The 70,157-nt window shown below is 42.2% G+C and overlaps 6 protein-coding genes and 1 non-coding gene across 7 annotated transcripts in view; 6 read left to right on the plus strand and 1 right to left on the minus strand.

The window, feature by feature from the left end:
* Window positions 1-620: 620 nt before the first annotated feature.
* LOC118780131 (tubulin alpha-1B chain-like) lies at window positions 621-5,794 on the plus strand. The gene is made up of 4 exons (XM_036532453.1): window positions 621-928; window positions 3,920-4,142; window positions 4,255-4,403; window positions 4,523-5,794. Exons 1-4 carry the CDS (start codon window positions 926-928, stop codon window positions 5,501-5,503), a joined length of 1,356 nt encoding a protein of 451 aa, XP_036388346.1. The 5' UTR covers window positions 621-925; the 3' UTR covers window positions 5,504-5,794.
* A 1,586-nt stretch (window positions 5,795-7,380) lies between these two features.
* LOC118780841 (melanocyte protein PMEL-like) lies at window positions 7,381-13,383 on the minus strand. Its single transcript, XM_036533558.1, has 12 exons — window positions 13,329-13,383; window positions 11,988-12,083; window positions 11,478-11,624; window positions 10,933-11,073; window positions 10,621-10,782; window positions 10,082-10,429; window positions 9,248-9,475; window positions 8,737-8,877; window positions 8,539-8,629; window positions 8,155-8,360; window positions 7,763-7,850; window positions 7,381-7,549 (listed from the first exon to the last, which is right to left on the minus strand). The coding sequence occupies exons 1-12, from the start codon at window positions 13,381-13,383 to the stop codon at window positions 7,381-7,383; spliced, it is 1,872 nt and encodes a 623-aa protein (XP_036389451.1).
* Window positions 13,384-17,885: 4,502 nt separating this feature from the next.
* Window positions 17,886-22,594, plus strand: LOC118781151 (SAP domain-containing ribonucleoprotein-like). The gene is made up of 11 exons (XM_036534058.1): window positions 17,886-18,030; window positions 18,668-18,767; window positions 19,120-19,163; window positions 19,492-19,559; window positions 19,981-20,032; window positions 20,778-20,851; window positions 20,955-20,992; window positions 21,197-21,222; window positions 21,381-21,449; window positions 21,784-21,867; window positions 22,430-22,594. The coding sequence occupies exons 1-11, from the start codon at window positions 17,998-18,000 to the stop codon at window positions 22,469-22,471; spliced, it is 630 nt and encodes a 209-aa protein (XP_036389951.1). The 5' UTR covers window positions 17,886-17,997; the 3' UTR covers window positions 22,472-22,594.
* Window positions 22,595-22,993: 399 nt separating this feature from the next.
* ccnt1 (cyclin T1) lies at window positions 22,994-33,549 on the plus strand. Its single transcript, XM_036533561.1, has 10 exons — window positions 22,994-22,997; window positions 24,127-24,325; window positions 26,127-26,208; window positions 27,425-27,553; window positions 28,542-28,602; window positions 30,190-30,252; window positions 30,484-30,529; window positions 30,755-30,918; window positions 31,658-31,728; window positions 31,919-33,549. Exons 1-10 carry the CDS (start codon window positions 22,994-22,996, stop codon window positions 33,278-33,280), a joined length of 2,181 nt encoding a protein of 726 aa, XP_036389454.1. The 3' UTR covers window positions 33,281-33,549.
* Window positions 33,550-37,767: 4,218 nt separating this feature from the next.
* On the plus strand, window positions 37,768-47,774 carry kansl2 (KAT8 regulatory NSL complex subunit 2). The gene is made up of 10 exons (XM_036533262.1): window positions 37,768-37,826; window positions 40,112-40,370; window positions 41,354-41,532; window positions 43,161-43,275; window positions 43,685-43,848; window positions 44,081-44,247; window positions 44,944-45,040; window positions 45,784-46,037; window positions 46,613-46,825; window positions 47,236-47,774. The coding sequence occupies exons 2-10, from the start codon at window positions 40,120-40,122 to the stop codon at window positions 47,332-47,334; spliced, it is 1,539 nt and encodes a 512-aa protein (XP_036389155.1). The 5' UTR covers window positions 37,768-37,826; window positions 40,112-40,119; the 3' UTR covers window positions 47,335-47,774.
* Window positions 45,240-45,376, plus strand: LOC118781439. The gene has a single exon (XR_005005098.1). It is a non-coding gene; the product is annotated as a small nucleolar RNA SNORA2/SNORA34 family (small nucleolar RNA).
* A 2,974-nt stretch (window positions 47,775-50,748) lies between the features above and the next one.
* The window catches only part of nckap5l (NCK-associated protein 5-like), a 46,057-nt gene continuing 26,648 nt past the window's right edge, over window positions 50,749-70,157 (plus strand). Inside the window, exon 1 of the mRNA XM_036533263.1 lies at window positions 50,749-50,865. The gene's annotated coding sequence lies outside the window, so the exon portion shown is untranslated. The remainder of the gene's footprint in view (window positions 50,866-70,157) is intronic.

Consider the following 70,157-nt stretch of genomic DNA (forward strand, 5'->3'; position numbering starts at 1 on the left):
TTATAGCTGAGGTCAGTGGTGCCATCATTTTCTATTTGATAGTTTGATGCCTATTAATTGATGCCTACACACATGTTCACTGTAGTCTTCCTTAGAATAGTCTGTTTGATAGTTATGTACTTCTGTAGTTGTCATAAAATTAGTAGAGGAAACACAGTCATATTTGTTTATATAAATTTCTACATTTCACACTTGAATGGTATTCAATGTCATATTCATAGATGTACTGTAGGCTCCAAACAAGTTTACATGTCTGAAGTGGGATCAGGTACATCACATCTTTCTAACACAAATACACTGTCCTCACATTGGTGACAATGCTCCGTGGAATAGGCATGGTTTAGACACAGACAGGTTATTTGCACGAACAGAGTACCAACATGACCTTTGTCTCCTTTCTCTTGGTCAGAACAGCCTCCCTGTTTGCTTGTTATGTCTAGGATACAACATAACTTCCACATTTTAGACACATAATTGATATTTGTGGACATCCCAAAAAAATAAAAGTTGAACGTCAGTTTTTTTGCTTGTTTTGTAGTTTTTTTCCCAGTTGTTTGTATATACTGGAGCAGAGGTAGTCTAGTAGCCTACACCATAATTGTCTTGGCATATTTTCATGGCAGAAAATCACCCGTCTACTCTCTGCCCAGGACATTTCTCGTAACTTTCTGCTTTTCTGTTAAATATGAGACACTAAAGCAATGTTTCGGTAGTTGATAATCAAGCGCCAGATGTTACTGAAATATATGGTAGCCCTGCCCTCATCGATTCGCTATAGCATTATTGCAGCGCGGCACACGCAAGCGGCTACAAGATCTCGACTGTCGAGTGAAGTAACGTGAACCTAAATTCCGGTATACAAAGGAAACGTCTGATTGTCCTCTTCCTGAGTAGATTTCTCCTATTGCTACAGCCGTCGGAAAATATGGTGAGTAACGTAGTTTTTTAATCAATTTACCAACTATTTCATTGCTTTTCTTGCATAGGCTATTTCCTTGGAATGATGTCGCGGTCAGACACCACGCTTTTTAACCCTTCTGTTTCAAATCAGGATTCCGTGTAACAAGACGGCTGGTGTTGTGGTTATACGTACAAATAAGCAAAATTCAAAGCTTTAAAGGCAAAGGATTTTCGTGTAATGGCATCGGCTACAAATCAATAAATCGCGTTCTTAAGTGTATTAAATTCATATAATTTGCGTTTGAATGGTATACTGTTATGTATGGAATCATAAACAAGGGTGGCTCATATCACATGATCTGCTTTAGGCGGACACACAATTTTAAAAACCGGTTTCGTTTGAGTGAACAATTTGGAGAAAATTGCAATCGCCTGTATTTAACATGCTTATTATATTTACATGAACCTGTGTCCAAGCCGCAGTGCGGCGTCGTTACTTATTTACAGTAGACCTCGTTACCCCTGAGTTGGAGAAAAATGCTATACGATCCAAATCGAACATTCTCGATTCATGTCCCCCCAAATTCTTGCGGTCTATTGAGCACGCCTCGGATGCAGCATGCCTTTTTGTTTTTTGAGGGAATCTTGTTCATTGTTCTTTGTATTTGCCATTAGCGGAAATGTTAAGTGTACCGTTATACTCCCTCACGGCAGATGTTAACCGAGTCAAACAGACAAAAGAAAAATGCCCAACCCCCTCCATCACATACCCTTGTGTTCCCTTTTACTTGGGTGCTCACTCCCTCCACCTTGCTGACAGTGTACACTATGGGTGGAGCAGCAGTGAACCCACCTACTGCACACTTTGCCAGCAAGGTTAGAGTGGGGGATTTTTTTGGTATTTGCAACATACCATGGGTAACATGACAAACGAATTGTTTACACATGTGATAAACTCTCAGACAGGTGCATGAAAAGAGTCAGACTTTGCTTTTGTTTTACAGGATTAGGTTTCAATTTCCAGTTAAGTACATTAAAATTAGTTTCATTAAAAAGCACCATAGGGTGATTATATGATAAAGAAAACCCTAATCATCCCAGTTTTTGGCTGGATGTCTAGTCCAATGCGTGTTTAAATCTGTCCAGCAGAGGCCATCAGATGTGTTGTACATTTGGTTTTATAGGTGTCAGTGCTGGTCTACTGCATTTCTTACATTCTTTCTTTTTCCACAATAGTCTGTAGTTTTTACAGTAGTCTGTAGTCTGGACCTCAGTGGAGGTAGGGACATATGTAGAACATCAGAACAGTTGTGCCATGGTGTAAAATTGCCTCAGGTTAAAGTTGCCAGCTCATGATGACCCAGTGTCTGTATTTAAGTCATTCATCTTAGCATTTCCCCCACTGATGACTTGAGAGGGGACAACAGCACAATCAATACTGAAGTTGCCATGGGGATGGGTTGACTATTGTGGGGTTCTTTATTTTTACTCCATCCCCTCCCCCTTCCTTTCAGACGAGTCATGCACATGGTGTTTGAAATGGGTAGCTGTGGGCGGGATGGCTGGAGGGGCAGTGCTGAACAGCTGTCTGCTGCTCTGCCTGGGGTAGCCTTGTATATTGACTCCTATTCTTATTCCATGGCCCAAGGCAGCTGCACCCATCTCTTCCGGGATAGAGTGACCCCTGCTTTGGACACCATAACACAGTTCAATGGTGTACAGTAACGCTGGAGTGTACCGGGTCATGTGGACTGGTCTGTGGTGAGGGGGTTATTGGAACTATTAGTATTTTATTCAGAAGGTCAGGCTCTACAGAGCACCAGCCGTACGTTAGTGTGTGATGCATATGACTGGAAGCGTACAGTGTTAAAATCGCGGTCTGTTCTGAGATGTTAGCCTCGGCTAGCATTGCAAATCGCACCGCCTGAATTGTATGAGAACAGGTCATGCTGAGTCAGGCCTTTATGCAGTCGAGGAGACAAGAGACGCCATGGTGCACGTACCGAGAACACTGCAAAGATGAGGTAATGCTTGACAGTGAAACACTACCCTGACTTGAAGCTGTTACTGCCCAGATAACAGTCTACATATCCACTGCTGTGGAGCAATAGGCCCACTCATAGAAGTTTATAGAAGGCTACTGATTTGGGCGATACAATGCGATTCCTCAGCTCCCTTCCTCCACCACAAATGGTACTGTATTCAGCTCTTGAAAGTCTTGTTGCCTAGCAATGGAAATTGCTATGCTGAGCAGGGGCGCAGCCATGTGAGAGCACGTGCAGGTCCCTTGTGTAGGGTGGAGGAGGAGATGGGGGTGGGGAGAAGGGGGGAGTGCAGCGTGATCTGTCATTGTGGGTTTTGCTTGCCCAGTGCAGACTGCAGTGCAGGGCGGTGCCTCTCTCCTGCTTACTCGCTCCCAGAAAAAAGTGTGCTCTGCAGAAATGCACCTTGTAGCTCAGTAACTCATCCCAACTCTCATTTGGCTTCTGGTCCTCTTTATTGCTTGGCAGAGTATTCAGTGTAGCATTTTAGTTATAGGCTGGATGGCTGAGAGATCATTTAGGGTCTTACAAAATTGTGAGTAATAAAGGCATAGTGTGTGTGTTTCTCTGTTCCATTTGAACTGCGGACACAATGAAGACTTTATTTGACACCAGTGCACCAGAAAACAGTGACCCACATTTCCCTTGAACGTGAGCCACTTGACACAATGGAATTAGCCTTTGGTATTTGCTGAATCACACCAGTGGTCTGTGCTGTAGCAGCAGTGGGAATGCCTAGCATTTTCAAGTCATCTTCCTCACTGACTCAGACCCTGATCAAGCAAAGTAAACAGGCAAATTCACTACACATGAAACAGTCTTTTAACGTGAAACAGTCTTTTATGAATGTTTCATTTGAGTTTGGGCTAAAATCAACATTATCATAGATATGAATGCCATGGTCACAACTGTGGGTTACCTCTTGTGAATAATTTTGTTAAATTTCAAACAAAATTTGCTTTTCTCCCTGTCTCCAGCGTGAGTGCATCTCCATCCACGTGGGCCAGGCTGGTGTCCAGATTGGCAATGCCTGCTGGGAGCTCTACTGCCTGGAGCACGGCATCCAGCCGGATGGGCAGATGCCCAGTGACAAGACTATTGGAGGAGGGGACGACTCCTTCAACACCTTCTTCAGTGAGACCGGAGCAGGCAAACATGTCCCTAGGGCTGTGTTTGTGGATTTAGAGCCTGCAGTCATTGGTAAGATCACAGCTTCCCCTTGGACTGGACAGGGGGATGTCATGGTGCGGTGCTTTCCAAACTGCCTGCTCCTGGGTCCATTTTCTGAACTCCTCTCTATGTGTCTCCTCAGATGAAGTGCGCACTGGGACCTACCGCCAGCTATTCCATCCTGAACAGCTGATCACTGGCAAAGAAGATGCTGCCAACAACTACGCTCGCGGGCACTACACCATTGGCAAAGAGATCATCGACCTGGTGCTGGACAGGATCCGCAAGCTGGTGCGTATCTCTACGAGGCCTGTAAAGCTGAGGGGATCTCATTAAGCTACCATTAAAATGCATAGATTGGTATATTTAGTTTTTTCTCAAGCAGTTATATTACTTCTCTCTCTCCCCAGGCTGACCAGTGCACTGGGCTCCAGGGCTTCCTGGTCTTCCACAGCTTTGGAGGTGGTACTGGTTCTGGTTTCACCTCCCTGCTGATGGAACGTCTGTCTGTTGACTACGGCAAAAAATCCAAGCTGGAGTTCTCCATCTACCCAGCTCCCCAGGTGTCCACAGCTGTTGTGGAGCCCTACAACTCCATCCTGACCACCCACACCACCCTTGAGCACTCTGATTGTGCCTTCATGGTTGACAATGAGGCCATATATGACATTTGCCGTAGAAACCTAGATATTGAGCGCCCTACCTACACCAACCTCAACAGGCTCATTAGCCAGATTGTGTCCTCCATCACAGCCTCTCTCCGATTCGACGGTGCCCTCAATGTTGATCTGACAGAGTTCCAAACCAACTTGGTGCCCTATCCCCGTATCCACTTCCCTCTGGCTACCTATGCTCCAGTTATCTCTGCAGAGAAAGCTTACCACGAGCAGCTCTCTGTGGCTGAGATCACCAATGCCTGCTTTGAGCCGGCCAATCAAATGGTCAAATGTGACCCCCGTCACGGCAAGTACATGGCCTGCTGTCTGCTGTACCGTGGTGACGTGGTACCCAAAGATGTGAATGCCGCCATCGCCACCATCAAAACCAAGCGCACCATCCAGTTTGTGGACTGGTGTCCCACTGGTTTCAAGGTTGGCATCAACTACCAGCCCCCCACTGTGGTTCCTGGTGGAGACCTGGCCAAGGTACAGAGAGCAGTGTGCATGCTGAGCAACACCACTGCTATTGCTGAGGCCTGGGCCCGTCTGGACCACAAGTTTGATCTGATGTATGCTAAGCGTGCATTTGTGCACTGGTATGTGGGTGAAGGTATGGAGGAAGGAGAGTTCTCTGAGGCCAGAGAAGATATGGCGGCCCTGGAGAAGGATTATGAAGAGGTTGGTGTCGACTCCATTGAAGGTGAAGGAGAAGAGGAGGGAGAGGAATACTAAAATTGATTAATTCTCCAATCAAGTCAATCATTGTAGCATGTGCATCAGTTTTTCCTAGAGTTATGTAGGAAATGGCAAGGTAGTGATGCCATAAGGGTATATCTATTGTCTGTTAGTGCCAGAAATGGTAAGGGAAATGTGGTGTGGTCTTTTCCAGAAATAATGTGAGTCTCATGTGAATGGTTTAACTTTTCACAATTAATATCTGTAAACCTCACGTTTAATGAATGTGCCATTTTGACATCTCATCTTTAAAATGTGATATGTAATAAAGAATATGGGTATTGTTAAGAATGTTGTATTGTTTTTCTTACACCTTTATTCACAAGGTGCATGACAGGAATTGCTAGATGGTGACAGGTATTTGGATGGACAGGTCAGCTAGCAAATATGTTAACTCAGCTAGCTGTCCATCTGATGTACATCCATAAAGATGCATTATGTGACATGGTAGCATCATAAAAATAATCAGCAATGTTCTCCAGGTGACCATTGTTGCAGTTTTCAATCACAATGCAAGGCTTTTGTGTTTAACAACTACCAGTTGATTATGAATTAATTATGAATATGAATAAATGGAGATCATATAATCTCAAATGGTCTTTGTTACAACACATCAGCCTCAATAATTTAAAGCAGTATGCTGTTAACTTAAAAAGATATATACTGCCCTTATTTGGACCCCCTATAGAGCAAATAGTTGAAAAATTACAGTTCCTGCGTTAACATGGCGGTCACCTAGGTCTGCTAACCCGTCAGGCAGTTCTACAATGTGTTCATTTAGTAAAGTGCGCCCCCTTGTGTTTATAGCACGTAATTTAAGGTAAAATGAACTTGCGCTCCTTTAGAAAAACGGTGAAGGTCAAAACTCCATTCTGAAAGAATTCATATCGTGTCGAAAAGTAGTTTTTACTGATGTAGCATTAATAAAGAAGAACCATAAAAGGTATTTTTCTTAGCAAGGAGACCTACGGACTAGAGTCTCATAAATCTCCACAGTGTTAATTATATGCAGTTTGTTCACATATACTGTCATTTTATTTTTGTGAGGGGGGAAATAAAATAACTGATGTCAAACTTAATTATGAAGTGAAATTATGAGTGAAATTAAGCACATCACAAAACACTTGTAATACTGTATGATGTGGTGTGATGTGTTAATTGATGGCAAATATGTTTTTTTTCTTAATTTTTGAGATGAAAATGGAGGACTTCACTTATCTCAAAGATTGCGCCTGAAATAGAAGGATAGTTTCACAATCCTGTGACAGTAAGAAATGGCAGAGTTTATAGCAAGCAGGAAGGACAGGGTAAGATTTGGTACCGCATGCAAAATAAGTTGGTTCTGGATATTTTATTAGAAAAAGTATTAATGGACAGACCACTTTAATTCATTGTGCTTAAATATGCCCCTGTGTTTGGGGATAAAAACAATGACAGTTTGACAACTACTTCTAACACTATAATGCTAAAAAAAAAACAAAATTGGGAAAACGCAAGTTAAGAAACCTGGGCTGAGAGTGGCGAACAACATTTCTATTGCTACCATAAGATAAAACACAAATTACCGAACCTACACATTTTCTGTAAACTTTCACCTTGATACAAGAAAAATATCCTTAGCTAAAAAGAGGCTTCTATTCTATGCATCAAAAAGCTAGCAAAATACAATTTATAAACTTCTTTCAAGGATTAAAAGATGGAAATTGCTTCCCTTGCTTTGGCTGGCGGCTTGAGATATGATTCTAGATTTTTTTGTCACTTATACTGAAAACAAAAATTGTGTAAATGGTGCACTGTTTCAGCAGATGTTTGGCAGTGGAGTGCATATTTGGAGTGGAGTGCAATATGTGTGTCTGTGTCTATTCCCATTCAGCTCAGACCACTCTGCCTGGGGGCACTGGCTGGCTCTTTCTAGCTGTCTGTCCAGTCAGCAGGTTCCATATCAGCATGGTCACAGAGGATGTTCCACAACTGTGAGGAACTTCTTGGAATGCAGATCCAATAGTTGGGTCCTCTTTCAGTGGTTGGTAGTCTTTAAAGTGCCTGATCGAAGAAAAAAAAACAAAAATGAGCAATTTTATCCTTGCAATGACTGTAATTTCTGAATAACTCATGAATTTTAGTAATGATGGAATTCATGAGTTATTTTCAAGTATGGTATGATGGATTTCTGTGATAATTTGCTATTTGACACACACACAGGACAGCACAGAATGAGAAGGTGCAATATGTTGTGGGGTGGGGGATTTGGCTCACCTGTAAGTGAAAGCAACTGCACCAATAGCAACTGCGAGGATCACAAACACTAAGACCATGGCCACAGTACCTACAGTGGAGCTGGAACCTTCAGCAGAAAAACATATAGAGGTGAGCCAGATAGCATATATTCAAATTCATCCTGGCTGACTGACAATGCTCTAATTGTACATGATATAGTTATATTTATTTCATTTCAATAAGTCATGAGAATGATTCCATGGACACTCCCCGAGACTTTTTATTGAAGTCAGAGAAAGCACTGACAAAGAAGACATTGACAAGATGTTGGAGAAATCAGTCAGCAAATACATTCACAAGCATGTATGCATATGTGTGCACACACAGGCATCCACACAGAAACGAATCAATACGCATAGATGCAGACTCACCCATGGTCACCCTGACCCTGGCGCTGCTGACTGCCAGACTGACGTTGTTGGTCAGAGACACGTTGATGCAAAAGATGCCGGCGTCGTTGAAGACCTGCTGCAGGATGAGCAGGCAGTCGGCCGAGGGCGTGACGGCGTTACACGTGGTCTGCATTGGCACGCCGCAGTCCGCGCCCGACACCACCGTGCACACCTGCGTCGGCAGACTGGTGCAGAAGGAGGGAGGGGAAGGAAGCGAGGCAGAAATCAGAGCTAAAAGGATGCAGTTCACTGGAAGGCACCATTAACCAATTCCCAAAAGCATCTGGGGAATCTTGGAGGCGGAGCATTGTCTGGCTATCTGACACCTCCACAGGCAGCCCCAAGAGGTGTCCAGGAACTCACCTTCCTTGGCAGGTGACAGTGAGATCCACAGTGTTTTGCTTCACTGTGGCAATGTTTGCCATTTGCACAATCTCCACTCTCTCAATGCCCTCTGAAAGAAAAGATAGATAGAAACAGGGGTCGAAGACTGAGGAATAGCATCCCACACAGTCAGACTGGTCAGGCAGGACATCGAGCCACAGGGGGCATTAGACTCACGGACGATGTCCAGGTCAGCCGAGAAGGACCCATAGCGGTAAATAACACAGTCACTGTTTGCAGGTGCAGCAGGGGCCTCCCGTTTAACCACCACCACTGCAGCCTGGCCTTCCAATGTGCCTGTGTCCTCTTCCTCTGGCCCTGCAGATGACAGGAGAGATAGTGGCATGTCAACACAGTCTGCACCCACGGGTAATTCATAAACGAAGGAAGCATTTAACATGTTCTGTGGATGAGAAAAGACGCTCTTCAGGTAACTCAGGCAAAAAATACTCAACTTGTAATTGTCTTTGACTGTACTATTATTATATATTATATACTATCATCATAGGTTCATTGGGTATAAAGTCAATAAGTTTTTGAACCCTGTGGAAAGTACTTTGTTGGACTTGGATGCACCAAGCACATATCAAGTGACTGCCCCTTCAAAAAACCGATTCACAAATCCTTGCATGTCTCATTTTCTCAGTGAGCAGCCGTAAATGCCTTTTAAAAAGTTTTTTAAAGTCACCTGTGATTGGCCCGTTGGCTGCCTTGGATGACATGTCTGTTATGACTGCGGTGGCCGAGGTGGTAAGAATGACAGGGTCTACAGGGGCGTCTGGGGCCTCCCGGGCCACCACTGCGGCATCCTTGACTTCAGCAGGGGGGGCAGTGACAGAGCCTGGGTCCACAGGAGGAGACGTAGTCGCTGAGGGAGGGAGGCCTGCTCTGCTCTCTCCTGCGGCTGAGGCGGCCGCTGTCACCAGAGCAACAGAGGCATCAGCTGAGCCTTCTCATGAAAACATCACAATAACAGGCAAATGACAGGGATATCAGAGCATGCAATGTTACCGATTTACTGATTACCCATTGTCTGAATGAAACTATAACATCATGTCTAACCTTAAAAATGTGCAAAAGAACTTCTGCAAACCTTGGAGAATTGGATTGACAGGTGTGTAGACAAGGATCATAACAAACAGCTCATGCTGAGACACAGACAATTCTCTGTGCTAATTGGTCAATGATATGGTAAATGTCTTGTGAATGATATGTAACTGTGACTTGTCTTTTCACTGCTTTATTTTCTCTTATATTTCTTTCTTTTGTCATTGCCTGCTCTGTTATGGACTAATGAATGCCTGTCAACTAAAATGTTAGCGCTTGTTTAATATCTTTGAAAAAACTGGCAGTGTTATATCTGTTATACAGTATCTGAATCACATTCAAGAAAAGCATCAAACATGTAAATTTTTGTACAAATCACTGCTTTTTAAAAGACATGAACTGTGTAGTCTTCACTTCTCACTGACGTTATGTTCCTGCTTAATTCCAACCAATATAAAAGGCAAAAGAAATGCACCTGTGCTGCCTCCCTGTGCTGGGCCGGGGGGCATGGAGGTGACTGGGGTGGAGGTGGCTGCGTTGACAGGGGTGGAGCAGCCAGCCTTGGGAATCACAGCTTGCAGGACCAGCTTGGGCTGAAAGGAGCCGGTGGAGATGTAGGTGTGAGTGACAGTACGGTCCCGGGAGATGAGGGTGCCACTGTTGTCGCCAAAGTCCCAGTTGAAGGTGATATCAGAGTGGCTCAGGTACCCACTGGGGTCGTGGAGGCTGATGACGAAGGTGATGCCTCGGTTCAGAATGAAAGTCTGATCGGCCTCATTAACATCATTCACCTGAGAGAGTGACACTGCGAAAGGGATCTGGTCTGGGGGTGGGGTGGGGGTGGGGTGTGTTGGGAGGTGGGGCAGAGGGAGGAGAGGTTCAGTTTATACTTCAGTAATGACTTGATGAAAGTGACATTCTACAGAATAGGAAAAGGTATCCACAATGAAGGTCTACACAATCGTTGAACTACTGGATTCCAATTTTCAATCAGTTCCATGGGTCCACGATTACCTGTGATGGAGAACTGTGTGCAGGCAAAACCCAAGGGAATGAACTTCTCTTTGCTGCGGATGTGATAGATGACAACCTCCATATTGTAGGAGCCAAGAGGCACATCATCTGTGCCAATGGTCAGGGAGGAGGAAGGGCCATCAGCAACCTGCCAATAATGACCTGGGAGGAAGAGCAATGCAAATTGAGACAAAAAGCAGGCCCTCAGTCTTGCTTTTGTGTCCACTGTTAACAACATAATCTCTGTATCTGGAAACAAACAGGTTTGCCCAGACTCAAGAACAGATTTGAACAAATATATAGGTATCATACCCCAGGTCTTCCACACATACACATAGTGTGGTTTCCTGCCAGCAATTGTGTTGAAAGGTGTGCCATCTGGAAAGACACCATCCCATTCGTCCAACAAGTCGTGGTCTGGGTACACAGCCTGACCCTGGTAATAACTTGTGTCTGGGGACACAGAAGAAACCATTTTCAAACAATTTGAGATTTGACTATTAACGGTCATCAACAATTGGCTGTTGATGTGGGCAGGTACTATCAAGATCATAGCTCACTACCAATTTGTCTTGGGAGCGCACACTCCATTCTGTGGCAGTGACCTTAACTGTTCGTATCTCTGTTGCAGTAGTTACGCTTACCCTGCCTACCCACAAGTCAGTACCATGTTTTACCACTAGAGGGCATCAAATGGGGTGAAGAGTGAACAAACTTAGATTTGCATTGCTTCAGCTACCTTGAGGCAGATATAGGCAGATACCATTTGTTTTGGTGAGTACACAGAGACACATATGCTCTCAGTCAGTGACATAGTCACAGAGAGCACCATGGCATCCCTTGTGGGAAACACTCACTGTTAATTATGCAGTCCTCAGCCCACACAACCTGACCCTCTGGAAGGACCATCTGGTTGGGTGGGAAGCGGATCTGTATGTTGAAGGTGGTCTTGGCACCAGTGAGGGTTGGTGCATCGTTGCTGATGTCAAATGTCACCTCTCCACCTGGTTTTCAAGGAGACGCACCAGCTCAGTGACAGAACAGGTGAGGTACAGTCACCATACCGTGATTTCAAGGCATGGTTTGCTCGGGGTTAACTACACCAGCACCTGATAAGCTTTTTTGCCATACCTAATTCACTTCTCTAAATGAGTTGTCAATGAATTATTGAAATATATTTTTCAATCATGCTTGCTCTGTCCCACTGCATCAAGCACGCAAAAATGACTGATACTTAAGTAAGTAGGTTTTGTATATTGAACATGCATAGCATCTATATTAAAATCATATTTTTGACTTAAACTGAAAAGAAGGACAAAGAGTAAGGGTGAATGCTAATCGCAAATGCAGTTAGTGATAATGTTGACCTGTCCAGCTATCTCGGTGCCGGGGGTCCCCATCTTGCCACACAGGGTACATCTGAGAGTTCCAGGAGCTGTACCGTGTGAATTGGATTCTGGACTCTAAAGTAACAAGACAACAGAGAAAGGGATGAGCAAGAAAGAGTAGAGAATAGAGATTTAGACAGAAAGAGGGAGCGCATTGAAAAAATATGTTTTGAGGAGCAGCTTCTTATTTACTGTTTGTCATTCCTTCTTTTATAAAATGTCTGGAATATTGGTTCATGCCCTCATGAAATGTCTACAAAAGGTTGACAACAGTTTATGAGAGGAGTAGATCTCAAGAGCAAAATATGCCCCTCCCTGGTAACATTCAACCAACTGGGGAGATGGGAGGCAGGAGGATGAATGGAATGCAATCTGTGAATGGACCTGGGGCTTGTGGCACAATTACAGGGGAGTGGAAAGGCTGTGGTAGTTCCAGATGCCCTGATCTACCCTCAACTCGACCATGTGACCATCATCTGAGCCTGTGTAGCAGTAATCCAGAATTATAAAAATCAGAGGAGTGGCTCTCTTCTTCTGCCCCACTTCCTCCAGTGTCTGGGAAGAAAGGCACGTGTGCCATATGTGAACCAGCACTTGCACAAAGGCATTAAAGCAATGACGCTAGCTCTCAGGGTCACAGCATTACCCTATGTGAATAGGTTGTTCACTGTCAGAGCTGAAGCATTACTTTGATCATAGGATTGTATTATTTTTACAATGTTATGCTACATTATGTGACATATCATAGTTGATGTACATATTAAGTTCATATTCATAATATTATATTTCAAATACATGTGCAATATACAGTCTAAAGGTCTTGCATCTGTTACATATTTTTCCTAATTTGTTGACTGGCAAACCCCATGCAGCAGCAATACTAGTGGCAGTAGTCCTAGAGTTAAGAGCATTTAAACAGTTAATTGCATTTTGGATAACTGCGTGCTTTTTACTGCACAATATACTTCTGGTCCACTTTTAATCCAATTGATTTTACTTACTCCTGTCTTGTGCCTACTCTGGTTAATATATTTATTCCCTCCAGTCAACTGGATTATAGGGAATAATGGAGCTATAACAACTGCTCACTCATTGCAGATTCTACATCACTGAAATACTTTATAATGTGTGATTGTATCCATGGATAATCATACAAAATGTATCTACACATATACTTCATTTTACATTTTTCAGTGGTGCAACTAACTAAAATGTTTCTTTAAGACGACTGAAAACCCTTTCTGCAGACCTTTAACCTTTCAACAGTCAAGTTCTGCACACGGAATCAACACATCCATACTCATGGATTTATGTACTTACTTGCTGCTGCGGTTGAAAACACTGCCAGTATGAAGGCAAAAAGAATGGTTCCCATTTTCTGCATCTGTGTGTCCTCCTCCTCTCTTCCCTCAAAATGAATCTGTTCCCTTTTCTGAGTTTCCGGACCCAAGCGCAATTTCTTACAGAGTCGAATCAATGTGATTCCCTGGCTCCTTAAATGAGCACCATTGGCCTCATTTCCATAACCACTCCTCTCACCTCTAACACTGCTGTCACTAAAGAAGCCATTCCCACTCTATTCCATCACACACACACACACACACACACACACACTCACTCACTCTCACACATGCTTACACACACGCTCACACACACACACATACACACACACACACACACACACACACACACACAAAGCACATGCATGCACAGATATTTGCAAAGAATTGGATACTGTATTACATACTATCACATAGTTCCCATCATAGCTAGGCTCAAATTTCAGAAATGAACTTAGCCATTACCTTGGAACACTATCTTTAACTACAAAGCATGATGTTTTGCTGCAACAGTGGCTTCAGTGCAACAGTATTTTCAGGATCAGTTAGAATACAGACTCAATTGGTTATGCATTTGTAGGAGAAGCTCTCACTGATTTACATGAATGGAATTGTTTCTACAAGTTGTCTAAGTGGGCTAATCTGTATTAAGTATGCCAATATGATTATGTATTTGTTATTATTACACATTTGCTTGGCAGGAAGCTTTATCCAGCTTGATTTACACAGCTTACATTACCCATTTACATAATGAATATTTTTTGAAATGATCACGGTTAGGCAATTGTCTCAGGGTTACAATAGCAGCACCCCAGTAGTGAGCTGAGCACATTCTGCTTACAAAACCGTTTTTTAATCCATTACATAAGACTGTCACTCCTTAGATGGTTAAGATGCTGTTAGAATTCAGGGACAACAGAAAAACATCTCAGGAAAATACCAGTGGCATGATGCCATCATCCCCATAGGTTTGTCAATTTTAGGAACTTATAAAAAGAGAAACATTATGTTTTTAAACACATCCCCTTCAGGCCAGCAGTGGGGCACAGTGGTAAGGAGCAGGGCTCATAACCCCAAGGTTGCTAGTCGAATTGCTCATTGGGGTATTGAAGTTGAACCCTTGGGCAAGATGCTTAAGCTGAATTGCTTCAGCAAACCTCCAGCTGGATCAATGGATAAGATGTAAAATAATAAGCTTTGAAAGCAGCTTTGGATAAGAGTGTCTGCTAGGCGGGTGATTTTGTTGTAATTGTGATTGTGGTATTTTTGAGTAATTTTGTTCCTCTCCTCATATTTCAGAATAAAATATATTTACAACGGGCATTTAATGGTTTTTACTGCTCATATTCATTCAATATATACATTAAAGCACAGGGCAGTAATGTCTCAAATCAATCATTTATTACACTTCTAGCATTGGTGATGAAACTGACACCATGCTGATGGTACACTATATAGATACAAAAATTGATTCATTTATCAGAATAGCTCTGTATAATTTGTGAGAAACTAGATATGACTATGTCTATAACTTTCCCTGTGTGGTGGCAAGTGAAGAATGTACTTCTTGTTTGGGCAAAAACTTAATCAAAAACAACAATGGGCATGGTAATGGTACCCTTTTCATTTGAAAGCATTATGGAAAACCTCACAAACCAAAGGGAAATGTGTGTGTGTGTGTGTGTGTGTGCGTGTGTGTGTGTGTGTGTGTGTGTGTCTGTGTGTGTCAGAAGGACACTGTAGGTCCATTTATCCTGGCGTTGGTCAAGGCTTTGGCACAGCAGCACATGTGACTACTCATGTGCTAATGAAAGTACATGGCCAACTAAATCCCCAGTCCCCAAGCACCTGATTGACCATGCTGTAGACTCCCCTAAATATAGGTCTTTGTGTCTTGGGGGTAGGAGGGCTCAATCAGGCACTATCAAGCAAACCTATTAAATTCCAGTATGGACATTCCACCAGTGCAATGGTAGAATGATAGTGCAGTGTTTGTCCAATCAGATCAATGTTATGGACTTTCTGCATGCAATCCGTTAACCTGATATAACTGGCATTTTCAATGATTCCAGAATGAACACTGAAGAACAAATTAAAAGTTAGTAATACAGTACATAGAATACAAGAATCCATTAACTATTATATTCATAATGATAGCTGTTCCTCAAGCCACTGTATTGAGCAGTTATTTGTAGAATCCTGAACTGTAGTAAAGCTTATATTTCTATATGAGGAGGAGAATAACGTACCATTTCTTTGCACTGAATATATTAGAAGTAGAATGTTTGAATCCCCTCTCCATTTCTCTTTGTCTTTCAAGTAAATTGCTGTCTCAGTGACCTGCAACACCTGCTGCCATAAATGCTTATGTGTCAACTGCATGTCTGAAAGCAGTAGTATTTACAGTGGCATGGGCTCAAGAAAGAAGCCCTGTGGGACACCACAGTTCCCTGAAGACAGATGGAGCTTATAAAAATAAGGCCACTCTTACTGCTAGCTCAACATGATTTCCAAGATTCACCACATGGAAGAGGGAGGGAGGCCTTTCCTTTTAATTCTAACAACATAAAACACAGAACATCTTAATATCTAATTTTGCTTCTCCAAGATCATGAAAACAATGTAAGACAATGCTAAAATTCATTGAGCTGGACTGTTTCCTTAATAGCTTGCCAGCTATTTGCTAAAGCATTTGTTGCTGTTCTACCAATGTCATCGGCCTTGCTACAACCGCTGTGGCCCTTATTTGTGGGAGTTTAACCACTGTTGAATGAGGGTATGAAGTGTGATCAATCTGGTTGCAGTGTATCATACTTAGCTGACTAGCTATAAATGATACAACACCATGGAATCGATGTACACTTGCTTACAGTAGCTAGTGACGAGTAGCTAGTTTTTTTTTTTGGTAAGCTAGTAATCACACTCATTTACTGAGAGCCAGTGTGAAAACAGAGCAGACGTCTGACTTTCCTCCATCTAAATGCACCTCTTCATAATGATAGGAAAAACAGTCTATGTTTCAGACAGACACCTGACCGCTGGGTTTATTGGCCTGTGACTGATGGAAACCCCATTTGTTAAGTTTCTTCTAAATCATCTTTTAAATTTACTTAATTAGTCTACATCTCAGATCACAGCACCCCTCCCAAATCACACCACCTGGAATCTACCCTCTATATGCACAGATCCTTTTATGTCGACAGCTGTCCAAACTTCCTACAGCCTATCCATCGAAAAAGGTGTTAAAATCCATTCAGAGAGAACATAAAACACAGCAACCTCAGCCACGCCGTCGACAGGGGATGGATGTCGTATTTGAAAGGGGTGGCTGTGATGGCATGTGGCACAGCTATGAACTCAAACGTCCGGTTACAGACAAGCTCATGCATTCCTTTGCAAGTAAAACCAGTAAGTCACCATGGAATAAGGTTTATCTAACAAGTGGACGAGTGGGAGATTTTGTGTGGAATGCAAAGTTAATCAGGATTACTGCAGCTCTTGTGACTCCACAGTTCAGTGGGATTAAGGCCCCTGTCCTGTAAGTCGTAAAGTCACATTATAACAATCCTCACTAAATTCTCTTTGTATAACGGCGCATGCTGCCTTTTCAACCATAAACCTGTGGGGATAATAAAACATTAAATACCAATAGATAAAGGTGTGGATGGGCTGAGAATGGATTGGAAATTAAATATACCGTACACTGCAAACAATACATGCTGAAAGCCACACAGAATGACTGAAAACACCTTTACTTCTTTATATGACATTCACTAATATTTCACCGGAAGCAATTAAGTTTGCTAGTCTTGTAAACACATCATGATCATAATAATACACTGTGACAACAGACCAGAAGAAGCAGGGTTTCAATCAACACATGCTCAGGAAAGTCTAATGTGTAAGGTAATATAAATAAAAAGTAAGGCTCTCTCAGAGTTACAGAACTGAACTGGATACTATGTCTGGCTCTGTATCCCAGATAAAATCTAAATAAAGACAATAAAGTTATCCAGACTCAGCTGTGTCCATCCATTGGCTTAATTGTTATGAGTATTTTGCCAGATTGTTTCTAATGATGTTTAGATATGGTCATATGCAAGATGAATACTGATTACAATTTAATCCAGCTCACTGGGTGTTACTGCAGTACATCATATTGTGCGTTTTACACTTTGGAACAGTCTCCTTCCTGCTAATGTTGCTTTTCCCATCAACAAAAAATCCAGTATTAAATTTGAACAATTGACTTTCGTCAACCAAGGGGGCATGGCGATGACTCTTCATATGATTTTAACGGGTAAACTTTAGCTAATTTATGTAAAACTCTAAGGTTAGGTGGCAAGAGGGGAAAACTATTTCTACAGGGTTCAACATTACAGGAACGTCAAAACACCCTCTGTTTTATAGGGGTAGTTTTGTCACCCATCACTGTTGCGTGACCTACCGGCGAAATGTCTGTGAATGACGTCAGCAAATTTCCCTGCGCTAAAACGACGGACTGACGCCTCGGCTTAAATTTCATGTCTCGCGTTGTTATAGCATGTTGCTCGTAGTTGTACATCCAATCCTCGAACGTTTTTAGAGAAATATTCAGTAAAACGCAATGTCATTGGCTCGATCCACTGCTAGAGTTTGGGAAGCCTAAGATGGCGGAGGTTGTGGAACTGCAGAAATTGAAGGTAAGAAAGCAAATTCGATTCAACGCAACGTTCAAAAAATTTGCGTGGTTTTAAAGGGCACAACCCGGCCCGGGTGACATTATTAGTAAGCCACTAAACTGAGTGGCCAAATGCATGCGATTTGCCATCACTGAGTGTGCTGAGGAGTAGGTATGCCCGCGTGGGTAATTGTAGCATATGTTTATCGGAACCATGTAGTTAACAAACCGAAATGGTTTTTTTTTGCCATCTTTTGCCATCATTGGTCATTAATGTGTTGATTTACACTAATGCTGGCTGTAGGTGTAAGTAGCAGGTAACTATGAGACAAAGCACGATGAGACAAATGTAGAAAACAGTGTAAGTTATTGTTCTATGAGGGGTGTGTGAAGAAGACGATGAAGTCTGCTCTAAGGAAGATGGGTATCTATCTGGTCAGGTTAGTTATTCTTCCCTGACTTTTAAATGTTATTTCATTTTGGAAAAAAGGCATTCCCTAGTCAAGTAACTCCAGCGGCTACTAGGTCGTACTGTATTGTTACATTATATAGGTACCTGTTTCAAGACATGTTTACGTTTGTAGCATCGAATGCTGTGTTCCGCCTACAGAAGGCATTTTTTACGTTGTTGCCTCATCACAATCTTCTCTCTCCTCCAGTTGGCCGAATTGAAGCAAGAGTGCGCAGCGAGGGGACTGGATGTGAAAGGGAACAAAGCGGAGCTCATCTCAAGACTGCAGGCGTATCTTGAGGAACATGGTGAGGATACGATGCACCCCGTTACTCCGATTAAAAACAGTGTTCACTGCCACAGATTCATAGACTGAGATTCCTCCTGATTCCTACACTGTGCCCGGCGCATAGCTAACCGGAAGGAATTTTAAAATAATAGATAGTCGTAATGATTGTAATGACTAAACAGTCAATCAAAAGAGAAATTTGAATTTGACAGGGAGACACTAACATATCATCCATACATGAGGCTGTATATACAAACAAATAAGGGACCTTTTAACTGAAGTGTCCAGGGAAAGTTCCCTTCTTCGAAATTGAATTGAAATTGCAGGGGTTACTAGCCCAGCTCTTCAGTAACTATTTTTTGCTGTTGCAGAGGAAGATGTCAATGAAGAAGAGGTGCTGGGAGAAGAGCCTGAGGTAATCTTTCTGTTTTTAGACTTTCTTGTAGAACTAGTGTTAAACTGTCAGACTCCATCAGACTTGGAAAAGGTTGTGCAAGTTGTGAATACTACTAACACAGTATGACATTTGCTGAGGGAAACAGGGTCCCCATCAGAAACTTTGAGTCAGCGTTGAGTGGCTCAGTTAGAATTCTGCTATGATACTTCTTACATCTTTGAAGTTAATTTGGCTGTGGGAAACATGGATTTTCTGTCTATATATTATAATACTATTCAATCAAAAGCAATGTGAGTTGTTGTTGGGAGAAGGCAATTATTTTGCTCTTTGTGACTTCTGTGTGTAGGAATTACCCAAAGCAGAGGCACCTGTCAGAGAGAAACCGGTAAAGGCGCAAGCAGCTAATCCAGAGGAGTGAGTACTTTGAATTGGCTTCTGGGTGTGTTTTTCTGGTATGCAATTCATACAAAGGAAAGAATTAATGTCTAATCCACTTTTGTTTCTTTATATAAGTGGGTTGGGTATTCCCCATTTGAGGGATTCATGCATTGCATCATAGAATTATTGTTGGAGATAATTATTTTGATGTTTTGTAACAGTGCTGATATTTTGCCCAGTTCTCATGAGAAATCATGCATGCATGTTGTCACCAGTAGATGGCAGACTACATTCCCACCCCTGGGAAACAATTTGACTGCACTATGTTGTGCAGTTTTATAATAGGAAGGGGTGAGCAGCAGCTCTCCCCATATGCACTCATTTAGGTTGTGGAGGTTTGGCAGGGTAATCCTCCCCATCTGAAAATGTTTTTCTTCTTTTGTTTCTCATGTTTTAGGACCACTGAGAAGAAGGTGGTTAAAACCACCCCTCCAGTATCACTTGGTGAGGTAGGTTCAAACATAGGCAAAAATTCTAATTCATATAAATAACTTGACATGTGATTAATTTAAGCAGAATTTATGTGCCTACCCAGGCATTCTATAAAATACTGTTATTTTTATCTGCAAAAGATGCACTCACAAACTTAGAGTTAAATTCTTAGTATGCCCTGATACATTTATGGACTTTGATGTTTATTCAGAATGGATTCTGAAATATTTATTCAGAAAAATTTTTCATACTTCAAACTATGATTGTGAAAGTGCATTTAAAAACCATCATGATTTTTGGTATGCTATTCTGTGATATTCAAGACTCTTGTATAAGCACAACTCTTGTAGATTTATAAAGATATGTGTATGTCTTGATAGTGTGGGAGTGGTAACCAAATCTACTCAGCAAATAGAATACAAGTGCCAGTGTGCTTTACAAAAGCACTCATGTCCTAAAATGCTGACTATCATTGTAACTATGACTAGCCACAGTGACTTCCATGGTGAAGTTAGATTCCAAGCTATATATAGTATTGTGTACAACTGAGTAGTAATCCTATCTAAAAATTATTTGCAATGTGATAAAGTTTTTCCCTGTTTTCAAGTTTTATTACAAATGTGTGTGCCAAGTTTGAAGAACATCTGAGAGGATCATGCAGAAGGATTGTGCCACTCTTTGTTCTGGAATCATGAACGTGCACTCACTGGCATCTCTTGATCTGAACTGAAAGCTTTGTATACATTTCTCTCATGTGATCAGAGGTTGCAGAAGAGAGCAGAACGCTTCAATGTAGCGCCCTCTGCTGACAGCAAGAAAGCCATGCGTGCTGCCAGGTAAGGATTCAGGCAGGACAAGCGTTGCCGTTCAGTGATTAGAGTTTGGTTCGAAGACCCATTTTTGGGAGGAAAGTGATTGACTACATATGTAATTTTCCAGGTTTGGTTTGCCTGTTACTTCACCAGTCTCCTCCCAAGGTGAGTGCATTCTTATTTTAATCAGCATTATTGCTTATGCTGTAAACAGCATTAACATAGCTTTAGTTTTCAGTTACTTCTGTGAGAGAACTGGACTTGTTGCTCACTTTTTTATAGCGTGCTTTGATTTCTTTGTGTAATTAGTCATATGAAAGAGCTTTATTAATTGCTCAGAGATTTGTTTTGTTTTGTTTGTTTTTCCAGGTGCTTCTGTGACCAGCAAAGCAACTGTAAGAATTCAAATCCTTTATTTGTTCTGGACTGTTCCCCAGTGGCATTTTTAAATGGCCTAAGATGTATTTGATATCATGCATCTCAAAATCAAAGTCCAAAAGTTGTTTTTGTGAAGAATGCCATGCGACAGCATTACCCTTTCTCTACCTGTAAGGTCAACGTTGACATCTTGAAGAAGCGAGCCGAAAGGTTTGGGATGAACGTTTCTTCCATCTCCAAGAAGGTGAGCTGTATAGGTTGTTTCACCTTATTTAAAGGACATAAACAGCTGAAGTTATCAGGGGTTTTTATTTCTTGAGTTTTTACTTATGACTGCAAATTTTTATTTGTCAGTGTCGTTTCCAGGGCTACTAAAATCATTAGTATAAGTTGGAACAAAACTATAAGGCAAATCAAAACTCCAAGAGTTGGGTTCAAAACCGCTATTCTAGATGTTTATCCACAACTACAAAACGATGGTGGGGGGGTGATGTATTTTGTCTCTTATAGCCTGGTAAACAGGTATGTACCTGAGTAGAAGTGAAATACTTATCAAACTCTTGTCTGCTGTGTGCAAGGTTGAAGAAGATGAAAAGCTTAAAAAGAGGAAGGAGAGGTTTGGCATTGTTACCAGCGCAGCTGCTGTTGGAGATGACACAGAGGTATGAGATTTTTCCCACTTCAAGTGAAATTGGCTTTGAAATTATTTTTGGTTAGGTTGAACAACATCTAGTGAATACACAAGCGTTTTTAATCTCTGCTGTGCATACTCTGCGCAGAATCACTGATCTCTATATCTGCATCAGCTGATGTAGAAGACTCAGGGAGTAGTATGACCCATTGAGATGATTTAAAGATCTATGAATCTGCTCAGCAGTGATTAAAAAAAGCAAACAAAAATGTGCCATGCCCAATGATTGAAGGTAGGGCTGCCTTTGGGCTGGAGTCAGGCAGGAAATGAGATTTTGGACCTGTGAATGTTCTGGATTTGAGATGGATTGAAAGTTGGTCCAAGGGTATACTTTTAAGAATTTTGTTTTGTTTTGTTTGACTTGGGTGTGGATGTGTGGGGGGCTGCTTAAGGGATGAGGCATTGCATAATTGTTTATGAGTTTTGACAGAAACAGTGTTGGCAAAAGGTTTAACATGAGGACTGAAGAGTATGGGTGTTATTTTTTGCTTACATTTTTGGACTGTATTTAACTTCTTCATATTATATTCCAGGCAAAGAAGCGAAAGCGAGCTGAACGTTTTGGAAACGTATGAAGATAAATGCTAGGTGCAGATTACACTCTTTTTATTGTCTTACTTTTTTTTTACACCAGTTTTGCTTTTCATTTTAAAGCTAAATGTTTGTTTTTTTAAATGGCAACATACTGGGAACTTGATGAGGTGTTTATTCTGGAAGTGAAATGTATGCAATACTTTGTAAATTAAAAGTTTTTCAATTTTCAGAATTTGTGTGCTTTTGTTTATTGGTTGTGCAAGAGTGTTTTTTTTCATGGTTTAAAATCAGAATTGACTAAATCAAAAGGAATTAAAGAGATATACCCATTTAACTCTTCTAAAGAAAGTGGTTTTGTTGGTAACAGCCATACACTTCCCTAAACCTGTGAGACCTTAGGTCTGATTGAAATGGCAGGGAAGATCTACTCAGATCACTAAATTAAAAGATCCATTTAGTGCTTTGCAGTTAGGTTGTTGGACTATTTCATGATATAAAATGTGTAAGGTCTTAGAGGAAAGGTTTAAATGCCTCAAGTCAATGTCCCTGAAACCACAAGTGGAATGTGTAAGTAAAGAGGAAAAGGTACGGTACCCCACTGTAAAATGCTGAAGGTTACATGGCGTAAACAACACAATTTGTTTTAATTTTGGAAAAAAAATCATTTGATCCAAAGGCTTGCACAGTGGAATAGATTGAGATATGTGATTTTATACTAGGGTTCCCATACGTCCTCTTTTTCCCCGACACGTCTTCGTTTAGAGACGCATGTTATAGGTCCCAAAACGAGGACATGTCCGGGAAAAATAGGACGTATTGTCACCCTATTTTATATAAAAATACACAAAAAACCCAGTGTTTCAGGTCCAGAATGTTACTACTCTATCCATCAAAGACATGATCTGGTCACACTTTGACCAATGACATGTATGCAGTGTATTGCCAAATGATTACTGAAACACCCACCATAAATTCAAACTCTGCCTGTTTCACAGGTGAATCCGCAATTAAAAGCAAGTTTATAGAATGAGAGAACCGTTTTTGTTCCAGTGCGCTTTGCAGCTCCATGTTCACGAGCACAGAATGCCTTGCTTCTGACTCTCCACTGGGTGACAGCACAGCGTCATGTAAATCTCACCCATAGCGCTGACCCGTCCGAAATTCATGGGTTTTGTGCGCAACCTCATACCCCACATGAGGGTAGAATCGGTCTTGTAAACAGGGCTGGGTAATAATTTATGAATAACGTTATTTATCTACGGTGATATATTGTTAGGTTGTTTTGTTTGACTGTAATTATGCTACGGGCGAATACAAAAGTTCATTTCAAGGTAGGGTAATCATCAGCACCACATTTTAGAAATGGTAGTTCTGCTTTATTAAATACCTGTATCCTCGAGTTTATTTTCCGTTATCTGCTCGACATTTGTGGTTCACATGACGTTTCGCACATTACACTCACGGCACACTTACATTGCTTACACAAAGGGTGACAAATCAAAACAGATTATTTTACTGTTATTACTTTGTGTTGGGATTCCGTTAATACTTTTTTGGTTGTTGGAGACTGACGGAAACAGCAGCAGCATGAAAATGATATCATAAGTAATCGACGGAGGCGGAAATGGTGTCACGGCGAATCTCCCCAAACCCAGGGTTCTGGTCCCTTTTGACGTAGTTTCCTCTGACGCATTAGATTTTAAAATATTATTGTCCTTCTCAGTGATGGCGGCTTCGTTTCCTTCTCCTTCTCCGGCTAACAACAAATGGTATTTTACCCGAGAGCAGATCGAAAACAGCCCGTCTCGCCGTGCCGGGCTTGATCCCGATAAAGAATTGTCATACAGACAGCAAGCCGCCAATCTACTCCAGGACATGGGACAACGACTCAATGTGTATCTTTTTTTGTCGGGGACACGGGGATAACTTGCTCTCCAGGAGGTTGAAGCCGGTTTGGCGGAATAGCTTAGCAGGCTGGCTAACTACGTAGAGAGAGGTTTATCGAAATGTTTGGGTACGGTGAATAATTAATAAGGAGAAGTCTACGTGCGGGAAATGCATAATATGAACTAGTTAACGAATAGCTATTTGCATTATTTCCCCCTATCGTGCACCGCAGTGTTACTGACTCTGAGGTTGGCGGTTTCCAAGAGGGGCCCGATCCTGTTGCTAAGGCTTGGGGTTTATGGGATGTGTAGTAGGCCTCAAATTCGGCCTCGGGGTTTCCCGGAGAACAAAAGCCGGAGTCAGAGCGAGGATCGTTTCTGAGTGGTAGTTACTGTATTTACAAACTCTTTATCGCGCGAAACGTCAAAATGTCACGCCTTTTGCTCTAGAGAAGTAGCTAACCAATATAATTCTACCTAGCTAAACATCCTTACTAGCTTAGCCATCTAGACCATCGTTTATGCATTGTTTTACTTACCGGTAGTTATGTTGTTTGCTAGTTGGCTAAATACAGGCGAAAGGGCAAAATGTGCAGTGAACCACAATGTTCCTGGAGAGTAAAGTCCTAGTTTAATAGCCTAAATTTTCCTTTTAGTTAAGTAGTTAAGTAGCAGTTAGCTTGCTTGCTAACTAACGTTAGCTGGTGGCAGTCAGACGCGAGAAGAAACTAGTAGCACCACCTTGGCACCGGCACCAAGTGGCAAGCTAATATATCAGCTTTTGCACATGTTACATTTTGAATTAAGTTTGAGAGTATTAATGATCTTCAGTTGTCATCTTCGTTGTTTGCCGCTGTGCTAAAATCGAGCTTGTCAACGGAATCGAAGGCTGAATGTGCTCGATCAAGCTATGAGTGTGTGTGGGTCCGTTTCCCTGATAGGTTGGCTGACTAGGTTAGCGATAAATATATGGTTCTGTCTTCTTGGGAAGATGATTGTGTATGGTGCATAGTCTTTTTAATTAGTCCTATGAAACCTTTTGTCAATGCCTTGCTGAATTTATGTATTTCCTGCGTTGGGAATTTTTTTTTACACCATAAAAATGTATTCGCTAACGTTAGCGAAGTAGCTAACATTCCATGTATACATAAAGAAATTATAGTAGAAGATTTCGTGTTTGTACCTACTCACTTTATTTGGAAATGCGTATTTGCATTCAAAGCATGTCATTTTGCCGAGGATTTTAAGGGAGTAATTCAGTGTTTGGGAATATCACAATACAGTTAGATTACAAAAGAACATTGTACCGACCTTAAAATATGAACACAGTTAATACACTCCTACATGATATAGTGTGTGTATGCCTCATTCGGCTGCCACTTTAGTAGCTGCATAGGTTTGCTTAGTGTTTCATTTTTTTAATGGTTTTATTCTGTTCAGGAAGCGGTTGTATATGGAGTCGCACTACTGCATATTAGTTCATTTGTTGATGTAGACTGACTAGGTCTTTTCAGTAATGGAAGCTGTTAAGATTGCCATTTTTCAAAATGTGAAGGGCATCACTGGTGATGTTACACGATGCCTAGCTTTTGCAGTTTCCTTGTTAAGACGTGACAGAAACCTTAAAAATGATTATTAATAAGAAAATTCCATCCATATTTCTAACCTACCATTGTCATATGCACTTGGTTCCACAGCATCCTGTTTTTACAGTCTTTCTCTTTTAACACTGTACACACAGCTTAGTCCATACTAGTGTAAGCTGTTTGCTGGCCTCTCTTTTGGTTGTATCCCTTGACCTCCATTCCAGGTCCCAGCTAACCATCAACACTGCCATTGTGTACATGCATCGCTTCTATATGCTCCAGTCCTTCACTCGCTTCCACAGAAATGTAAGTACTCCGCTGCTCTGTGACAGAGGACATCTCACTGCCTCTTGTATATTGTTTGGATTTTAAGCTTTTTGAATTCAGTTGCAAGGTAGTGATCAGGATGTTTTTCAACTTGCTGTGGAGAGAGTTCATGAAAATAGATGAGAATGAAACAAATTAAATATTCAAATAAGGAAATATCTAATAAGAAAATATCTAATATTTACTTTATAGTGACAGTCACATGCCAAGGGGTACTCAGTTGTGATTGTGTCAAGTTTGATTTAGTCTATTTAGCCCAAGTATGTTGTCTTTCTGCAATGCAAGCTAAAGTTCAGAGGTAGCTTAGCTGCAATGTATACAGTTGGTGTCTGGGACAGGGTACATTCTGGCTAGCTTTCTGCTAGAGAAGTAAAGGCAGGTACTTTGTACTTCCCATTTACTAACACACAACCACAATGTAGTCAGAATCTAAGCTTATGCAATGAGTCCGACCAAAAATACAATGCAGGGAGTGTGTGTTCAACTGATTCTCATGTTCCCTGAATGCTGTAGGCTGCTTGTCCTTGTTATAGTGGGCTTTGAAATGAAGTGTGGATTGTATGAGAGGGTGTGCTGTATGCTTTGGGCCAGGGTGCACATTTCAGCACTGAGAAATGGCAGATCACATTCAGCACAAGCCTCCCCTTAAAACTGTATTATTTTGGAAACTTTATGCAGTTTCACATTTTTCTGTTTTTCCAGTGCAGAGTTACTACTAGCAAGCAATGTTCTGTGTGTTTGTTTTATCTTATTACTAGTTTTTTTTAAATTTTATCTCAGTGCATGATGTTGTGCTAATTGATTTTTAAGCCTGTAAAATCATCATTAGTGTGATTAGTCAGCTATACGGGTTAATTGTCCGGAGACAGCCAGTTACTGACGTTTGTGATTTGCATTATATTATTGAAATTGCATGTTGTATTCAGTATTTAAGCAGAACGTGAAGAATCTTTGCTGAATGTTGATAAAAGCTGTTATCCAAACACTTACATGTACTTCATCAGCACTTATATATCCCCTTTCACCAATGTCAGACTGTAGAGTCGTGAAATATAACACACTTGGGCACATTTTTGATATATGACATGCACCTGGTATGCATGTGGGTGCCTGTTTCTGGGCCCCCTCCTCCATGTATCAGGAGCACTCTCTCAGGGATGTTCTGTTTGACCATCCCCCCCTCCGCTGTGCTTAGGTGATCGCCCCCGCTACCTTGTTCCTGGCTGCAAAGGTAGAGGAGCAGCCCCGCAAGCTGGAGCACGTGATTAAGGTGACCCATGCGTGCCTCAACCCTCAGGACCCCTCGCCAGACACGAGGAGCGATGTAAGTGCTGCTGGACAAACAAGCAAGGCCTCCTCTTCCTCATGCCTATCTACAGCAGTCATTTTTATCATGTATTTCGGGTTATTTAAATCTGTAAAATGTGATTCAACACTATTGGCACAGTGTAGGAAGGCAGCATGTTTGGATGTGTGCCCAAAATGCTGTGGTTGCCCATTTATGGAGCCAAAGTCTAGTGTGGATCACATATTTGGTGGTTAGGGGGGTGTACATTTGTCACTTTCAGATAATAAGGAAAAAAGTAAAGTGTAGCATTTTGGTTAATGTAGAACCACTATGGAAAAACCCATGTGAATAAAGGTATAATGTTGTAACCCCTGTTTCTAAGATGTTTGCTTAAAGAGAATTAAAAAAAAAATAAAATCTAAAATGAAAGTGTATGTTTCATTCCAAGGCATCCCCACTGAACTCTCAGTATTTAGTTTAGCTTCCTTTGTACTAAAATACCAGCACTGATACGACCATATTGCTCTCATGATCCCTTGATCCTCCCATTAATGCAACCCTCCAATGGTAGAGAATACCACCATGTTGCTGGGTGGTACCCTTCTATATAGTACAGCAGTGAACCCTGTATTTTCCATTAAATCAAGCAACAAACCTTGTGCAACAGTGTGACAATGAAGAATGCCACGCCTCATTTTCTACTCTCATTGTATGGTTGTTAAGTAAACTCTTCTCCCTTGTATTGACCTCTGTAATCTGTCCAGTGTAAAAGCTTTGTGCACTATGCTTTCTTCTCTTTCTCTGTGTGTTTGTCTGCAAAGGCTCTGGCAGTTTAACATTAAACGACCTTGGGCGACACTGAAAGAGCCTTTATGTTGTGGGCAGGAGGTGGGGAGGGGCAGCTAATGTCGAAACTGGAATGGCTATTGCTGGGAAACGAAAAGGAAAAGGGTGAGAAAGAAGGAGTGATGTGGAGGGAGAGATTTCCTCCTAGTGAGTAACTTCCCTGTCCTCTTAACCTCAGGCTTACCTGCAGCAAGCCCAAGACCTGGTCATTCTTGAGAGCATTATACTCCAGACCCTGGGTAAGTTGGGAAGGAAGAAAGGGAGTTTCTGATTGTCCAGTTTAGAGAGATACTCCTATATATTTTATCATCCTTCTTTGATCCTGTTGATGGTAGTCAGAAGGCAGCGCAGAAAAAACCCTTGACTACTCCTCTTTGCTCTGGACAGTCCTGTGTTTATAGTTACCTCCATCCCCCTGTCTTGCTTGTACTGGTCTCTGTACCACTATGACGCCAAACTGTTTCCTCTCAGTCATTCTTGTTTCATAAATGAGGCTACTCTTGAGCCATCATTTGTTATTCAGTCACCTTCCAATAGAGGCTATGTGTTACATTTTGTCATTTCCAGGGAACATTGTGATTAAAGAATTTCAGTGCCCGCGAGAACCCTGTGTATCTGTATGCATGCAAATGCATGTACAATATATAAACGATATCGCAATCAGGAATAGGGCTGCTCGATTATGGCAAAATTATAATCACGATTATTTTGGACAATATTGAGATCACGATTATTTAACACGATTACTTATTGTCTTTGGAAACATCATACATTTGTTGAACTTTAAAAAAAACTTGACTTTTTAACAGTTTTCTTGAACTTTAACCCTTTCGCACGTACGGTCACACTGGTGTGATTTGCCATTTAGCGTGTATGCTAAAACGGGTGCGATTAGAACACCAGATTGGAAATCTAGCTAATTTTAGCTTTGAGGAAACGGCAATTTAACATTAAAAAATATAGCAAATGCTAACTGAAAACTATGAGAAGCTTAATAACGCAAATGAAAACGTAACGAACCATGTAATGTAACACGCGCACTACGTAACATAACACAAGTTACATGCGAAAGGGTTTAATATAATTCAACTGAAAAACAAATAAAAAAATAAATGTAAAAAATTAGAGAAATAAAATAAATAAATTAGACATATATTTCAATACATAATGCACCACAATAATCATTTTATATTGATTAGCTTGTTTTCATAATTGTTGGAAGCCAAAATCGTAATTGAAAATAAAATTCGATGAATCGCCCAGCCCTAATGGGGAACCAGTTTGCTAAAGATGATATTTTTGGCCTTAAAACTCAGGTACGGCCAATCTCAATATAAACGTGTTAATAATGTTATCATTTAGTGCAAATTCGTACGTATATGTATCCTCTGTGAGGAAGTTTTATTTTTGGTCATGAGACATGCAGCTGATCTGCTGATCAAGAAGTACCTTCAACACCTCTTTCTGATATCAGAAATGCATGTTTCTATTCACAGGAAAAGCTGTGACTCGCTCCTCTTATTTAGACCCTGTCAGATGAGATTTGCGAGATGTCCGTGCAGTGTTTTTTTTTTTTTTTTTTTTTTTTATTTTATAATTTCGAAGACTTTCAAAGGTACTGGTGTAGCCAGGAGTGCTGCAGTGTAGTCCTCACCAGCCGGTGTAAGGCTAGCAGAGGCCAGCAGACGCAGATCGGACCTGCAGCACAAGCAGTGCAAGATTTCTGTTGGTGGGGTGTTGAAAGGGGGCTATACGTCTGTGGTGGCTTCTGTTTAATGGCTCCTTTTTGTTTTCCCTCTCTCCTGTCCCCTCTTCTCCCTATCCAGCATTTGAAATTACAATCGACCATCCCCACACACATGTTGTGAAGTGCACCCAGCTTGTCAGAGGTAGGCATCAACAAACGCCTTGCTCCAGGCTAGCGTTTTCTCATTAGTGGTGCTACTGAGGCTTACGATGTAGTCTGCAGTCAGCTGCAAAAAGTTATTTGTATGCAATTGGAAATTTTCAGGCAAAAACAGTACATGTAGTCTTTTGATTATTGCATTAAATGTATGTAGAGCTGCTCTTTGGATTAGAAGATGTTCATTTTGGCATTTGATTCCTTTTTTCTGCTCTAGCAAGTAAGGACTTGGCTCAGACGTCATACTTCATGGCAACCAACAGGTATGTTCTCTCATGTCACCCTGACAGTCCAACTAAGTGCTCAGTTTCTAGCCTACGGAAGAGAAATGTCGGTAGACCGCAGGGATTTCATACTGAGTGAGAACTGATCTGGAAGGGTTTCCTCTCTATGGGCACTGAAACAAGTCTCTGTCCCCTTTGCCGCATGGCTTTTTTTTTTTTTTTTGGTGGTTGCCTGGGACCCACCCCTACTCCCATCCCGAGCAGCCTGCACTTGACCACCTTCTGCCTGCAGTACAGCCCCCCCATTGTGGCCTGTGTGTGCATCCATCTGGCCTGCAAGTGGTCCAACTGGGAGATCCCAGTCTCCACAGACAGCAAGCACTGGTGGGAGTACGTGGACCCCACCGTGACCCTTGAGCTGTTGGACGGTTTGTATGCTTTACTTCCTGAATCAGCGGTTGCACTGTCTGTACTGGGGGCATCTTGAGAACTGAAATACAGACGGCTACTTGCGTTGAAATTGCCTCTGATATGCATCATACAAAGCATTACCAGATAAGACAACTCTGTAAGGCGTTGGGCTCTCATATTCGTATCGAAAGAAAAAGGAGTTGGTGGTAATGAGGTACTTGCGTCCACTGTTTGATTTTTTTTGTTTTGTTTTGTTTACTTTAACTGGTCTGAAAAGTCTTTAACTAAAGACCTTTGTAATGCTTATCTTGTATCAGTGTTTCACAAATGCACTTATTCCAATGGGAGTTGTGCCGTATAAGTTCTGAACTTTGTAGATGGTATGAATTTCTTTTGGCCTACATTTTGTCTGTTGCGTTGACAGTTGAAAGACTGAGTTGATCCGTTGTACATTTCATTTTTGAATTCCTCCCTCTGCTCCTGCATCTCGTCAACATCCTCACATTACTTGTTCTTCCCTTTCTTGTCATTATCAAATAGAAAATAAAATAGATGATAGTTTAGTCCAAGTCATATAGTGTTGTGACAAAAACTGATTTGTAACATGATTTAAAAACACTGGACATCTCAGAGTGATGAAAGTTCTGATATTCTAGAAGTTATGCATGCTGATTTCTTTTCAGTTGTCATCTTGGGCGGTTCTCAAGAGGACTATCTCTTTCCTGTCTAATCAAACTTCACAATTCTTCCCAACAGAGCTCACTCATGAGTTCCTGCAGATCCTGGAGAAGACACCGAGCCGTTTGAAACGTATCCGAAACTGGAAGGTAAGGCAGAGAGCGCAAAGGACCAGCCTGTTTTCGCTAAATATCTTTGCCTTATAGTTCCGTCCATCCCCCTGTCTTACCTTGGTTGTTTCTGCTTATACTTGTCTCTGCACCACTCTGACAACACGTTAAACACTTTTGCCTTAGCTGAATGGGGGGAGGTAAGCCTAAGATGTTTGTCTTGTCACAGGCTGCAGGTCAGACGGTGAAGAAGCCCAAAGTGTCAGAGGATGGGGATCAGACAGAAGCCATGATGAACATGATCTCCATGGCGTCGTCAGAGAGCACGCTGGCCGGCCTCATGAGCCTCTCCGCCCCCTCGGGTGCATCCACCTCCTCCTCCGCTGCCACCGCCCCCTCGCTGGCAGAGAAGGAGCGCGGTGCAGCGCCCGGCTCCCAGCACTGGCCACCTGGTGCCAAGGCCCATGGGGGCCCGGAGCAGCAGAAGCAGCGGAACCACGAGCTGCCGCAGAGCACACATGTGCCAGCCAAGGTGTCCCTGAGCGAGTACCGCGCCAAGCACGCCGAGGTGCTGGCAGCGCAAAAGCGCAAGCTGGAGAACATGGAGGCCAGCGTGAAGCGAGAGTACGCCTCCGCCGCCCAGGCCCTGATTGGCCAGCAGAGGAGGGAGAAGCAGCACCAGCAGCAGCAGCTGTCCGGGTCACATGGCTCAGGCAGCGCCACTGGCGACCCTGGCAACCCCTCACCCATCGTCCTCAAGATCCCCCTGGAGAAGGAGAGGCAGGACCGCAACTTGCTAAAGGTGCGGCTGCCGCTGGGGGGTGGTGCGGGGGCTGGAGGAGGAGGTGACAGCGGGGGAGGGGGTAGCCGGGGGCAGGAGGACTTCAAGGTGCGGATACGAGTGCCCGAAAGGCGAGTGGGTTCAGCCGAAGAGGGCAAAAGCAGGGACAAGCACAGGGAGCGTTCCAACCACCACCATCACCACCACCACCACCATCACCACCACTCATCCTCCAGTGGTGGCTCTTCATCCTCTTCCTCGTCCTCCCACAAACACTCGGCCAGCGTGAGTGGAGCAGTGGGGGCAAGCAAAAAAGCATCGGGGGACTCCCGAACAAGCTCGTCATTGTCGTCTTCCTCCTCCTCGCGAAAGAGGCCCCATTCCCAGGAGCCTTCTCCAGCCATCCACCCTTCCAAAACCAGCAAATCCTCCAGGAACTCCTACCAGCACCCAACTATGCCAGGTCCTGCCAGCCACACCATGGGCCTTGGTCATGACAGCCACAGCCTGCCGTCTGTCGGCCTGTCTCATCACCAGGGCTCCTACTCCCACAGCAAGATGGACAAGGCTGACACCAACGGCCACAATGCAGCGGGGGGTAGCCAGTCCAACGAGTATCAGGACACATTTGATATGTTAAACTCACTGCTGAGTGCCCAAGGGGTGCAGCCTTCACAGGGCTCCATGTTTGACTACCGCACTCAGTACGGGGAGTACCCCAGATACCCCAGCGGGTCACGAGGGGGCTCCTCCCGACCCCCACCACTCCCCACAGAACCCCCTCCCCCTCTGCCTCCACTCCCTAAATGAAGACTTGAACGCTTGCTTTGGGGGGAAGCTGACAGAATCCACCCACTGGAGCAGCCAGCATTGTCACAAGCCGAAGCTTGGTGCATGCCCCTCTCTCCTTCTCTTTTTGTTAGTAGTCATCTTATGTGATTCTCAGCTTGACAGCAGAGTAATGTACCACTTACATCATAGTGTGGTTTTTAGTATCATGTTTCACCACCCTCTTTTTTTTTTTTTTTTTTCCCCCAAATACTGGGTTTATTTAGCTGCTTCTACCCTTGCTATTTTAGTCTCCCTCATCTGTGGCAATAATGAATAAGGCTTTAAAAACCTTGAAAAAATAAAACAAGTACAGGATTAAGTGTATTAAAAATGTACATACTATTTTTAATGTCATTCAGTTTGTTGTAACATATATTTGCTTTGGATTGGAAGTCTTTTAGCAGAAGTACCAGTACCAGTTACTGCTGGTGTGAATAAAAGAAGTTGAATAGTTTAAATAGACTGAATGCATTGGGGGAAATTGTAAACATGTATCTCTTCGAAAGATTTGTTTGTAAAGTTCAGCTAACAATGGTTTGAATAGGTGTCTCATGGTTTTAAAATGTTTTAAAGTATTTATTTTTTATTCCTTCAAAAAATTTGTAGCACTTGTTTGTATGCTTTCAGGTTATTAAAACCATATTTAATTTTTATTTTCAAATCTACTGCATCTTTGTAGCCTTTGGGATATATGAAAAGTAAATTTGTCTCTGGTACTCAAGAGAATTCTTCTCCGCAAACAGCATTTTGACTCACAATCCCCACAGTTGCTTTCAGCTGCGCCTTTTATGTTGTATTTTGTTTTGCTTTTTTTAATAATTGATTTTACCACTGTAAAGGTCAATGTTTTATAATGTGTACATGTGAAATAATGAAGCAGGTGGATAGAAAAACTATTTTTACATTTTGTAAAAAAAAAATTGAAAAGGAAAAAAATCATTGTACATTTAAGAAGGTTGTATTTTAGTTTTTAGATTTCCAATGTGATGCAGTCATTGTTTTAAATGGTTGTAAAATACTGTAAGAACACTCAAGTGATTAAGTTAATGGACAGAATTCATTCTGCATAACTACATTTCACATGCAAACCATGTCAGTATCAAGGTGAAGAGTATTTTTTTTCTTTGTGTTACTTTGACCAGAGTCAATTAACCATGTTTTCACTACTGTTGTTTATCACATCTGTCTATACCAAGTTAAATGTGTATAGGATGTGCTTGGAAGATAGTGTAACTTTCCTGGTAAAATTGATAGACTGATCTCAGATCCGATTTAATATGGTTGTGTAGCCATTTCTTGAAGTGCTCCTCACAATTTAGCCTGTACAATGTATAAGTCACTTCCACAGTGGTCTTTACAGTTTGATCCAGACAGCAGGGGTGTCCAGGAAAGTTCTGTGTAACAAAGAATATGTGAATATGTACCACTAAACGGAATCACTGTATGTATACCAGTTTTACTTGGGGTTAATTCACCCTCTTCTGTTTCTGTGCAATGTGACTTCTGTCTTTACAAGGAAAACAAAACCTCTAGACTCCCCTGCTGCTTCCTGTAATGACATCAGTTATTTTTGTTGTTCATGTAATTCTGACAATATTTAATCATGTTTTATGTGGTTTTTTTGGATTTAGTAAAATGAAAGCGTAGCCTATTGATTTAACTTTTTCTATTCCTATTGCTTTCTATATGTTACTTATCAGTTCATTTTAACACTGTTGTAAAACCAAAGTTGCATGTATTGTTTGTTCAGGGTTCTCTCTTTCTTTTTCTACATTACAGTTACATTTAGAGAAACAGTTGCAGTCTCTTAGATCATCAAAGGCAGCTGTAATACATTTTGGTTATATGGGGTCACTGATCAATGGCTATAGTCGACTCTTCTGAGACCTAACGGGATGTCGATCCTGCTGTTGCAGTGATTTTTTTTTTTCTGCATTTAATGTTCCCAATCAAAAAAAAAAAAAAAAATGAAGGGAATCTTTTCAAAAGTTTTGTTGAATGCATTTTATTGACCCATGTTGCAAACTGTTGGGCTTGAATCGTCCTCCATGTGTCCTAACAGTGTGAATGCAGATTTCTTTCTGGCTTTGGTAACGAGTAAGGGGAACTAATCTGGATTTCTATATGAGTGCCTCATTCCAATCACTGCCTCCTACTGTATGTGTATGTCATACGGGTAAGTTCTGATGAGACATCTGCATAAGGTTTCCCCATGGAGTTTGACAGGTTATTTTTCCCCCATATTTTATGAAACTGGTAAAGCAGACTGGTCTACAAGCCGACTCCACCATGAGCACAGAGATTTCACATGGATGTAGTTTGTTGTTTGGAAGTAAAGTATTATCAGAGATATTTTGTAATAAATAAATGTGGTGACTGGTATACTCTTCACGATTCAAACAATCACAGCTGTCAGTTAGAGTTGCTTATGTGATTAAGAGGAAGGCATTTGAATGCAGAAAATTGTGCAGGTGAATTGTGCACAGTCTATAAAAAGAGTTAAACTGGTTGCCTGTGCACCTTTTATTTACCAGTCTTATGAAAGCTCTCAAGGAAAAAAGTTCCAGCTGGCATTGTTCTGTTTATTGAGAAAAGATTAACAGGAAGTAGCCATTTGGCTTCAGTGTTCTTGTTTGGGACAAGAGCAATGAGGAAAGCCTAAATTTTAGCATTGTCTTGCAATTCACTGATCACTGCTGTTCACACATTTGTGTAACCTCTGCCATATGTGTACCGAAATCAAAGTTGTATCATGCAAACAAGGTTAAGGGATGTCCTTGTCTTTACTGGATTTGATGCACATTCATTTTAATCTTCCTCTCAGTAATTTGCTATTAATTTTTGTTTGTAATTATTCACATTTGGAGAGGAATGTTTGTGACCTGTACATACATTTTTGTATGTGTTTAGTGGTATCAGGTGAACTCAGGTTTGGAATTTGATTGTTTTTACAGGGGGATTCTTGTGTAATATTAAGTAAATTTAAGGTTTACATTTCTTTGTGCTTTTTTTTCCTCTCGTGTTTTTTGTGAACACAGTTCCTTTCTTAAAATGGTGATGAATGACTCCCGTGTAAATAAATGTTTTAAAAGAAAAACAAATGGAGTTAATTTTTTAAATGTAAATTGTTCATGAGCTTCACTTGAAGTATAGCTGTAGATGAGTGATTTGTGTATGCTTAGAGCAAGGATTTGCATTATGCACAAAGCCATTAAATAGACTGCACAAAATCTGGATTATCACATTCCAGTTTTAGTATAAATGTATCTGGAACATATGGAGACCAAAATCATGCGCAGAGACACACAAAATCTGAAATATACACCCAGATGTTGCCTCAACTTTCCTGTATTAAATGCTTATGGGATCTATCTAAATTATGAATTCCATTTTAAGTTACACTCAGAGTCAAAGATGACATCTCATGTTCTCTATTTAAATAATTTTTTGTGATGGCCTGGCAGTGTGACTGTAGTGGAAGGGAGCTGAGTCTGGAATTATACGGTTGCTTTCTTATTGCCTAAATGGGGTGGGTACTGCTGCTTGAGGAAGGTACCTAAACTGAAGTGCTTCCAAATCCAGCTGTAAATATGCATGGTGGTAAGCTATGTGTGTCATCCTGGATGATTGCATCTGCTGAGCAAATAAGTCATTTATATTTCTAGATGTCATCTGGAGCCCAACTAAATCCACAATCTACATATCATTTCTCTTCACAAGGCACTGCAGTAAGAAAATTCTTGGTCCCTGCCAGATGATGACACATTTTGGTAGGACAGTTTGACAACACAAGGACAGGTGATAACTACCTCAGTGCCCACACTGCAGCTTAGCATGCCACTTTTTCCTGACCTATTTATGAATAAATATAATTTCACAGTCAATCTTCCATGGAGTTGTTAAAGCTATACTGATGACTGGATTGAACAAGAGAATGAGTTAACACTTCTGAGAACCAAGTTAAGAGGTCTCTGAAGCAAGGAATTATGAATGTGTGGAATCTTCTTTTATAAACACCATAAAACTTCACCATGCACATGTAATAAATATATACATTTATCTCTATTGCACTCCAAAAAAAGTTTTTTCTGTGTAGCCAAATTATTAGTAGTTTTTGCCATTACTGGTGGTAAACCAGATATATTGGTATAGTAAAAATCATCTGTACAAAAATTCTTCCTGAAAGTCTAGATTATGTAATACAGGTTTAGTCAAATTGTGAAACCTAAAATTAATTTATAGCATTACTTTGGACAAACGAGATAATCGACACTGTTCTTGTCGCCAGCTGATTGGATTCAAAGTTAACGGTTTATCTCAACCGTTGTTGGGTAGGCAGGCACTTCTGGAGGGCGAAGTGTTGTTAGATTGACGGTCACGATGACCTATGATAACTGTCTCACAACAATCGCTACTCACCAATCACGTTGCAATGTGGGCGGGCACTATACAGCTTCAGACAGTTCCGCTGAGAGCACAAGACAGGGGCAGTAAACTGAGTGGCCTACTAGAGGAGAGGTTACAGGTAAGGTGTTTCCCGAGAATTATGTCGTGTCTATAAACCATGGTAGGACATTTCCTGCATTAGCTTGTACATTTTAAAAATAACACGGGAGTACCACATAGCTTGCTTATTTGGCAAGGTCGTGGTTCACCCTGGTAGGTTTTAGACGATTTTTCATGCGAGGTCTATGCTAACTACTTAGCTAGCTGGCCGGCTAAAAGATGGCTGACGCCACGCAAAGGAGGCGGGTTGTCGCGCCAAATATGGCGCGCGGAAGCGCAGCTGTGGGAAGCTAAGTGCTTGCTGGGTGTAATACAACATCGAAACGATTCTTTTCAGTAAGGTAGATATTTTCACTGGTGTTAACATAGTTTCCCGTGGTTCAATTATCATGCAATTAGTATCTTGTGTCTGGAGGGATACACTGGGACGTTTTTTGCAACCCAACCGCAACACAACCACGGTCGTAATGGCGCGGTTAGGTGGCACTTGAACACGAACTCGACGCGGTGACGACGGGATTTTGGCTCAAAGTCACGTGTTACATGGATTGCCTTGTGTTGATAGCAGATCATTGTAGTAATTATACACAACACGTTGCTTCTGCTATGTTAAAAGACAGTTTCTACCTTAGTAATGTTCCATCAAAATGGCGGGCTTTTTTATTACTATTTTTTTGGGTTTTCGAAGGCATCACGCTCAGTGTCGCTAGCAGTGACGACACAGGCTACGTAGCCGTGCTTGAAATGGTCTCTGCAGCGACCAAACCGGGCCATCGCTTGAGGAGAAGCCACGTAGTTCCGACCCCGTGCCCGTACAAATTTCTTATTGTTTCTTAATGGCACCTTTCATGCTATTGTCAAGCAAGAAAGGGAACGCGACATTTGCATTCACCATTGAAATTTTACAGTAATTGGACAATTTGCAAGGTGTTTGCGTGACAATTGATTGATTATATTAAGTGACAATAAACATGTGGTTAAGTCTACGTGCAAGACATTTTTATGGAAGAAATCCTGTTCTTGATCTAAAATACTATTGCATTGTAGGGCATATTCCTATCCCTTACCACACACTTGTGTTATTTGAAAGTTTTTTTGTTTTTGTTTTGCTTAAATGGACAGAATGGTTACCATGTTTTAAAACTATATGATAAGAGGATGCTCACCTGAATATGTTTCAGCTAGATGGTCAAGCTTGTCTACAATTCTTTGTCTATCTTTATTGCAGTATAAATGTGTCCAAATTTTGGCTGCTTCTTTTGATAATACTTCAGAAGATATAGCTATATTAATAATATCCAGTTTCCAAAGACCGTTTTGGGGGAAGATGGGAGGCTTGAAGATATTTCTCCTCAAGTTCAAATCTTCTTTATAAATCACACTTGAAAGCAGGCTCACTTTTAACACTGCAATTTTACATTTACATTTATTCATTTGGCAGACGTCAAAGCAACTTACATAGGTTACAGTTCTTTTCAATGTTATCCATTTATACAGCCGAGGCAATTGTGGTTAAGTACCTTGCACAAGGGTACAACAACAGTGTCCCAGCAGGGATCGAACCTGCAACCTTTCGGTTATGAGTCCTGCTCCTTAACCATTGTGCTACACTGTGCCACACATTCAACTACAAACTGCCAGCTTAAAGCAACTGACACAGTAGTGTTCTTCTGATGAAACAGACTTTTTGAGAAATGAAAAAAATTTTGTTCTTGATGACAAGGCTGAGGACAGCATGTTAGTAAAACTGAGTGGTGTCTTGCACAAAGGTGGGCAGACCCAATATGTTGGCTGTTCCAGTTGGAGTGATCTATTGATTGTGAATGTTACATTTTTTCTGCAGTTTTCTTTTATGCATTAAAGTAATTAGGACAAGGGAATATTTTATTGTCATGTCTGCAGTAGTGACAGATAATAATGTAAGAATGGGCTATCACTAAATGAGAAAAAAACATGGAAAAGGAGTTTAGTAGGGGTTTTATGTTTTGGGACCCCCCCCCCCCCCCCCCCCCCCAATATGGGCAACTGGGCAATACAACATAGTTAACAAAACCTCTTAATTGGTGAATTTTTGTTGCCCTGGGCAGCTGCACAACCATTAATGTTGACCCTTATACCTACATAAATTTTGCATATGGATGTGAACAGCCGTTTTACTGCAGTTCATTTGAAGTATCTGTTCCATTGAGGATTTGGACCTGCTGTATTTTCATTACAAGCCCAATTCAGTACCATGGTTGACTCTCTTTTACTGTGGTAAAGATACACACAGTAAGCATATTTACCCTTTCTTTCCCTGGACAGACTTAGGAATGAACAGGATCCGGATTCATGTTTTGCCATCGAGCAGGGGCCGCGTGGCTCCTGCTGCTCGCTCCCAGGAGCCCCAGGCTTGCTCCTACACCCAGCGGCCCTGCTCTCAGCCTCGCCTGGAGGGCCTCGAGTTCTGCATCAAGCACGTGCTGGAAGACAAGAACGCCCCTTATAGGCAGTGCAGCTACGTTTCCAACAAGAATGGCAAGCGCTGCCCCAATGCGGCCCCGAAGCCAGAGAAGAAAGATGGGTAAGCCCTTGGCTGAAAGTCTGGGCCTCTGTATTTGTGCCTAAGATGGTTCGGATCACACAGTCACCGGCGTAGCAGTTTAGCATTGCAGCATTGAACCGGAACTCAGACGCAGATGAGATTGAGTTTGGCTTCACATCGTCGTGCATCAGGTAGTAGGTGGGTTGTGAAGTTTGCGTTTAATGTAACCAAAGATCCTTCCATTGCTTTGTGCCTCTTGACTGCAGTAGACATACATTGGTCAGTGGCTTGCAATTACGCAGGTTTAACCTTAAGTTCATGTCCACATGGGAGGTCTTGCTTTAAGTTGATCTTCGATTTGTCTCTTATCTTCAAATTGGCTTATGTGAGCACCCACACCTATTGCTTGAAGAAGAGGGCCAGTATGTTTCAATGCAAAAGGTAGTTTACAGTTCTATCAGAGCCACGTTAAGCTCCCTTTATGGTCTCTTGAAAGGGTTGAGGGCTCATGTTTTCATGTTAAGTTCAGGGAGAAAGTGCGCACTGCATTTGTTTGTGTAATATGAGAAAAGGGATTTAAGGCAGTAAAAATCCTCAGCTTGTGGTGCATTGTGTTGGACAGCATGATGCATTGTTGTAAGCATTAAATAAATGAAAAATATATGGTCACTTACTGTTACAAAAAGCTGTCTCCTGAGGCTCTTCCTGAGTGCCTGTCTTAAAGTTTCTGGGCAATTTGGAAATCATGCAACACACTATGACTTGATGACAGTAGCCGCAATTGTATTCCACTTGATTGTTTTATGCGCACAAATGCATTTAGAAAGTTAGTCACACATTGGTGGTATCTTTTGAATGCAACATTAAATGCAGTCGGAAATGATATACTTGAGCCTCTACTAAGTGGACTTCAGCTACCATCATCATTTCTGCCACACGCTTTGTTTTCTTGATAACCAGACTCCAAATGTGTAACCCTGACCATGTCCATGCCCCTTACTGTGCTCATTTTGGTGTCCCAGGGTGACGTTCTGTGCCGAGCATGCCCGCAGGAACGCCCTCTCACTCCAGGCCCAGATGAGGAAAGTGTCCTCGGGCCCCTCCCCAGAGATCCTGCTGTCGCAGCTGAGTGGGTACAGCCGGCCAGAGACCGGGGCCCAAGGCCAAGACGGGGGCCGTAGCGAGGCCAGCCGAATACTGGGTAAGGGAGGGACACTGATCCACCAGGAAGGGGTAGGGAGTTTAAAGGACTCGCCTGTGCCTATGCACCTCCACAGACCAGCCGGACAAAACAAGTCAAGGCAGCAAGATGTTACGGAAGTGCAAACACATTTTATACCAGCACACCAGTAGACTGTCATTTTATGACAATTTCTCTCTGTGTTTGGTCATTCTGTTATCATGTCACGTTTCATCTTTGGGTGCTGGAGGTCACAAAGATGAAAGGTGTACAAAGGAGATGATTTCCTTGCCTGAAAACATAGTGGGTTGTGACAAACAAGTGCTGACTGGTGTCAGCGACTGCCTTAGATTGCTGAAGTATTGGCCCAGAAATATCAGTCACTGTCTACTTTTGCATTTTTTATTGTCTACAATGTATAGACCTGGGTATGTGTAGGCAAAACAAGACACATGGGAATTGGATATTTGTGAAATGTGACAACCAAGACTATACTTAAGGAATTTTGACAGTGGTGCAAAAAAGCCCACAGACCTGATTTATTAAGTCTTTCATGGTAGAAATTCATAAGGTTTATGCATCAACACAGGAATTCAGTTTTAGGCTTTTACCATGGGAAGGACCATGGGTTAGGTTATTTTAAGTTGTTTTTTTTTCACGTTTTCGGCCATTATCCTTACCATATTTGTGAAGGAAAGCTGGCAACACTACACTTATTGTAGTTATAGTCAAAAGTCTGTTCATTTAGCCAAATAACATGTTTGAGGTTTAATGAAAATATATGTGGATTACCCTAACTTGTACACATAGGAAGAATATACATGTTGAAATACGTATGTAATTATTTTGTAAATGCAACCAAAGGACATAAAGGAGAATTTCTTGATTTATTTCAACAGCAAATATCACAGCCCTCTTTTGAACGCTTCACTTATAAGTTATGGTACCAAAGGACGCTCTCAACTGCAGTTTGGAACAGCATTTTTTTAATATATAAAAAAAACGCTCTGACCAGCGGTTTTCATCAGTAAAAGACGTTACGTGTGAGCACAGCCTAAGTTTTAGCTGCCAAGCCACGTTAGATACTAATGTTAGTTCAGTCGAGGTATCTTTCTGTAATGTCAACTAACTAGCTTCACTGGTTAACCTAACTTAATTCAGTACATGAATATCTATGTAAGTTAGTTAGGTTAGCAATTTCTTTAGTTGTAAAATAGGCTACATTATACTTCATTTATTCTTTTGTGAGGCTTACCTTATCGATGGTTTGCAACTTGCTTATCCGAGTCGATGGTTGCAACTACCATCCCGAGTTGACGGTACAGTCAGCCAATCAGCTGTTTGATTATCTTGGTGATGAGCATCTGTCACACACCAATCACATAAATGTTCATCCAAACAGTGATTCTTGATTGGCAGGTCATTCCTGTTGCCATCTTACCTGTTTGAGATCAAGCCACCTCTCTTTTTTTTTTTTGTCGTTAGCACATAGAACTCTTACTGTTGTTTTTAACATTCATTCTGATATGTCGCCTAAATGCCTTTTTATGTTCATTTGGCTTAAGGCGCTCCTCAAAAACGCTTAGGCGTGGCGCCTAAGCCTTTCTGTGGTAGGGAAAACCCTGTTTGATTTTAGGTCCTTTGCACAGATGAGGACAGCTGGAGTGAGGAAGAGCAGGATTCTGTTCTGCTTGACCAGACGTGGAGGGGAGATCCAGACAGTGAGGCCGACAGCATAGACAGCGATCACGAGGACCCGCTCAAGTAAGACCACAAGCACCCAGCATCCCGCCACAGGTTCCAGGGCAACCCATACAAAAGAAGAAATTTAGATACTGTAGTTTCAAGAACACTTGTGTGGTTTTGTTTGCTCAGCAAAGGAATATCAAGACCAAAACAGATGTTAAGCAAGCATGTATTATACAGCCATTTTCTTTGGCTGTATGTTTTATGCAAGAAATAATCAGCTAAGCCATCTCATTTGTTTTTTCTGTTTAAAAAAAATTAGTGAGTCAGTTATTCAGTTGTCCAGTTTTATACTAGTAGCAGGACAGAAATCAGACACATTAAATTGGTAGCATCTGTCTTACTGGCCAGTAATTGAGTTGACTGGATGGGCATCAGTAAGAGCTGAGGCAGAGTGACAGCATTGCGTGCGGCGTCTGTGCTGCAGACACGCGGGAGTCTATACAGCTGAGGAGGTCGCCCTGATCACGCGCGAGAAGCTGATCCGCCTGCAGTCGCTTTACATCGACCAGTTCAAACGCCTGCAGCACCTGCTGAAGGAGAAGAAGCGGCGCTACCTGCACAGCCGCAAGGTCGAGCACGAAACCATAGGTAAAAACCGCCCGCTCATTCATACACACACCTACATGTATGTTCTCTGATAGCGATGTGCCCTCTTGAAATAAAGCATGTCTATGGTTCACAGGTAGCTGTAGCCAGTACACACCTACATTGCAGAACTGTAGCTGTGTTTTTGGTATTGTGGAGCTTGCCAGCTATAGCCAGTACACGCCTGTGGTGCAGAGCTGTAGCTGTAGCTGTGTGTCTGTGTTGTGTTTGACAGGGAGCAGTCTGCTGACAGGGCCTGAGGGCCTGTCCATAAAGGAGAGGGAGAACCTGAAGAAGCTGAAGGCCCTGCGGCGATACCGGCGGCGCTACGGGGTGGAGGCCCTCCTGCATCGGCAGCTCCGGGAGCGCAGGCTGGCCGCCACAGAGGGAGCTGTCCCACAGGTGCTGCAAATCTGCTCAGAAACTGCAGTTTGATCTGACGTGACCTTTCAAACCAGAACCGCACAGACAGATCCACAAGGGAAACTGCCTGGGACATGTTGACCTCTAGTGGTCAAATGTTGTTATTGCAGGTCAATGACAGACTCACTCACTCACTCACAGACCTGTTAGTGTCAAGGGATGCTTCCCCCTGTTGCTGACAGTTACTGTACACTCTCTTAGAATCTATTATGGAATGCCGAGAGACATACTCTGTGACAGAGCCCTGCTAGGAGGCAGCAGGGCTCTGGTGTTTGAACAGCCAAATATTGAGTCAGTTCTAAACTGATTTGCATGGTTAGCAGACATATATTTAATTCAGAATTTTCATTTGATGGATGAGGACCTCTCACTGTGCTTTTCTCAGATATGTGCTAATCCATTTATTTCTCACTGCCTGCAAGTTTTAATTGAATAAATAAATTCATATTAATATTTAAATATCATTGCCATTAATATGTATGCATTTTTTTTAATAGTGATGAATGTGAGTGATTGATAGTCATGATACGCGTTTAGGAAAAGTCCAATAAAGCATTTTGCTTTAATGTAACTTGTGATTGGCAGGCCAGGGTGGGAGGTCTGTGGATGTGTTTTGATTTAAAGCTGTTTTCTCTCTCCTGATACATGCTTTTTTGCTGTGTGTGTTCCCTCTAGGGCCACACTGTACGATCCAATCAGAGGTGCATCTCCTTTGTGGAGGGGGTACGATGCCCCAATCAGAGCCTCCCAATGACTCGACACTGCGTGTCCCGTATCCTTCCGCTGATCTCTCAGGCTCCTGTGAGTCACAACACACCCTGAGGTGGTTTGTTTGTAACCTGTCTATGTTGAAGAGTGAAAATCCACATGAGTGTGTTTCCATTTATCTCTACACTATAGGCCTGTCATCTGCTGCCGCTTTTCTCATTTCTACTCTCCAGCCCTCCCCCTTTCCTGTTTCCAGTAGTGCTGGAGCCCTGTATGAAGTCTGGCAGCTTGTTGTAGCTGTTGGTTTGAAACAGAGGCCAAAAGGAAGGCCTTCCCATGGTCTGTTGGTTTTCCCCCATTTTTCTAAAGGGGAAACCCAATTCAGTTGGAAGGAACAGCTTTTTTTTTTTTTTTTTAAAAAACATCTTTCCTTTCAACCCCAGTTTTAACCACTCTTGTTGGTTTCCCTCCTCTCTCTTCATAATTTTCCTGTTTCTGTATTTTAATTTGTTAGTCATAATCATCCAATGCAATGCATCCAATTACACAAGTTTTATGTATGTACTGGTATCATGCCATACTATCATAGCAGCACCAAGAGCAAATAACATGGTTACAGGACTGCAAGAATTACAGTGAATTTGGCATTGAGTTGAAAATCCATAAGCGCAACTGTGTTAATGGCATCCAGCACATCCCTGACACAATACACGTCCCAAGTATCATCAGTGCGTCTCTTAGTTTGTCAAACGCCAATCCTCCTTTTGCACTTCCAAAGTGTCCTTTCCTTCACTGCTGGCCGTGCAGACATCTACCAGGACAGCAACCAGGTGCTGTTCAAGATGTGCCCGGGCCTGAAGGATGTGCCCTGCGACCGTCCCGTGCACATGGGGCAGTCAGAGGAGCCACGCTGCCCGTTGCACCTCTCCTTACCTCCCCCCATGTACCAGCCCGAGCAGGAGCCCCTCGTCCCAGAGCAGCTGACCCCTGCACCGACGGACCTCTACCTGAGCGCCGCCGAGCTGCAGCCCACGGAAAATCTGCCCCTGGAGTTCAGCGATGTGCGTACCGCCAGCTCTCCCACCTCCTGCTCCTCAGTCTCCCTCATGAAAGGCTCTAAGAGCACCTTTATTTCTAGAATTTCAGAAGGGCGTACACACATCATTAATTTTTCCAGGAGCATCTCAGATAAAATCTGGTAAAAAATGGTACCCACGTGATATGGATCTCCCAGACAGTGACTGGGTTATTACCATGACTTTTGAAACATTTGGAATGTTTCACTCAAGATAGGTTCATTAAATGCCTTGCAAGGGAAGTTTACAGCATTGTCATACATTGTGTTCCTCCTTAATGTATAAAATGTCTCAAATTATTTTGAGATGGGTCTGCATGATAAGTTACAGCAGACTTCTGTTCGTATTCTGACCTGCAAAATCGCTTGAGGTGTGGCCTGGCATAGCAGTGCACAAGAACAGAAGGAAAAGGAACTTGTGCCCTTGCACTCGCTCTACATTTGTTACCAGTGTTCAGCTGGTTCAGACAACATATTAGCCAAGTAAGAGAAACTGGTACAGGTTTAAGTTTGCATTAAAGTTAAGGTTTTTTTTCCTGTGTGTGTGTGCGTGCTCTTCAGGACCTAGACGTGGTAGGAGATGGCATGCAGTGCCCTCCCTCGCCTTTGCTGTTCGACACGGCACTGGCACTGGAGGACCAGACGATTCGGGAGATCGCAGAGGCCCCCATGGACATCCTGACAGGGGAGGAGCAGGCGGAGCTGGAGGCAGCAGGGCAGGACCCTGCTGACCTGGAGCTCTCGGAGAGAGGCACCATCTCCGTGGACAGTCAGGTAGGCCATTCTCATCTTAGTCCCTGTCTATAGGCTTTAAAACCAGTGCCAGGTGGGTTTGTGCATGGCAGCTACAAGTTTAAAACAACTGCCCCAAATCAGATTTCCCCCTTATTTTGGGCACTTCAGACACTTACTGCACAGAAATGGAATGTCTGTTAATGTGTCTAGAAATTATATTGCTTTATTTGTATTTTATTTAAGGATCGCCTCAAACAGTCTGTTGTTTGAATCTATTTAATATACCGTTTTATTTTTATGTCACACATAATGCTCTTTTTGTTTTAGGCATAGGGTCCTGAGGGTTTTTCATTCTAGCCTGGCACTTGAGCACATGATTCAAATTGTCATGATTTAGCCAATTTCAGACTGTTTCCACTCCAATCTGACTGACCGCCCGTTGCCCTCAGGTTGTTTCAGAGGTGACTGCAGCGGGAAATGGGGATGGAGAGGCAGCGAAAGACATTTCAGCAAAGGACTACAGCACAGCGGTAGCCGGTACCACTTGAAGAGCCTTTATGCGCCTGCTTCACATGCACTACATACAGCTTTTGTGGAGCACAGGAGACTGATGTTACAGTGTAAAAAATATCATAAGGGGAGGTGGAGCCGCATTGTGGCGGATTAAAGGCAAAATGGTCGATGGTTGAATCTGTTTTCTCAAATTGGACTTGCTTGGAGGTGAACTATACTCATCTTGATATTGTTGAAAGTCATCTTCCCTTGCAGTACAGCTGAGTGTCTGACCGCTTTCCTTTTCCACAGTTGCCTTTCTGCAGGTTATCCGGACATGTGCTCAGTCATTAGAGCTGAGGGGCTGTACTAAGCACTGAGATCTTTGAAGCTGCTTACAACTGTAACAACAAGCCTGTAGGTTGCAAAGTTGCTAGTTGCAATCAGCATGCACTGTTCGTAAGTCCTTGGTTTGTAACTTCATAAAATAAACTCTTCAAACAACCATTTAGACCTCTTTTTTATATAAAGCAGGCACACATTTTTGCTGGAAATGTGCTCAGTGGAATTAAATAAAATGCATATTGGCAATTAGCAGATGCTCTTACTTTTTAACGTTACCCATTTATACAGCTGAATATTTACTTAGGCAGTTGTGAGTTAAATACCTTGCCCAAGGGTACAACAGCAGTGCCAAGAGTTTGGTTATGAGTCCTGTTCCTTACCACTATGTTACACTGCTGCCCAAATGAACTAGTTCTGGATTGTTTCAGCCTTAAGACAACGGTAAGCCTTGCACTGCTTGGTGCATTCTCTCCCTAAAGAATCATGTGCCCCCAACTTTATTTTTATACTCACCTAACCAAGTCAGCCCTTGTCTTTTAGCATTCAAGACTTGATACTGGAAGTCTTGCATTCCTGTGTCGTATTATCAGGCGTGTTCGACCATGCAAATGTTTGCAGTGAACGGTGTCTTCAAATGGTGATGGCTGAGTGAAATGAGTTACATTTGCAAGTTTATAATGAATGCAATCAACATGTACCTAGGTGGTACCAAGGTGAAGTAGTGATACAAACAGAATATGCACATACACACACACACACACACACACACACACACACACACACACACATTGTTCAGTCAGATTACTCTCTACCTCTTTAATGGTCCTTGTTAATTTGATTCTCAATGTCCCTTTTGATGTTGCAACTGTGGTGACTAGGCTTTTTAGTTAGGCCAGTCACTCTGTTAATACCCTGCCCAAATACTGAATGAAAATCTCACTTTCCATGTATGATTTCCTGAAAAATCCCTAGAACTTCATTGTGTGGTCATACTTATGCAAATTAACATTTACCTGGGCCACCTGTTTGCATAAGCCCTCATCTTCACCTCATTTGTGAAGGGAATTGTAATCCTAAAAGAAACACAATGTTTTTATCTCTTACCCTATTAATCCCACCTCGTGCACTTCCTGTTGCAAACCAAAATTGTTAGAACAAGGCTTAGTGGCCTGTGTTTAAAATATCCAGAATAAGTACATTTGTATTTCTGTACTAACATGTAGAATAAGCCATTATGTGTTGTTAACATTATACCTTTGGGTTGTTAACAGTGCATAGCATAACATGGCTGCTGCTGGTAATGCACTGTGGGTTACATTACTGTTTTGGTATTTTAGCAGATGCTCATGTCTAGAGGGACTTGGGTTATAATGTTTACATGTTATCCATTTACACAGCTGGATTATTATGAGTTAAATACGTTGCCCAAAGGTATAGCAGCAGTGTTCCAGTGGGGAATCGAACCTGAAACCTTTCTGCTGCTAGCCCTGGTCCTTACCACTATGCCATACTGCTGTCAGGTTAATGCATGCTCCTTTCTTGTGGGCTACTGGGTGTCGTCCTCAGGCAGGGACGCAGATGCCACCTGATGCAAAGCAGTGGTGACCAAGAGAAGTATAGCTGTAGGGATGATGCGGTCTGACCCTCACCAAAGACTTGAAACTTTGCCCATGTAGCATATCTTGCATAGTGGTCAGGGTAGCAGGAACAGTTGTGCCAGGTGCCAGAGCAGCTTGAGGCTTGTTTGAGAGCTACTGCACCATACTGCACATTGGGGGAATGTTTATTAGCTACTCCACTGTCACACGGGGTCTCAAGCATACAGGCTGGCCCTGCAGTTGCTGTTGTGGATCAGCAAGATCTCTTAGGGGCTACAACAATATTTCACATTCTAACGGGCATGGGAATTGACAGCCCGCCTTGCAAGAGTCATTGACTTGAGGAATGTGCTTGGTACATCCAGTTACACACTCTCCCCCGGTTTGTTTTTAATAGCCATTGTTTACATAACCGTCCTAGAGGCCTTTAATGAATTGCATATGGTAATCCACTGACAAAACAAGTTTACCATACCTGCTATACTGATGACTGTTTGACCATATTTGGGCATTAAGCCGCAATGCTGTGATCTGAGATGCAATAGAGCTGGATTTGAATAAAACCACTGATTTGTGCATTTTTCTGCTGGTTCTTCATACAGGCAAATGTGGCGAACTTGTTTTAAGAAACAAAGAGGGAAAGAAAGAAATGGGTTTCAGCCCATTTGCTTGGTAAATGCCCTCATTCAGGGTAACTTTACATGTCGTAGATTTTATACCTTTGTCCGTTGGATTTTATTGAAGGTGATTATGACAATTGGAATGTGCCACCTGAGAGGTCATTGCAATAATATAGTTCGATCTGTATGCCAAGTTCCTTAACCGTGCAAATGATACCACAATTAATTCGTTTTCAGATTCTGGTTTGTGCTGTTACATGGCGAAAGGTTATCCTTCTGCCACTCCCTGTTTTTTAAAAGACAGCCCTACCGCAGTTTTTTTGTATCAAAAATTGTAGTAGAGGTGGTATATCTCACCATTTAACCCCAATAGCTCGTTTGTGTGCTGTGGGACCGAACTGATACCCGTGCCTACTTACAAGTTTTGTAAAAAAAAAAAAAAAAAGAATCAATCAGAAAAAGCACAGACTCGAATCAGTTTGGTTTGCAAGTTTTTTTTAATCACATGGCCGAATAAAACTGGTCGAATTCGCAATGATAAATAAATGAATTGATTAAAGCATAAATGAAAACAGCACTCGAATAAGAGGACGACTAAAACATTTGTAGGAATCGATCGGGCCGTTAGATAGGCAACCACGACAGACCTCGCCTTGCGGAGCTCACTGCCAATTCAACGACAAATATACTTCCTCTTCGATGAATACAAGAAAACAGTGTTTCCAAAAAAATGCAACGTGGACCACACGGGGATTGGCTGTTCCGCTGAAAATGGGGCGGTGTATGCAATTTCAAGCAATGACATCACTTTTCCTGACGAGCGGTTTCCAAATACTGTACAGGAAAGAGGGACGGGGTTGAGTACTGCTGGAAGTCTGTCTTCTAGCCGACAGAGGAGAAGAAATGCCGTTTTTTCAACAAAATAAATTATAGTGTTTTGCTCCGCATTCTGTGCAGCATTTGTCGGGGTGTTGCACCGCTTTTAGTTCAGCTTCTTTTCTACGGTAAAGCTGCAACAAATGAGGTTAGTGTGTTTCATTATTATTGCATTCCATGCGGGAACTTGCATTTAGAGAGGTAGCTGCCTTGGTATAGCACAGGTAATTTACAGGCTAGCTGTAAGCACTGCTAGTCTTCGCCATGCATATACAATCGAGGTTGCTAGAGCACTGAACTATTCTGGTTGACCCCTTCGATTGCAGGACTTTCACTTGGCTATGTTATCTAGGTAACAGAATTAGGCATGTATATGAAAACAGAGAGCGCCGAATTATACTGGAGGACTTTGGTGTCAGGAGGATGCTGTGGTCTGGTAATCACTTTTCAGACAACCAGCGTGTTAACGTAGCAAACCTCCTAGGGAGCTATTTAAATTGGCCGGTCGTGTTATTACATTAGGGTTTACCAAGCCAGCACCTGCACGAATTAATATAGCATGTATTTAAATGGTCTGTGAGTTAACGTTAGCTAGATGTATCTGACCAACTAGCTGAATCTGTCCAAAACGTATGTTGATTTTAACCTATAGACTATGCATTTAACTCGCTAGAATAGCTAGCGTCTGGAGGATGGGGTCTTTTGATAATATTACGTTTGGATAGGAATGTCGAAGCGGATTTTGCTTCTGAACTGAGAATTTCGTCCAAACAATTGCGCATTAAGGTCACATTACTGCGAACTGCATGTAGCAGGCTTGCTTACCGCATATCTCACAATGCCGTCGGCTCCCATCTGAGAACATTAAAGGTGTGGCCTGGGGTGAAGGCGGAGACAGATTTGTTAATTTACGTTTTTGTGCGATGATGCGGGGCTAACTAGTTTAATTTACAACTCAACAAAGGGATGGGGTCTGCGTTACTCACCATATGATATAAAAAGATGAAAAATTCTATGGCAGAGGTAGTTACTTGCAGACTGGCCTAGGGTTTGATGAATGCCAAATTAAATTGAAATTACATGGATAACGATAACTGAATTGAGATGAAGTGTGGGAATTGGGAGTTGAATCAGAATTGCAAGCTTGAGAATCATAGGTAGTTAAGTTATCTTGGCAGAGCCATAGGACGCAGAATGGGTATTCCCACCTGATTCGCATCTAACCAGAGCTCTCCCTGTTATCGGCAGGAGCACCGCTACAAGCTGCACATTAGTAGAGTTACACGTATTCTACAAGGGATTTATTATTTTGTTCTCACCATGGAATAACATTTCAAAATTTTATATGATCTAATTTTCTTCTATGTTTCGCTAAAGACACTTCTCAAATAAGAGAGAAAAACGTTTAAAAATAAACATTCATTTGTATCTATGCTTTTAAGAATCAGTTACTTATAAGAATCAAACTGTAATGCACAAATATGATTTTTGTGAGTGGAGTGCTCTGTATCTGGACAGCTAGGGAAAACAAGTTGCTGAAGTAGCTTCAGTGGGCTAGAAGAGGCCTTCATGAAGTGGAAAATGCTACAAATGAGAGCTGATGGTGATGTTATGCTGTAGGAAGTGCAGGGCGAAATGTTAAACCAAAATCCTTCTGGCAATTATTGCAGAATAGGGGAGTTAGCCAGTGTTGAAATTTCTGGCCCTCTAGTCACCCCTGTTTAGTTGAGCATTTCCTCTCCACACATAAATGTGTTTTAGGTTAAGTGTCCTGGTGGGAAATGGCAGTGCTACATTGTCCAGGTGGATACTCGTGGTTACTCGCGCTAAACATTGGTGGTAGTGATACCCCAACCACCGCCACCACTCACTCACCCCTCAGTTGCACTCTATTGCCTGTCTCAAATTAACACAGATATGTTTAACCTTCTAATACCCAGTGCTTAAAGTTGGATCACATGGGGCCTAATATTTGGTGGAGTTAAATGATGTACTGTGTTTTGTACCAAACAGTGGTGCCCAGATGTACACAATTAAACACATGCTCAAAGCAAAATTGCAAAAAAATTTTTTAAACCAGATGTCTTCTAGTCAAGGAGAAAAATTTATTCTCAGATTCAGTGTTTGGATGATGGCCAAGATGTGTGAGTTTGGCTCATTTCCAGGTGAATAACTGTTGTAACTATAATCCATTTACTACTGAGAAGGCAGAATGTTTGCCCTATACCATCCTTTTATGAATCTAAAGAATGGATGGGACACTGCCATGAAGTGGGTGGCCTCAAATACAGGTGACAAAGGAAATTAGAATTCTGTGCAGGATGGTTTACCTCCCAGATCTACATAAACCTTCTCTAGTAGTTTTTATATGTATTGTTGTCAAGGATTTTATTCTTTCTTTTTTTTCCAGGTTATGAACAATTGTATTCATTCATTAGTGAATGAGTCATGTCTTAAAACAAAGTCTCGGCCTTTCCACTCCCTGTCTGCTTTTAAGCACCTGCTTTGTAAAGCCACCAGATCCAGATGCCTCGACTGCATTGGTATCTTACAGCTAATTAAGTGAAACTGAGGGTAAATCCATCGTTAAAGCAACTCCCACGATTAAAACAGTTTCTCCTCACTGGTCCTCTTGTCTTTGATCATGTTTTTCTATTTTTTTTTTTTCAGTAGTGCATGGCTGGGGCATGAACTGGTTTTAATGGGAGACACCTGACACAAGCTGGCTGTCTGGCAGTACAAAATCACTTATTGCTTCTAATGCACTGTGAGGGGGGAGATCTGGCCAGAGAGGATGGAAAACGTCTTTTTTGTTTGTTTGCATGTACTTGTAATGCACTCTCTTGCATTGTCAGAAAGGGACAGGACAGAATATTCTTTGCTCCTCTTCCCTTGTGTCAAGCGTTGGCACAGATTTTGAAATGAATATCGTTACAAATAGCTCATCTAAATGATGAAAGTTAGCATTCGCCTTGAGCTCTTGTAGTGATAGCTAGCCTGATCCTTTCTCTTTTTTTCAGTCCACTGTGTCTGTAAACAGCTCAGTCCTGTTTTTTTCATTCCACCCAGATAGTTCTTCTGTGATCAAAGAAGTCAGACTCATAACATGCCGCCGGCAGATGCAGGATTGTAAAAGTGTGTGGATGTAAATGTCCCCCTACACACACACACACACACACACACACACACACGATCTGTAGCCTCAGGCTCTCAGTGTGAGGCGCTACTGCTCTTCCCACGCAATCCTCAGACACTGGTTCAATTAACTCTCCCACCCCCACCCCTTTGTAGTTAATGCAGTCTGTCTTTTTTTCCCCCACATTTCTGTTTTTTTTCTTCAGCCCCATATAGATTTCAATGAGTAATCCAGACATAGAAGTATAACCCAGGCTTGGTGGTTCGATTTGTGATTTGATTCCTCCAGAGATGCAGCGCCCTGTCATGATCTTTGGAATGGGACTTGTGCTAGTAAAAATCTAATTTCCTTTGACAGTTGGCTGGGTTCATACTCCACTTTGTTTATGTCAAATCTCCAAAGACAGTCATGTTCTGGTTTTTTTTCCTGCTATGTTGTCTTCGATCTCACATCAGATGTGCAAATGCCATCGCCTTTTTTCCACATAGCCCCAAATATTTCTACCAGAGATCAAGTGAGAGGATTGGGCATGGCTGCATACCTCCCACTGGGCCAAAATTAATGAGGGATAGTGTGGGTATGACAGCTCCCAGCCAAAGCTTGTGCTTTCATACTGTCAAGTCAGAGTTCACAGTCATTTCTTGACCCATTATGCATTGAAATGAGCAATTAAAAATAGCCCACTGTTAGTCAGCCTCAGGTGAATCTACATCAGGTTGTATGACAGACCCTATCTCCCCCCACAACCCCCTGACTCTCTCTCTTTCTGTCTTTGTCTTTCTTTTTTGCATTTTTCCTTTGCTACCTCCAGCTGCTTCAGCAGTATCCATGTAATGGCCATGTGATGTAATGGATAAGGAACTGGGCTTGTAAGCTGAAGGGTGCAGGTTTGACTCACAGGTTACAGGCGTACTCTAGTGTACTCTAGATCAAGGGCCTGAACATTAACTTGAATTAGCTCAGTAAATACACAGTAGGATACTAAAGTAAAGTGTGAGTCTCCCTGACAATGCTGTTTGCCAAACATTAAAGAAAAAGACAAAATGTAATGAGGTCCTGTAGGCTTGGAATGGGAAAATGCTCGATGGGGTATTGCAGAGTGGAGTGGATGACATAGACACTGTCAAGGTATAATGAAATATCTTTGGTGCAAGTGAAACCGAAGAACGTGAGAATTGTAACATGACTGGAGGGCGTGTGATGGCACACTGTTATATGGACTTGACTGCGACGTGTCAGTGTCACGTCATAGCACTATAGTACCCTCGAACATGGCACCTTCAGTGAATATCCAGTGTATAACTGGGTAATGTGTAAAAAAAGTTGAGCACTGTGAGTCACACTGGGTGAGGTACATACAAAGCAAAGATGTACTGTCAAGCGAAAAAGTGCGATGGCTCCAGTTTAAGGTGCTTTATGTATCAGAGAATGTCTTGAACCAAAATAGTGGAAACTTGGTGTTTAATTTGTTTGTTTTTTCTGGCCTTGTTTTGTCTCCTGTAACGCTGTTTGACTTGCCACATGGATGTAAACTATGTTCAGGATGTGTTGTTGGGATAGTGGGTCGGGGTGAGGGTACACAGGACATAGATCATGTGTTTAGTGTAGTAAGTGATGGGGTAGGGCGAGAAAACGCCTACCATTGCAAATCTGCAGCTGTTCTGAAATGCTGCACTATTCTCTGCATACTATTGTGTGCAATCTGTGGCCATTCATAGGGAGGAGGTGGTGGTGTGACCTGTTTATAAAAAGTTTCACTGGGTCCAGAGTCATCTTGCGTGGATGCGTGTGTGGCAGTGGAGCGGTGGCATTGAAGGTGATGTGGGCTGACAAAGGCCGCTGGCCCAATTCACAGATTGTTTCAGTGGCCTTTAGCAGGGCTAGCTCACTGTTGTCCAGCAAGGGGGTGAGAGGGATGGCATTCCATTCTGTGCTCCTCTAATGGAGGAGACCAACGGATAGAAATAGGAGAGTGAGGCTTTATGAGTCCCTACCACATGCCGAAAACCACTGATTTATTTGAACCAGTCAGAACTATTTTGATCTTTTGATTGCTTCAAGGTTTCCACAGCAAAAGAGTATGAGTAATTCAATCAGTTACTCACAGACGAAATGATGGCTCCACCCGTTTTTCATTCGCCTAGTGTCACTCTTCAAAATAACATCTGTAATGTCTGACTGGCACCTGACCGGCAGATATGTGGTGCTGCATGTATATTTTATGTATGTTTCAGCTCAGTTTTTACCCAGCAGCTCTGCAGTGCTGTTATGTAAGGTTGTGCTTGAAAGAGAAGTTGATGCTATTTTTAGATTTTGTATTTTCAAATGTAACCTATGGTTGTGTGTACTAGGCAAGGCAAGGGAAATTGCAGCCATGGTCAGATTGGATGTTTTTTGCTTGAATTTTACCTATGTCACTCCATTACTTTCCATATTAACAATACTTTTCTTGTGAAATAATTTTTCTTGCAATTTTCTCTACCTTGCAGTATGTCAAATCACTGTCAATGTGAAGAAAACCTATGCCGGAGATACCTGAAGTCCTTTCACAAAAGCATTATTATCATTCTGCTCATCAATGAAACTTGAGATTTTTTAATCATTTAAAGGAATAAGCCCTGTAAAGCATCACGCCACTCACTCATTCATTCACAAAAAGGCTCCCTCCCAAAGTAAAGGCAGTGACAACATTTTACCCCACAAGAGGGGGAAAAACCCAGCAGTGTTTTCACAGACTTGGAACAGTATCTATTCGGTTCTTGTTTTCTTGCTGCTCTTATTGTCTTAACTTGTCCTGGTCTGGCTGTATTACCCCTTGGCAGGGATACTTGGTTACTCATCACTCACCTATCACTGTTGTATAGTCTGCTCCTCATTTCCTGACCAGACAGTAATTGAAGCCACCATATATACTGGCTACCAAACAACATTTTTTTTCTATACCTGCATTTACTAGCTGTATACTAACTGGCAGGCTGCTTCGATGCTTCCTGCGATGGTTCTTCTTCAGATGATGTCATGTCTCTTTAGTGTGCTTTCAGTTTCCGTGTAGACACGCACAGATCAGTAGCCAGCTGTGTAATACAGAAAAGCAGCTTGATTTCTGACTCAGATCTTATTTACTACATACTGTTAAGTATCTGTCTCAACAGGATTCTTTCTGCTCATAACACAATAGACACAGACAGAAGGCACCATGGTTACTGGTGTCTGAGTGATGGATGGCTTTTCAGTGATTAGAGTGGTTTACACAGGGCTTTTCTATCGTTTATATTCTTTACAGCTTTTAATTAAATGGTAAGCTTGCATATTTGGAGAAGAGGTGGGCTCTGCCTAGTTATCAACCTAGCAGCCTTGATTTGCTTAGGAGGTGTCCATACATTGCCAGCATGTTATACATGATCTTTTAACACATCCGGATATTTACTAAAGCGCCTGGCTCAGCAGGGACCTTCCCAGGATTCAAACCTGCAAACCTTGGTTCACAAGCAGCGTTTTATAACCAACCACCGCTGCACCCGGCTGTTCCAATGCATGCAGAAATGCATGATGCATGCTGTAACTGTTTCCCCCATGCTTCCTGTTACACCACCATTCACAACCGTGTCTTTGAGGGCAGCAGCGAGCCGGGTTGATGCTGAGAGCTGCGAGGAACCCGCAGTGGCTTGGCTCTACCTCCATAGCACCGTGGCAGACATTACTGCTGGAAAAGGAGACAGTCTCTTCAAAGCGCAGAGAAACGACAGTTTTTGCCAGCCATCCTAGCTCACCTTTGTAAGAAACACTGGCACATGCACCCGCATGCGCATACAAATGCTCACATGCATAACACACACACAGTAAAACCAGCATCAGTCAGTCAAACCTCCTCTTCTCCCTTTTTCCCCTCCTGCGTCCCTTCATCTCTTCCCCCCCCCCTTTTCTCTGGGATGCGGTTACCATGGCGACTCATTGGCGGAGCAGCTTTTTGGATTACATTAGCATGTAGAAATATTCCGCCATTGCTCCCCAGAGCAAAAGAGACGACAGGATCGCAGTGGGGGGGGGGGATGGATCTGTCTGAGACGAAATCACTGTGTTCAAACACAGCACTGATGTTTGGAAGAAAGAAAATCACCTTGGCTGTGTTGCTTTGCCCTGGCTTTGTTCTCTCCCTCTTTTGTTTTCTCTCTCAGCTTAATCATAACAAAGGAAGAGATTTTATTTGTTTATATGTCGATGTTGTCTTTTCCTCAAGTTTGGTCTCTTGTGCTATGACATCGGTGTTCTCCTGGGGGTGTCAGAGTAGTTTTACCTCCTATACTGGTGCCCTGATAATGACCCTAATGAAAAACAAAAAATTGATCAAGTCTAGCCAGTGTGGACCATACGTTCATTGTAGGAAATCTCATATCCCAGAACACACCAGGGATGGGCAAATATTTGCAATGAAAGGCTCTGCATGATTTTCTATCTGTCTGATGGCACCTGTGATTTATATGACAACACTGAACAAGAAACATCAAGCAATTACTGATTTCTTATTGGTTCCTGCAATGTGAACTGCATGATAAAAGAAGACATGCATGCAAACAGTCAGTGCTACAAAAAATTGTTTTTTTAACTCTAACAAGGAGCTTTTTTGTATGAGGCATTGTTAATTAATAGTTCATTTTAATTATTAGCACTAATTTATGAGTACTTTTGAGGGGACATTGAGGTTACAAGAAATAGAGAAATGAATTTCAATTTAGTTGAAAGTGAGAAAATTGTGTAGCATATTTCTTAAAGTAAAAGCTTTTCTTTACAGGTAATTTGTGGGAAAAAAATGATTTGAGGACTCCTAGACTACCAAGAGGTTGTGTGAGTCCATGCTCTGGGTAGTAGTACTAATTAGGGATGTTGAATGTTTCCTGAAGAAAAATTCATCTTTGATGAATAACCTGAGGCCTTAGAAATCTTTTCCAAAATGTATGGTTCCATACTAGTGTACTGTGCTGTTCACTCTGTGTAGGAAACCTACAGTACTGTACAGTCACAGGGAGATCTCACTTTAGAGTGTGGCTCCAATGGGCTCAAGCAATCTAGGTCAGTGTTAGTTGTTTCCCCTCGCCTTTTGCCCCCAAATAGGCATCCACAGTGTTAATTGGACTTTAATGGGAATTAAATTAATCCAGTAGTGCTGTTGATTTGACCAAAAAGTAGGTTCTTTTCGAGGATCTACTGTACCAAACATGAGCTTCTATAAAGTTCTGCAAAAAAATTAGGTATCGTGTGGTTATAGATTTGTTACACTTAAATGGCTTGAGGGTGCTTGTGCAGATGTGCTGCCTGTTTTTTTTTTATTTAATTTAATGAAATGGGTGGGTCAGTGGAGCTCTGTGCACTGGTAGTCCCAGCCAAACTACTCCCTTAAGAAGTTTACCAATCTCTGGGTACACTCAGTCTGCTCTTAATATGGGAGTTGCTTCGCGAAAGGGGTCACTGTGCTTTTAAAACAACAGGACCACTAATCCGGTCCATAAGCACCTACAAATGAGTGGAGATTATTGCTTACAGATGTCAGACCCGCTGGTCCACAGTGTGTGCACAGGCCTCTGTGCATAAAGCACTCTGTAAGCACAGGGTTGTGGGAATGTTAACCTGGAACAACTCTTTGTGGGGGGGAATTATAGTCTCTTATGTTTCATTACTACCTTTGTGTGGTGGGTTAACCTGGATTTTCTTGGTGTGGATCCAACAAATGTCAAGGAAAATCTGTTAGACTGGAAGATATTAAATGTGATGTTTAAATACTCAGGTGAAAAAATAGACTGCTTATAATATGCAGGTATTGTGCTGGCTGCGCAGATGGTAAATGTCAAACTGTACAGTTTTTTAAAAAGACATGCATCAATTCTGCTCTTCTGTTCTGCTACACCTAAGCAATTACACTTGTAGAGCTGTGACATGTTGCCCTCCAGAAGCCATTCTCTAGTAAAGTCTATCTCTGTGGTGTTTTTTTTAAATCCATCTATAAACACCATGACAGCTCTGCTTTCGGTTTAAGTCTTTGTGGTTTTCTGTTTGCTTTGAGTGGATCGGGGCGGACAGGGGAGAGCCAAGGGGGTGCGAAGCGAGTGGCAGCAGCTCGGCACGAATCAGCACAAATCGGCACGGTCTCGCGGTCCAGTTGAACGGTCTCAGCACAGAGCTGCTAAGCACACACGGTCGGCAGGGTCTCTGGTTTCTCCGCTGCCTCTCACTCTGCGGTCAGTTCTGTGCCTCTGCTTTGCAATCAGGCTTGTTCCCTTACAGCAGGGTGTGTCTCTGTGCTGCAGTGGGCTGTGTCTATACTATAGTTAGCTCTGTCTCTGTGCTGCAGTGGGCTGTGTCTCTGTACTATAGTTAGCTCTGTCTCTGTGCTGCAGTGGGCTGTTTCTGTTCTATAGTTAGCTCTGTCTCTGTGCTGCAGTGGGCTGTGTCTCTACTATAGTTAGCTCTGTCTCTGTGCTGCAGTGGGCTGTGTCTGTTCTATAGTTATCTCTGTCTCTGTGCTGCAGTGGGCTGTGTCTGTACTATAGTTAGCTCTGTCTGTGCTGCAGTGGGCTGTCTCTGTGCTATAGTTAGCTCTGTCTCTGTGCTGCAGTGGGCTGTCTCTCTCTGTACTATAGAAATCTCTGTCTCTGTGCTGTGTTTCTGTACTACAGTTAGCTCTGTCTCTATGCTGCAATGGGCTGTGTTTCCACTCTGTAGTCAGCTTTGTCTCCGTGCTGTGGTAGGCTCTGTCTCCCTCTTTCATGCTGCAGTCAAGTTGGGTGCTCCCCTCCTTTAGCATGGCTCCAGTCTGCCCAGAGCTGTCCTTTACATACATCCCCTCCAAGGCAGCCAAGCCCTGTTTCATTGTTTCACCATTTGTTTTCCTGTGTGCATGTGTGCCCCTCCACATCAAAATGTCAAAAGGACACTGAAATGTTAAAAGGGCTTGATTTTCTAACCATACATATTTCACCCTCATACAAGACTGACTTCAGACTGAGACATCTCAAAAATTTGATTTGCTTTGTTTTTGACCAAAAAAATTTGCCAGTGCGCCACTTGTGTTTCCAGTTATATAATGTTACATAATGTAATAACTTAATACAGCATAACACTGTGTCTGGGGGGACAAATGTAAAAAAATATACATGGAGGGGTTGTAAAATCCTTGTTTTGATCTCTATTTTCACACCTATAATTGATGAATATTAAATTGTCCAGTGAACAAAAAAAACCTATCCAGCTGCTGTTATTTCAAGAAGAGCTCCAATAGTAGGTTTCGCAGCTAATTTGTGTGGTTTACTAATTGCTAGTTTTGGGAGCCCTTTAAGCTAGCTGGTGATCAGTATGATGAGGTTAGCAGAAGTCAGAGGTCATGGGTGTTATTGTTTTCCAACAGACAGTTTTTTCCCCCTTGTGGTTGTCATAGACACCTTGGCTCCAAGAAATTGTTAAAGAGGTGTGAGATCTTCTGAACAGTTTTCACAGGAATATTCCTCTGTTTTCGGTAGCCTTGTTTATTTCTTCGCTTCACAGGCCTGAGCGACTTTTGTTTACAGTGTATCTCCTCTGTGTTTGTCTAGCTAGCTGTCCTGTGTGGGCAGATATCAGCCCTTTGTGCAGCCCTTCCTCTTGGCGGTGTTGGGGATATCGCAGAATTTTAGAGTTTAATCAAAGCTAATCGTTGGAAGGGGTCATGGTAGTAAGTTTGTGGGGCCACACACGCGCAGGGCTTATTGACAGAGCGGGACTCAGAGCTTTGTTAGTGGTGCTGAAAGCCGGGCGGTGAGCTGTGTTATGAACCGTGCCCTCACGCTCTCCACCCAAACCAACAATTTCAGAACCGTTCCATTTTTTTTCTCCCCTCCCCTCCTCATTGTCAACAGAACACTAATCTCCATAGCAAGCATTCCCACGGTCCCATGCCCACCAGTGTCCGTGTGATCTGGAAGTCTCCACCAGCTCATTATGTGTGGCATAAGGAGAGGGGAGGGGGGAACATGGGACCGACCCCCCCAAGATAGGAACCGCGCCCCGCTTTCCCAGCCGATGAAGTAACTCTGCCCTGGAGAGCCCGCTTAGCTGAGTCAGAGAGCTCCCAGGTGGGTCACATGTGCCACTGCTTGCTCTGCCAGTCAGCTGGTCATCTTGCTACCTGATTCTCCTACCAGGGGTTAAAGTGGGATTTGGCAGGTGGGTGAACCCTAAGATCTGGTGTAGCGGTGCAGTGGGGAAAAATGAGCTCTGGTGGACTTGTTTTCTTTGTGGCCAGGCTATGTGATCAGCTGACCTTCTTTTAAGCACCCATAAAATATATACTTTAAAATCTGCATGAACAGGTGGGCTCAGGTGAGCCCCATGGTGGTGGTGGGCCTGGGGCGGTCGCACCCCTCACTCCCTAGCTCCGCTTCTGAGAAGGACCTAACGTCACTCTAGCTAAGCTAGCCGAAGTGTCAGCTACCGTACCGGGTTAGGAAGACAGATAGTAGGGCTGTACGATTCATCAAATTTTAGTTTCAATTACTTCGATTTTGGATTCCAACGATTATGAAAACAAGATAATCGAAATAAAATTATCATTGTGCTGCATTTTTTATTGAATTTATATAGAAATTATTTATTTTATTTATTTATCATTTTTTTACATTTATTTTTATTTGTTTTTTCAGTTGAATTATAAAGTTCAGGAAAATCCACTGTTAACCCTTTCGTACGTAACTTTTTAAATTTTTATGCTATGTAGTGTGCGTGTTACACATGGTTCGCTATGTTTTCATTCATGTTATTAAGCTTCTCATAGCTTTCAGTTTGCATTTGCTATATTTTTTAACATTAAATCGGTGTTTCCTCAAAGCTAAAATTAGCTATAATTTTTCCAATCTAGTGTTCTAATTGCACCCGTTTTAGCATACACGCTAAATGGCTGATCACACCGGTGTGACCGTACGTGTGGAAGGGTTAAAAAGACAAGTTTTTTAAAAAAAAAAAAAGTTGTATGATGTTGTATGAAGTTGTATGATAGATGTATGATGTTTCCAAAGTCAATGAGTAATCGTGATCTCAATACTGACCAAAATAATAATGATTATGATCTTTGCCATAATCGAGCAGCCCTAACGGATAGCCAAGTTGCACATAAAACAGCTTGTGTTTGGTGATATTTGTTGAGCTCTGTTTGAAACGTTGTATTTGAAATGACCTTCCACTTCAGTAAAAAGCAACTCCGTTTACACTTGCTCCCCTTCTGTAGCTAGCTAGATGCTGACGGTAAGTACCATGACCGCAAGTTTATCAATATCTGCACACACGAACCCACTGAAGGGAAGGGATGAGAACAGAAAAAGGTTGTGTGTTGAGTGTGGGGGCGGGACCCTGGGTGACATTACTTTCTGATTTGTTGAGTTGATCTCGATGGCATCAGCTGGAAGGTACGCCAAGCTACAGCACATGAAAAATGAACTCGCTTGACATTATTATGTGTGAAACTGCCAATCAGATTTATTTACTAATTGAAGGTGCCGGAACACCATTCCGGATTGTTCCAGCCCACTTTAACCCGTGTCCTACACTTTCTGTTATTTGCCTCTTGATTAGCTGAGACATTTTGTTACATAAATTTCTGCTCACATCATATGTCACATACTTACATCACTGGGTGGTAACTGAGTCCATTCAGGGTGAGCACCTCGGAGTGCCCACCCTGGGATTTGACCCTTTAACACTCTGTTTACAAGTCATGATCCTTAACCACAATTAATGGAAAAATAGAGAATCATCCTTTTGAAATAGCATTTTTGCTTTGGTGAAAGAAAACCTTTACAAAAACCACATCCTTCTGTTATGAAAATTGAACTTGTGAAGTTGAAGAATGGCTTGAAAATGTGCAGTTGAATGACTTTTTTGGTGCAGTACTATTGTGTCAAGCATTACATGAAGGGCCTGTTCTTGTGCTTTATATATTACGCATGAACAAAGTGTACCCCTAAGTGCCCTTCAGAACAGTACGCTACAATACATAGCGGCCATCTGATCATTCTTGCTTTGTCCCATAGGTTGTCCTTTGCCCATTTTCAGAATTTTTTTTCTGTAATTCTTCTATGATAGACAGGCAAAGAGGGGGGCGGTCACATAATATCTGCCCCACCTGAGGGTGGCTGGGTTAATTAGAGGCCTAATCTTGTGCACTTCTGATTCATCTGTTAATCACTCCCTTGCATTTGAGATTCTGCCTGCTGAATTATTGAAGTCATTCCACTCATTGAAAAGTATTCTCCATGCTCGTGTTTTTTTGGTGGGTGCTCTTATCCAGACAGACTTTCAAGGCTGTCTCGCTTTTTTTTCCCCCGTGCAGCTTTTCTCAAGGCAATGAATTCCTCCCATTTTTTATTCACAGATAATGCCCAGGCCAGATTGTGCTGCTGATTTATGATAACTCTCTGTTCTTAAAGCATTAGAAATGCACAGTGTGGAGGTTAAATCTGTGCATAATGACATGCTGTTTTATCATAGAGAAGTCAGCTTTAGTCGCCACACTCATTGATGTTCCTTTGATTCGATGTCTGATTTAACATGCATTTGACAAGTTCTGCTTATTTTCATTCAGTGTAGCTTTAGAAGTTTGCTACGTGTGCAGTCACAGAAAGCAATGCCATTGTTACAATGGAAAAGGCTCAGAGATTCATATGATGGTTGGGTTCCAAACTTGAAAGGGAGGCTATTCGCTTTTGGGCAGCCCTATAGCATCTTAATAATTATTTATTTAAAAAATATTATTAAAAATGCACTGCAGTTCAGATTCAACTTCAGAAATCTTTAATAGTCTTAGCTTATTTATGTGAAAAAACTGTTAAATATGGAGCAGTAGAACATCATTTTCATTTAACTTTTTCTTGTGGTCCCCCATGGAATAGTAGATTTGGTTAATGTACAGATTTGGTTGCAGTTCTGCATATCCTAAAATACTTTAAAGCCCGCTTCTCCTGTCAACAGAACAACTCATCTTCCAAACCAGAATTTGCACATGACAGTTCATTTGTATTTATTTACTGTTACACCTTTTCCCTGTTAAGAAAACCCTGTTTGAAATCAGCAATCAGCAACCTCCAATCTGCGGTCATACAGGAGCACTCAAAGGGAGATGTATGCAGTCCTCTGATGCATTTGCACACAGACTACTTTCACAACCACAAATCACACAGTGCACTATAGCAGCATGGGCTGTTATTGGAGGATAGATACTACTCCTCTGACGTCATCTGAGAAACTTGTAGAGGCCTGATGAATTTCAGCATGCCTGAGATCTGTGAGACGATGAAACCCCGGCTGAAATATTCACCTCTATCCCTGGCAGAACCAACCCAATTTCTTCCTTCCCTACGGGCTCCCAGGCATTGTCCGCCTTTGATGTGGCCGGGATCGAACCTGAGTCACAGACCTCAGCTTCTGCTCATCGCAAACACCTTGCCAACTGAGCCACTCTGGAGCACAGGGACAGGGTACTTATGATAGGCAAGGTTGTCCTATTGTGTGACAAGGTCAAAATAACACAGCGGATGGTCACACGGAAGGGAAATAATCTGGAATACACCTGGAATCTGGAAAAAACCATTGACTGTATTGGAATGCAGTTGTATTGTTTTTAAATCCTGTGAAAATAGCCCTTTGGTTTTGAAGGTATGCACTGTTTGGAAGTTGAATAAGTTGGAATAAGAACCTTAGGTGAGGTTATGTTCAGTTGACAGCTACAATAGCAAGCAACAACATACTTGAGAAGGGGGGTGGGTTTTTTTTTCAAAGATTGTGAAGTGAGATAAGATAAGAAATTCCTACAGTGTCTCTGGAGAAGTATTTGGATGCCATGAGTATAAACACTTCTGTCTTGTTTACACAAGTGCCATCCAAGCCACGGTCCTACTGTGGTTTGTTGGGCACGTTAGCGGACATTCAGCTCTGCGAAACACTCGAAACCATCCGTTAAGTACCCTAAAATTGAAAACATTTGAGTGCATCTGAGTGAAATTCAAGCCTTTGTCATGTTCTGCCATATGTACCATACTTGTGCTGTTGCAGTGCTGCTCACACGTTATTTTATCAGGGATTCCCAGGCCTTGTTTTTGAAGCGTGGCTAGTGTCTGGCTCTCTGCATGTATTAGAATATGTTGGGCTCTGTAAGCCACCTTGATCAAAGGTATCAGCCTTGTAAGCGGGCGCAGGCTTTTTCTCTCGTGTTTGTGATAATGCTCACTGTCGGGAAGGCAACCGCACCTCAGTACAATGAGAGGGGAAGTTTAAACTGTCAGAGTAGCCCTCTCATCTGAAATACGGTCTTGTGCCCTTAATAGCAGCCCCTGGGGCACGATGTTTAGCTGCTTTCATTTGGGGTTGGGCCTCTAAAGAGGGGAGGGGGTGCAGGATACGTACCCCTAAGCCTTCGCAGACGTCGTTGGGATTTACGTCGGCTCTGCCGCCCCGGTCCGTCCCCGCGGAGGCTGCTGATAGGTGTTGTGCAGAACCTTGAGTCTTGTTATTAGATGTTTGCTGTGGAAGCGAGCAGATACTCGGTAAATTGAACGCTCCCCAGTGAGGTCACCAAAGGTCTGAGAGAACACAAATCCAGGGTTAGTATCTGAATGCTTGTTAGTGAAGGCAGAAGGTGAAGAAAGACCCAGAGCTGCATATTCTCTGATCAGCACTCATGAAAGAGAGCCCAAAGTCATTCACTTCCATTGTTCGTTTTCCTCTGAAATTGTGAGCAAATGCAGATCCCTTAAGAGTGACTCTGTGTTAACTCACAGTGGATTGGAGTTTCATTCAGTACTTTGGGGAAAAACAACAGCAGGATTTGATTATATGTATGTTTGATCTGGGACCTTGGGAGCTGTACAATATTTGAATTCCAGATTAGGCAAAATATACACTCTTAGTGAGAGTGCCTTTGATGGGGGATGTGCAACACTTACCGATTGATGCTTTGCTTGAACCAATAGAGGTGCAATCTAATGTTAATGCAACCTAATATAGCCTGTAGTCAGTGTGTGCAAATCCTCAATGATAACTACCATAACTGTTGACTACCATACTTGTGCAGAAAAAGAGTTGTAGGGAATGTTAATGTATTTTAATTATATTGAATGTAATACAAGCTAGGGCTGGGCGATATGGACCAAAAATTGTGTCTTGGTATTTTTAGGCTGAATGGCGATACAAAGTGGGCTAAATGTTCAGTTGTAAGTCAAAGCCACATGTGAGATGTCACAACAAGCACTTTTATTATAACAGACTGATCAAAATAAAATGCAGGACAGGGTTTCCTTCCCTGTTTGAAAATGTACAGCTGCAAAACATGTAAATGAAAAATTATATAAAATAAATAGCCTCCTTCAGTTGTTTTCAACAACAATAACAGACTGATTAAAATAGAGTACAATTATAGGTTTTCCTGTCCTGCTTAACAAAACACACAGCTGTGCAAATAACAATATAAATGTATACAGAACAAAAATAACAACAGGCCTACCCTGTTTGAAAATATACAGCTGCACAATATATGAACATGTAAATGAAAAAATATATAAAATAAATAACCTATATTAAAAAAAAATAGGTTTCTGTTGGTAGCACTTTATGATAAGCTATTTCAGACTATCGAAATACATTACCTGTAGGTTTATGTTGGTAGCACTTTCTGATAAGCTATTTCAGACTATCAAAATACGCTACCTGTAGGTTTATGTTCATAGCACTTTTTGATAAGGTAATTCAGAACATTCTATAGTTATATCCTGGTAGTCTTTTCTGATACGATTAGAATATCAAAATATCCTACTTAAAGTTGTACGTTGGTATTGATTAGAGTGTGTTGATGGACAAACTAGACTACAAATTTACATGTCAGCATGTAAACTAGACTGTAGAAATACATACAGTTTATGTGATGGTTAAATTGTAAGTAAGCTATGCCTATTATTAAAATTTACTTGACAGCATTTTCAAAGTTGCTGTTGGATGAATTAATGACAACAATAATGTAATTATCTTTGAACCATTTTCTGATAAGGTAAAAAAAGAATTACCAACCTTTTTTGGCTTCTAAGGTAGCACAACGTACTTGCGGTAGTATTTTCCGGTAGGGTAGCAAAGATCAATAGATATGACTATCAATTTATGCTACGGTAGGACAGAACAGCGGGTTTGCGTGCAGACATAGAGGGAGAGTGGGGGCGGGGTTGCGCGGGGAGTGTGAGAGAGGAGAGATGCGAACACTGGCATGGCTTTATGGAAGAAACAGGTTATGTAACGCAACATTAAACTATATCGATATAAACAGTATTGTCTCATCCTATATCTCATTTGAAAATATATCGATATACCTTAAAAAGTTGATATACCGCCCAGCCCTAATACAAGCTGTTCATGGTTTGCAGTCCCCCTTTGATTCATGGTCTGAATCCACTCTCAAATCTGGTCAGATGTGATCAGACAGCAAATCAGGCAAATTGGGCCAACTTTAGAAAATATGTGTCCAACTTTCAAGTTACCCAGCCCTGCAAATCGGCATCTGAAAATGACTGAAAACTTGAGGGGTCTCCAGTTTATAAATCTGCAGATTGCACTTTGTTGTGAGTACTTTTCATTTGCTGATAATCTCACAAAACTAATCTGTCACTTTGTCACTGGTTTTAAGGAGATTCAGACCTCATGAATGTTGACCTCAAGACAAGTTTATAATGCCAAAATATACACATTTTTTGTGAGTTGATTCTTAATGTCTTTACAATGTCTTTTTTTGCAGAAGTGCAGTGATAGAGGGATTGAATAACACCAAGCAGATAGTGTGTGTGGTTGTAGAAAAGTTGTTGCAGAGATGATGCAGAGATGAATTAAGGTTGGTGCAGAGGTAGGGTAAAAATGATGTATAGATGGAGTAAGGATGGTGCAGAGATGGTTTGTGTAAAGCTCTGTCGTATTAAACTTGGCAGCTCTGAGAGCTGGGAAGTCATCCTCTGCTATTGCTGTGATTGTTTTAGTTTAGTTTATCAGAAACTCAATCTGACAACCCTGGCAGTTGTTTTCACAGCCTTGAGATGGTAGTTGGCGTTCTGAGGGAGAGAGATTGTGTTTGTCGGAGCTGTGATCGCCTGGAGCCGCAGAACAGCCCCCACCCCACACCTCACACCCCACCTCCCACCCCTCCAATGATATTTTCCCAAACACACACACACACACACACACACACACACGTAGCAGTAGACTCCCTTTGATCTGAAACAGCAGCCTGTCTCCACACGCTGCTCCGAGGACTGAGCTGTTCTTGTGGAGATGATTTTTCTTTTTTCTTATGTTTATTTATTCACCAGCTTTTCTCTCCTAGCCAGTGTGCTGTGCCAGTGTGTTGAGTCATTGCGCTGTAAGTCCGTGGGGCTAATGTCCCCCCTCTCCCCGCTGTCGCCACCTGATGAAGCAAGGAACCGGGGGGTCTCATCCAGCTCTCCGGCGGAGCTACACGGCCCCGGTCAGACAGCCGCCTCCACGGTGTAGCCACCGCGCCTCCTGGCCCTCAGGACACAGAAAGTCATATACTTACTCCAAATGCTGGCACGTATCTTCTTTTAAAGTGTTGTGTTCAAGCAATAGAAGGGAAATGCCTTGCAAATCAGCATCTATCAGCTCCAGATAAGAACTGAAATAGTCAGCCTGTGATAGCCGGACTGCCCTAAAAATGCAGGGGGGGGGGGGGGGGGGGGGGGGGGGTGATACCAGCTGCAGCCTTGTGGGTTTTTGTTGTATCGAGACCAGGTGTGGTGCTTGTGTGCCATGCTTGGCAAGCACCAAAATAAATATTTACATTTACGTCAATACATATTTTGTTTAATGGAAGATTTGGAAAAATAATGGAATTTATTCTGTTTCCCCTGAATGATGAAGATGTTATTATTCGGACTAATTACGTTGCACTCTGCCCGTAACTGTGAGTAATGTTTTATATGTTGTTTAAGAAGCTAAAAAAAATGCTTGCCCAAATTACTCTTAGATAAGGATGAAGTGCTTTGCTGGTGCTTGTATTGACATCCCTCACCCATGGGTTTCTTTCTTGTATGTCACACATGTTTTACATTTCAAAGAGTGTCCAGCAAGCACTCTCCCATTTGACCCAACCCAACGGTAACATCCTGCCCCATTGTGTGGCTCCTTTCCATGGCCCTTTTACTTTGCAGTAACCCAACAGTTTACCCACGTGGTGAAAACAGATAACCTTTCTGCTGTTGGGAGGGGAAGACAAAAGCTTCTTAGCCCGGCGACTCACGTGA

This window comes from Megalops cyprinoides, chromosome 7 (assembly GCF_013368585.1).
Source record: "Megalops cyprinoides isolate fMegCyp1 chromosome 7, fMegCyp1.pri, whole genome shotgun sequence".
In the NCBI taxonomy this organism is placed as follows: Eukaryota; Metazoa; Chordata; class Actinopteri; order Elopiformes; family Megalopidae; genus Megalops; species Megalops cyprinoides.

Coding starts and splice junctions, on each gene's coding strand:
- LOC118780131 (XM_036532453.1), top strand. Junction 4,143..4,254: donor TTTAGAGCCTGCAGTCATTG/GTAAGATCACAG, acceptor GTGTCTCCTCAG/ATGAAGTGCGCACTGGGACC. Junction 4,404..4,522: donor TGGACAGGATCCGCAAGCTG/GTGCGTATCTCT, acceptor CTCTCTCCCCAG/GCTGACCAGTGCACTGGGCT.
- LOC118780841 (XM_036533558.1), bottom strand. CDS start 13,383: ATGGGAACCATTCTTTTTGCCTTCATACTGGCAGTGTTTTCAACCGCA. Junction 11,074..11,477: donor TGAGGACTGCATAATTAACA/GTGAGTGTTTCC, acceptor CTGTGTCCCCAG/ACACAAGTTATTACCAGGGT. Junction 7,851..8,154: donor CAGGGTCAGGGTGACCATGG/GTGAGTCTGCAT, acceptor TTTCTGCTGAAG/GTTCCAGCTCCACTGTAGGT.
- LOC118781151 (XM_036534058.1), top strand. CDS start 17,998: ATGGCGGAGGTTGTGGAACTGCAGAAATTGAAG. Junction 20,033..20,777: donor CTCCAGTATCACTTGGTGAG/GTAGGTTCAAAC, acceptor TCATGTGATCAG/AGGTTGCAGAAGAGAGCAGA. Junction 21,450..21,783: donor TTTCTTCCATCTCCAAGAAG/GTGAGCTGTATA, acceptor GCTGTGTGCAAG/GTTGAAGAAGATGAAAAGCT.
- ccnt1 (XM_036533561.1), top strand. Junction 26,209..27,424: donor TCACTCGCTTCCACAGAAAT/GTAAGTACTCCG, acceptor CGCTGTGCTTAG/GTGATCGCCCCCGCTACCTT. Junction 30,919..31,657: donor GACCCTTGAGCTGTTGGACG/GTTTGTATGCTT, acceptor TCTTCCCAACAG/AGCTCACTCATGAGTTCCTG.
- kansl2 (XM_036533262.1), top strand. CDS start 40,120: ATGAACAGGATCCGGATTCATGTTTTGCCATCGAGCAGGGGCCGCGTG. Junction 43,849..44,080: donor GGTCGAGCACGAAACCATAG/GTAAAAACCGCC, acceptor TGTGTTTGACAG/GGAGCAGTCTGCTGACAGGG. Junction 46,038..46,612: donor TGCCCCTGGAGTTCAGCGAT/GTGCGTACCGCC, acceptor CGTGCTCTTCAG/GACCTAGACGTGGTAGGAGA.